The sequence below is a fragment of the Psilocybe cubensis genome, chromosome 4 (genome assembly GCF_017499595.1).
Source record: "Psilocybe cubensis strain MGC-MH-2018 chromosome 4, whole genome shotgun sequence".
Taxonomy (NCBI): Eukaryota; Fungi; Basidiomycota; class Agaricomycetes; order Agaricales; family Agrocybaceae; genus Psilocybe; species Psilocybe cubensis.
In genome coordinates, this window is record NC_063002.1 from 2862813 (window position 1) to 2934901 (window position 72089).

The window sequence follows — 72089 nt, forward strand, 5'->3', positions numbered from 1 at the left end:
CAGTATGTGGTCTATCAATTCCTATTGCAGTGATATTGCTGTTTGGCCAGTTGCTAAGATTGATATCTCAAAATCCCTATTTGGATTTTAAGAAGATTTTGGATAGTTGAGTAGATATCCGGAAGAGCAGATATTTGACCGGCTTGGGTCTTTTTAGATAGGTTGTTACTGTTAAAACTGCTCTCTATGTCTTCCTCACTTTGCTATCTTATCAGATTAGATTACTTTCTTCTTATCTTTATTTGCTCTCCAGACCATTCTAGACACATGATATTTATCAGTCCATAGACTGGTCTGGACCGGACCAGAGTAGACCTAGGTAGACCAGAGTACTTGAGTCTACACAGTATATAGTCACTCTAGTTTACATCCTGAAGTCCCCAGTTACTCACTTCGGACTTCAGGTTAGTTTGTTAGCACTTTGCTCAATTCACCCAGTTACACACTTCGGACTTCAGATGCTTTGTGCTCGCTTATCCCTGCGCCCTACGTTCTATAACTCGGTCGCCGAGTAGCTCACACTGCCCCGAGCTCGCCTGCTTCAACAGGTTATGGGCCCCGCACTCTAAGCGCTCCAATTCCGTGTTTTGCGAACCAAGTTGCTTTCTGCATAGTTTTCACAAAACGGTCATTTTAGTCTTTTTTGCTTTTTATCCTCTACCAGGCCCGGCCATACATTGCCGCTGCTAGTAGGGTTGAACGAGCATGCCTTACGCGACTTGTTATCCTCGGTTGAGCGGGCCCCCGTTGCCTAATCCCCGAGTTATTTCTAGTTAAAAGTAACCCTTTTAAATTAGGCTAGTTTAACTTTGTCTTTTCAACTTGCGTTCGCATCGCACCCCGAGCTCCGGATAACGCCTAGTTTGTTTCCACACATCATTACACATTTGTACACATTACTACTAACACTCGTATCCATCCGCTTACGTGTTCCTTCGCAATTCGCAATAATGACTTCTGATCCCCAAATCACTTCATTGAACTCAACCAACTACAACACCTGGGCAGGCCAGATGACCGCCTATCTCCAGTCTAAAGGGATATGGCGCATTGTCAGCGGTGCTAGAGCACAGCCAACGCTCTCAGACAAGCCTACTGCTCAGGAGGAAGCTTTGCTTGAAACCTACTTTGAGCAGAGAGACAAAGCATGTGGTTTGATCTATCTCAGTTTGGAGAATGATCAGAGGGTTCATGTGAAAGCCATCAAGGATGATCCTATCAAGATGTGGGATGACCTCGCTGCTGTACATCAGCAAAAGCGCCCTGGCAACCGCTTTAATGCATATGATGATCTGTTCTCCATCCGAAAGGAGGAAGGTGAAAACCTTCAAACCCTAATCAATAGAGTTGAGCAAGCCATGTTGCTAATTCAGCAGCTTCGCCCTAAGGGGTTTGATCTGGCTAAGCTTGATGAAGAGCTTGCTTCGCTTGCTCTGGTCAGGGCACTCCCAGAAGAGTACAGTTCATTTGCATCCTCACTTCTCCTTTTGGACAAGTTGGACAAGGCTACAATTCATCAAGCCTTTGTCACAGAGGACATACAGTGACGTTGCCGTGCTTCGGAGATGCCTGCACTCGCCACCGCGTTCCAGACCGCTCCAGCCCCTTCTGCATCCAAGCCCAAGTGCGCATTTTGTGATATGACCAATCATGCAATAGACAAGTATCACAAGTTCATTGCTGCGCAAAAGGATGCGAAGGAGCGTGTCAAAGCGGCTCGCAAAGGCAACAGAGCGCACAAGGCCTCAGAGGCATCCAGTGAGGAAAAAGAGTCCAAGGACATGGAATTTGCTGGAAATGCAAGTGCTCTTAATACCGATGTTCCCTCTTCCATTTCACCCCAAACTAATGACGATTGGATTGCAGACACAGGGGCGACTTCTCATATGACGCCCCATCGCAATTGGGTTAGAAATTACACCCCCCTTTGCATTCCAATCCGATTAGCAGATGAACGAGTTATTTATTCTGCAGGGGTGGGCACTGTATTCTTTGTGTTGAAGCAGGCGAGCTCGGGGCAGTGTGAGCTACTCGGCGACCTAGTTATAGAACGTAGGGCGCAGGGATAAGCGAGCACGAAGCGTCTGAAGTCCGAAGTGAGTAACTGAGTGAATTGAGCAAAGTGCTAACAAACTAACCTGAAGTCCGAAGTGAGTAACTGGGGACTTCAGGATGTAAACTAGAGTGACTATATACTGTGTAGACTCAAGTACTCTGGTCTACCTAGGTCTACTCTGGTCCGGTCCAGACCAGTCTATGGACTGATAAATATCATGTATCTAGAATGGTCTGGAGAGCAAATGAAGATAAGAAGAAAGTAATCTAATCTGATAAGATAGCAAAGTGAGGGAGACATAGAGAGCAGTTTTAACACTCCCCCCTATTCTGACAAGTCTCCAGAACAAAGAAAAATAAAGCAAAACAGAGAAAGAAAGATTAAAGTTTGAGACCCATTTTATCTCTACAAAAGTCCACTTTAGGAGGTGAGAGGGGTTTGGTAAGAATATCAGCAGCTTGCTGATCAGTAGGAATATAAGAAGGAGAAATCTTTCCAACACCAACAGCATCCCTAAGCCAATAATAGCGCAAATCAAGGTGCTTCATCCGTCCATGGTGCTCTGGATTCTTGGAAACACTGATAGATGACTGGTTGTCCATATGCAGCACAGAGGGCTCAGTGACTGTGTAGCCAAACTCCTCAAGGATATTGCGCATCCACACAATTTCCTTGGCTGCCTCCACCGCAGCAATGTACTCTGCCTCTGTAGTAGACAGTGTTACAACAGTTTGGAGTTTGCTTGCCCAGCCAATAGCACCTCCAGCTAGAACGGTCAAATAACCACTCGTAGAGCGTCCAGTATCTACACAATCACCATGTGCAGCATCAGTGTAGGTGACAAAGTTATCATGGCCCACAGCGCCAGAATAAGTCAACTTGTAATCCAGAGTGCCTCTGAGGTAGCGGAATAAATGTTTAACGGCAGCCCAATGCTTAGGCCCAGGATTGGAGTTGAAGCGTGCCAGATAGGACACAGTAAAAGCAATGTCAGGACGGGTCATGGTGGCTAGATACTGCAAGGAGCCAACTGCATTGAGGTAGGGAACATTTCGCATAAATTCCACCTCATCTCCATTCTGAGGTCCATCTGCCTTGGACAGAACAGTGCCCACAGCCATAGGTGTTTTGACCGGATTAGAATCAGTCATGCCATATGTATCAAGCATATCGAGGATATACTGACGCTGATGCAAGGAAATGGTTTTAGCAGCCATATCTCGCTCAATGGCAACACCAAGTAAATACTGTGTAGGACCCAGATTACGGAGTTCAAAACGCGCAGCTAGCTGCTTAACAGCTCTATCTATGGCGGCGTCCGATTTGGAGGCAAAAGTAATGCCATGAATATAAATAGGAACAATAATCTTCACATCTCCATCTGAATAGATGTAGACAGAGCGATCTGATTCTATACACTTGAACCCCATATCTGACAATGCCTCATGCAACTTGAGGTTCCATTGACGTGCAGACTGCTTAAGACCATAGAGCGACTTTTTGAGCTTCAAAACCATGTTAGAACCACCTTGGTGAAATCCTTCAGGTTGTAACATGTAAATCTCCTTGTCTAGGTCATCTTTAGTGAAAGCAGCTGTAATATCAACAAAGCACAACTTCAAGTCTCCAATGGCGGCCAGAGCCACAATCAAGCGGAAAGTAGGAGCAAAGACCTCATGGTAATCAATGCCAGGGCGCTGACTATAGCTCTTGGCAACGATACAAGCCTTGTAGCGCTCTATACTGCCATCTGCATTTCGCTTGATTTTAAAGACCCAACCACAGCCAATTGCCTTTTGACCCGGAGGGAGCTCAACTTGCTCCCAAGTTTGATTGTGCTGCAACAGATTGAATTCTGTGTTAGCAGCCTCTTCCCACATGTGCGCATCAGGCGCTTTCATTGCCTGTTTGAATGTGCGCGGATCTGCGCTTGAAACAAGCCCAGCAAACTCCACCTCTTCAAATCCAGGATCATTGGCTTCAGGTGGTTCAGGATCATGTGAGACCTTCCACCATTCACCAGGCTGCTTAGGAACGCGAGTAGTGCGTCTCAACGTTGCAGGATCAACTGGAGCACGCTGGCGGCGTGCAGGCTTAGGAGGAGGTGCAGGAACGGCCTCAGGCTGTGGCGGTTCAGCTGGCTGTTCAGGAGGCGCAATAGGCACTTCTGGCTCAATGACAGGACTTGGAGTAGAGTCATCCTCATCATCATTAAAATTGAAGCCATTAGAGTCCCCCCCTGAATTAGGAGGTGGTGCACTTGCAGAAGAAGTGGGAAGAAGGTCAAACTTTGGCATAGGGCCAGTGGACACCCCAGGGAAGCACCTTTCGTCGAAATCAGCTCTCTCAGAGATAATGAACCTTTTGGTGACTGGGTTGTAAAACTCCCAGCCCTTGTACCCAGTAGGATACCCAACAAAGATACACTTCTCCATATGAGGCTGCAACGATTTGCGCTTATCTCCCTGAACATAAACATATGCAAGGCAACCCCAAACCCTCAAATGACTAACATCAGGTTTGCGCTTGTTCCAGCTTTCATACGGAGTCTTGTCCGGTAGAGGAGCTGTAGGAACACGATTCCATACATGCATGTATGCTGCAACACAGCAACCCCAAAACGAAGGTGGTACACGAGCCTCATTGAGCATGGAAGTAACATGTTCTGCCATGGTGCGATTTGCACGCTCTGCAACTCCGTTCTGTTGTGGGCGATTTCGCGTTGTATGACGACGCTCAATGCCACACTGGTCAGTGAATTTGATGAAAGCATTTGACATGTATTCACCAGCTTTGTCATCCTGCAGCGCTTTGATCTTAAAGCCTAATTTGTTCTCAGCCCATGCTTTGTACGTTTGAAACGCACTGAATGCATCGCTTTTGCGCTTAAGAAGCACAGCAGCTCTACTCTTTGTATGGTCATCAATAAAGGTTATCCAGTAGCGATAGCCTTCAGGAGTAGGGGGCGAGATAGGACCTTTCAGATTTGAGAAGATAAGCGCAAGCGGAACATCTGACATGCTTGGTGAAGAAGGAAATGGGTTGGAATGCATCTTGCCTGCAAGGCAAAGTTCACAAATGGGGTCAGGCTGTTGCTATGAATTCAGCTTGAGTCCAGTAACCATACTCTCTCTAATTATCTTTTGGAGGTCAGTGTAGCTATGATGAGCAAACCGACGATGCCAGAGACTGATATCAAGGGGTAGAGTGGAATTGGAGGAAATGAAGGCAGACTCCGAAATAGGAACTGTATAACCGTTCAATAAAGCGCAGTTTGATGTACTAACATCTGCAGAGAAGAGACAAGCTCCTTTGCGATGAAACTCCATCAGATTAGCATCAATGGTGATTTTGAAGCCTTTGTGCTTTGTGAGGTATAGAACAGACAGTAGATTGTTTCGGAGATCTGGTACATGTAAAACTCTAGTTAACTCGACGCCTCTTGACTTTATTCCATTTACAACTGGTTCAAAGAACACAGTGCCCACCCCTGCAGAATAAATAACTCGTTCATCTGCTAATCGGATTGGAATGCGAAGGGGGGTGTAATTTCTAACCCAATTGCGATGGGGTGTCATATGAGAAGTCGCCCCTGTGTCTGCAATCCAATCGTCATTAGTTTGGGGTGAAATGGAAGAGGGAACATTGGTATTAAGAGCACTTGCATTTCCAGCAAATTCCATGTCCTTGGACTCTTTTTCCTCACTGGATGCCTCTGAGGCCTTGTGCGCTCTATTGCCTTTGCGAACCGCTTTGACACGCTCCTTCGCATCCTTTTGCGCAGCAATGAACTTGTGACACTTGTCCATTGCATGATTGGTCATATCACAAAATGCGCACTTGGGCTTGGATGCAGAAGGGGCTGGAGCGGTCTGGAATGCGGTGGCGAGTGCAGGCAACTCCGAAGCGCGGTGACGTCGCTGTATGTCCTCTGTGACAAAGGCTTGATGAATTGTAGCCTTGTCCAACTTGTCCAAAAGGAGAAGTGAGGATGCAAATGAACTGTACTTTCTGGGAGTGCCCTGACCAGAGCAAGCAAAGCAAGCTCTTCATCAAGCTTAGCCAGATCAAACCCCTTAGGGCGAAGCTGCTGAATTAGCAACATGGCTTGCTCAACTCTATTGATCAGGGTTTGAAGGTTTTCACCTTCCTCCTTTCGGATAGAGAACAGATCATCATATGCATTAAAGCGGTTGCCAGGGCGCTTTTGCTGATGTACAGCGGCCAGGGCATCCCACATCTTGATAGGATCATCCTTGATGGCTTCCACATGAACCCTCTGATCATTCTCCAAACTGAGATAGATCAAACCACATGCTTTGTCTCTCTGCTCCAAGTAGGTTTCAAGCAAAGCTTCCTCCTGAGCAGTAGGCTTGTCTGAGAGCGTTGGCTGTGCTCTAGCACCGCTGACAATGCGCCATATCCCTTTAGACTGGAGATAGGCGGTCATCTGGCCTGCCCAGGTGTTGTAGTTGGTTGAGTTCAATGGAGTGATTTGGGGATCAGAAGTCATTATTGCGAATTGCGAAGGAACGCGTAAGCGGATGGATACGAGTATTGGTAGTAATGTGTGGGGATGTGTAATGATGTGTGGAAACGAACTAGGCGTTACCCGGAGCTCGGGGTGTGATGCGAACGCAAGTGGAAAAGACGAAGTTAAACTAGCCTAATTTAAAAGGGTTACTTTTAACTAGAAATAACTCGGGGATTAGGCGACGGGGGCCCGCTCAACCGAGGTTAACAAGTCGCGTAAGGCGTGCTCGTTCAACCCTACTAGCAGCGGCAATGTATGGCCGGGCCTGGTAGAGGATAAAAACCAAAAAAGACTAAAATGACCGTTTTGTGAAAACTATGCAGAAAGCAACTTGGTTCGCAAAACACGGAATTGGAGCGCTTAGAGCGCGGGGCCCATAACCTGTTGAAGCAGGCGAGCTCGGGGCAGTGTGAGCTACTCGGCGACCTAGTTATAGAACGTAGGGCGCAGGGATAAGCGAGCACGAAGCGTCTGAAGTCCGAAGTGAGTAACTGGGTGAATTGAGCAAAGTGCTAACAAACTAACCTGAAGTCCGAAGTGAGTAACTGGGGACTTCAGGATGTAAACTAGAGTGACTATATACTGTGTAGACTCAAGTACTCTGGTCTACCTAGGTCTACTCTGGTCCGGTCCAGACCAGTCTATGGACTGATAAATATCATGTATCTAGAATGGTCTGGAGAGCAAATGAAGATAAGAAGAAAGTAATCTAATCTGATAAGATAGCAAAGTGAGGGAGACATAGAGAGCAGTTTTAACAGCATCAGTGTAGGTGACAAAGTTATCATGGCCCACAGCGCCAGAATAAGTCAACTTGTAATCCAGAGTGCCTCTGAGGTAGCGGAATAAATGTTTAACCGCAGCCCAATGCTTAGGTCCAGGATTGGAGTTGAAGCGTGCCAGATAGGACACAGTAAAAGCAATGTCAGGACGGGTCATGGTGGCTAGATACTGCAAGGAGCCAACTGCATTGAGGTAGGGAACATTTCGCATAAATTCCACCTCATCTCCATTCTGAGGTCCATCTGCCTTGGACAGAACAGTGCCCACAGCCATAGGTGTTTTGACCGGATTAGAATCAGTCATGCCATATGTATCAAGCATATCGAGGATATACTGACGCTGATGCAAGGAAATGGTTTTAGCAGCCATATCTCGCTCAATGGCAACACCAAGTAAATACTGTGTAGGACCCAGATTACGGAGTTCAAAACGCGCAGCTAGCTGCTTAACAGCTCTATCTATGGCGGCGTCCGATTTGGAGGCAAAGGTAATGCCATGAATATAAATAGGAACAATAATCTTCACATCTCCATCTGAATAGATGTAGACAGAGCGATCTGATTCTATACACTTGAACCCCATATCTAACAATGCCTCATGCAATTTGAGGTTCCATTGATGTGCAGACTGCTTAAGACCATAGAGCGACTTTTTGAGCTTCAAAACCATGTTAGGACCACCTTGGTGAAATCCTTCGGGTTGTAGCATGTAAATCTCCTCGTCTAGGTCACCTTTAGTGAAAGCAGCTGTAATATCAACAGAGCGCAACTTCAAGTCTCCAATAGCGGCCAGAGCCACAATCAAGCGGAAAGTAGCAGGGCGGAAAGTAGGAGCAAAGACCTCATGGTAATCAATGCCAGGGCGCTGACTGTAGCCCTTGGCAACAATACGAGCCTTGTAGCACTCTATACTGCCATCTGCATTTCGCTTGATTTTAAAGACCCAACCACAGCCAATTGCCTTTTGACCCGGAGGGAGCTCAACTCGCTCCCAAGTTTGATTGTGCTGCAACAGATTGAATTCTGTGTTAGCAGCCTCTTCCCACATGTGCGCATCAGGCGCTTTCATTGCCTGTTTGAATGTGCGCGGATCTGCGCTTGAAACAAGCCCAGCAAACTCCACCTCTTCAAATCCAGGATCATTGGCTTCAGGTGGTTCAGGATCATGTGAGACCTTCCACCATTCACCAGGCTGCTTAGGAACGCGAGTAGTGCGTCTCAACGTTGCAGGATCAACTGGAGCACGCTGGCGGCGTGCAGGCTTAGAAGGAGGTGCAGGAACGGCCTCAGGCTGTGGCGGTTCAGCTGGCTGTTCAGGAGGCGCAATAGGCACTTCTGGCTCAATGACAGGACTTGGAGTAGAGTCATCCTCATCATCATTAAAATTGAAGCCATTAGAGTCCCCCCCTGAATTAGGAGGTGGTGCACTTGCAGAAGAAGTGGGAAGAAGGTCAAACTTTGGCATAGGGCCAGTGGACACCCCAGGGAAGCACCTTTCGTCGAAATCAGCTCTCTCAGAGATAATGAACCTTTTGGTGACTGGGTTGTAAAACTCCCAGCCCTTGTACCCAGTAGGATACCCAACAAAGATACACTTCTCCATATGAGGCTGCAACGATTTGCGCTTATCTCCCTGAACATAAACATATGCAAGGCAACCCCAAACCCTCAAATGACTAACATCAGGTTTGCGCTTGTTCCAGCTTTCATACGGAGTCTTGTCCGGTAGAGGAGCTGTAGGAACACGATTCCATACATGCATGTATGCTGCAACACAGCAACCCCAAAACGAAGGTGGTACACGAGCCTCATTGAGCATGGAAGTAACATGTTCTGCCATGGTGCGATTTGCACGCTCTGCAACTCCGTTCTGTTGTGGGCGATTTCGCGTTGTATGACGACGCTCAATGCCACACTGGTCAGTGAATTTGATGAAAGCATTTGACATGTATTCACCAGCTTTGTCATCCTGCAGCGCTTTGATCTTAAAGCCTAATTTGTTCTCAGCCCATGCTTTGTACGTTTGAAACGCACTGAATGCATCGCTTTTGCGCTTAAGAAGCACAGCAGCTCTACTCTTTGTATGGTCATCAATAAAGGTTATCCAGTAGCGATAGCCTTCAGGAGTAGGGGGCGAGATAGGACCTTTCAGATTTGAGAAGATAAGCGCAAGCGGAACATCTGACATGCTTGGTGAAGAAGGAAATGGGTTGGAATGCATCTTGCCTGCAAGGCAAAGTTCACAAATGGGGTCAGGCTGTTGCTATGAATTCAGCTTGAGTCCAGTAACCATACTCTCTCTAATTATCTTTTGGAGGTCAGTGTAGCTATGATGAGCAAACCGACGATGCCAGAGACTGATATCAAGGGGTAGAGTGGAATTGGAGGAAATGAAGGCAGACTCCGAAATAGGAACTGTATAACCGTTCAATAAAGCGCAGTTTGATGTACTAACATCTGCAGAGAAGAGACAAGCTCCTTTGCGATGAAACTCCATCAGATTAGCATCAATGGTGATTTTGAAGCCTTTGTGCTTTGTGAGGTATAGAACAGACAGTAGATTGTTTCGGAGATCTGGTACATGTAAAACTCTAGTTAACTCGACGCCTCTTGACTTTATTCCATTTACAACTGGTTCAAAGAACACAGTGCCCACCCCTGCAGAATAAATAACTCGTTCATCTGCTAATCGGATTGGAATGCGAAGGGGGGTGTAATTTCTAACCCAATTGCGATGGGGTGTCATATGAGAAGTCGCCCCTGTGTCTGCAATCCAATCGTCATTAGTTTGGGGTGAAATGGAAGAGGGAACATTGGTATTAAGAGCACTTGCATTTCCAGCAAATTCCATGTCCTTGGACTCTTTTTCCTCACTGGATGCCTCTGAGGCCTTGTGCGCTCTATTGCCTTTGCGAACCGCTTTGACACGCTCCTTCGCATCCTTTTGCGCAGCAATGAACTTGTGACACTTGTCCATTGCATGATTGGTCATATCACAAAATGCGCACTTGGGCTTGGATGCAGAAGGGGCTGGAGCGGTCTGGAATGCGGTGGCGAGTGCAGGCAACTCCGAAGCGCGGTGACGTCGCTGTATGTCCTCTGTGACAAAGGCTTGATGAATTGTAGCCTTGTCCAACTTGTCCAAAAGGAGAAGTGAGGATGCAAATGAACTGTACTTTCTGGGAGTGCCCTGACCAGAGCAAGCAAAGCAAGCTCTTCATCAAGCTTAGCCAGATCAAACCCCTTAGGGCGAAGCTGCTGAATTAGCAACATGGCTTGCTCAACTCTATTGATCAGGGTTTGAAGGTTTTCACCTTCCTCCTTTCGGATAGAGAACAGATCATCATATGCATTAAAGCGGTTGCCAGGGCGCTTTTGCTGATGTACAGCGGCCAGGGCATCCCACATCTTGATAGGATCATCCTTGATGGCTTCCACATGAACCCTCTGATCATTCTCCAAACTGAGATAGATCAAACCACATGCTTTGTCTCTCTGCTCCAAGTAGGTTTCAAGCAAAGCTTCCTCCTGAGCAGTAGGCTTGTCTGAGAGCGTTGGCTGTGCTCTAGCACCGCTGACAATGCGCCATATCCCTTTAGACTGGAGATAGGCGGTCATCTGGCCTGCCCAGGTGTTGTAGTTGGTTGAGTTCAATGGAGTGATTTGGGGATCAGAAGTCATTATTGCGAATTGCGAAGGAACGCGTAAGCGGATGGATACGAGTATTGGTAGTAATGTGTGGGGATGTGTAATGATGTGTGGAAACGAACTAGGCGTTACCCGGAGCTCGGGGTGTTATGCGAACGCAAGTGGAAAAGACGAAGTTAAACTAGCCTAATTTAAAAGGGTTACTTTTAACTAGAAATAACTCGGGGATTAGGCGACGGGGGCCCGCTCAACCGAGGTTAACAAGTCGCGTAAGGCGTGCTCGTTCAACCCTACTAGCAGCGGCAATGTATGGCCGGGCCTGGTAGAGGATAAAAACCAAAAAAGACTAAAATGACCGTTTTGTGAAAACTATGCAGAAAGCAACTTGGTTCGCAAAACACGGAATTGGAGCGCTTAGAGCGCGGGGCCCATAACCTGTTGAAGCAGGCGAGCTCGGGGCAGTGTGAGCTACTCGGCGACCTAGTTATAGAACGTAGGGCGCAGGGATAAGCGAGCACGAAGCGTCTGAAGTCCGAAGTGAGTAACTGGGTGAATTGAGCAAAGTGCTAACAAACTAACCTGAAGTCCGAAGTGAGTAACTGGGGACTTCAGGATGTAAACTAGAGTGACTATATACTGTGTAGACTCAAGTACTCTGGTCTACCTAGGTCTACTCTGGTCCGGTCCAGACCAGTCTATGGACTGATAAATATCATGTATCTAGAATGGTCTGGAGAGCAAATGAAGATAAGAAGAAAGTAATCTAATCTGATAAGATAGCAAAGTGAGGGAGACATAGAGAGCAGTTTTAACAGCATCAGTGTAGGTGACAAAGTTATCATGGCCCACAGCGCCAGAATAAGTCAACTTGTAATCCAGAGTGCCTCTGAGGTAGCGGAATAAATGTTTAACCGCAGCCCAATGCTTAGGTCCAGGATTGGAGTTGAAGCGTGCCAGATAGGACACAGTAAAAGCAATGTCAGGACGGGTCATGGTGGCTAGATACTGCAAGGAGCCAACTGCATTGAGGTAGGGAACATTTCGCATAAATTCCACCTCATCTCCATTCTGAGGTCCATCTGCCTTGGACAGAACAGTGCCCACAGCCATAGGTGTTTTGACCGGATTAGAATCAGTCATGCCATATGTATCAAGCATATCGAGGATATACTGACGCTGATGCAAGGAAATGGTTTTAGCAGCCATATCTCGCTCAATGGCAACACCAAGTAAATACTGTGTAGGACCCAGATTACGGAGTTCAAAACGCGCAGCTAGCTGCTTAACAGCTCTATCTATGGCGGCGTCCGATTTGGAGGCAAAGGTAATGCCATGAATATAAATAGGAACAATAATCTTCACATCTCCATCTGAATAGATGTAGACAGAGCGATCTGATTCTATACACTTGAACCCCATATCTAACAATGCCTCATGCAATTTGAGGTTCCATTGATGTGCAGACTGCTTAAGACCATAGAGCGACTTTTTGAGCTTCAAAACCATGTTAGGACCACCTTGGTGAAATCCTTCGGGTTGTAGCATGTAAATCTCCTCGTCTAGGTCACCTTTAGTGAAAGCAGCTGTAATATCAACAGAGCGCAACTTCAAGTCTCCAATAGCGGCCAGAGCCACAATCAAGCGGAAAGTAGCAGGGCGGAAAGTAGGAGCAAAGACCTCATGGTAATCAATGCCAGGGCGCTGACTGTAGCCCTTGGCAACAATACGAGCCTTGTAGCACTCTATACTGCCATCTGCATTTCGCTTGATTTTAAAGACCCAACCACAGCCAATTGCCTTTTGACCCGGAGGGAGCTCAACTCGCTCCCAAGTTTGATTGTGCTGCAACAGATTGAATTCTGTGTTAGCAGCCTCTTCCCACATGTGCGCATCAGGCGCTTTCATTGCCTGTTTGAATGTGCGCGGATCTGCGCTTGAAACAAGCCCAGCAAACTCCACCTCTTCAAATCCAGGATCATTGGCTTCAGGTGGTTCAGGATCATGTGAGACCTTCCACCATTCACCAGGCTGCTTAGGAACGCGAGTAGTGCGTCTCAACGTTGCAGGATCAACTGGAGCACGCTGGCGGCGTGCAGGCTTAGAAGGAGGTGCAGGAACGGCCTCAGGCTGTGGCGGTTCAGCTGGCTGTTCAGGAGGCGCAATAGGCACTTCTGGCTCAATGACAGGACTTGGAGTAGAGTCATCCTCATCATCATTAAAATTGAAGCCATTAGAGTCCCCCCCTGAATTAGGAGGTGGTGCACTTGCAGAAGAAGTGGGAAGAAGGTCAAACTTTGGCATAGGGCCAGTGGACACCCCAGGGAAGCACCTTTCGTCGAAATCAGCTCTCTCAGAGATAATGAACCTTTTGGTGACTGGGTTGTAAAACTCCCAGCCCTTGTACCCAGTAGGATACCCAACAAAGATACACTTCTCCATATGAGGCTGCAACGATTTGCGCTTATCTCCCTGAACATAAACATATGCAAGGCAACCCCAAACCCTCAAATGACTAACATCAGGTTTGCGCTTGTTCCAGCTTTCATACGGAGTCTTGTCCGGTAGAGGAGCTGTAGGAACACGATTCCATACATGCATGTATGCTGCAACACAGCAACCCCAAAACGAAGGTGGTACACGAGCCTCATTGAGCATGGAAGTAACATGTTCTGCCATGGTGCGATTTGCACGCTCTGCAACTCCGTTCTGTTGTGGGCGATTTCGCGTTGTATGACGACGCTCAATGCCACACTGGTCAGTGAATTTGATGAAAGCATTTGACATGTATTCACCAGCTTTGTCATCCTGCAGCGCTTTGATCTTAAAGCCTAATTTGTTCTCAGCCCATGCTTTGTACGTTTGAAACGCACTGAATGCATCGCTTTTGCGCTTAAGAAGCACAGCAGCTCTACTCTTTGTATGGTCATCAATAAAGGTTATCCAGTAGCGATAGCCTTCAGGAGTAGGGGGCGAGATAGGACCTTTCAGATTTGAGAAGATAAGCGCAAGCGGAACATCTGACATGCTTGGTGAAGAAGGAAATGGGTTGGAATGCATCTTGCCTGCAAGGCAAAGTTCACAAATGGGGTCAGGCTGTTGCTATGAATTCAGCTTGAGTCCAGTAACCATACTCTCTCTAATTATCTTTTGGAGGTCAGTGTAGCTATGATGAGCAAACCGACGATGCCAGAGACTGATATCAAGGGGTAGAGTGGAATTGGAGGAAATGAAGGCAGACTCCGAAATAGGAACTGTATAACCGTTCAATAAAGCGCAGTTTGATGTACTAACATCTGCAGAGAAGAGACAAGCTCCTTTGCGATGAAACTCCATCAGATTAGCATCAATGGTGATTTTGAAGCCTTTGTGCTTTGTGAGGTATAGAACAGACAGTAGATTGTTTCGGAGATCTGGTACATGTAAAACTCTAGTTAACTCGACGCCTCTTGACTTTATTCCATTTACAACTGGTTCAAAGAACACAGTGCCCACCCCTGCAGAATAAATAACTCGTTCATCTGCTAATCGGATTGGAATGCGAAGGGGGGTGTAATTTCTAACCCAATTGCGATGGGGTGTCATATGAGAAGTCGCCCCTGTGTCTGCAATCCAATCGTCATTAGTTTGGGGTGAAATGGAAGAGGGAACATTGGTATTAAGAGCACTTGCATTTCCAGCAAATTCCATGTCCTTGGACTCTTTTTCCTCACTGGATGCCTCTGAGGCCTTGTGCGCTCTATTGCCTTTGCGAACCGCTTTGACACGCTCCTTCGCATCCTTTTGCGCAGCAATGAACTTGTGACACTTGTCCATTGCATGATTGGTCATATCACAAAATGCGCACTTGGGCTTGGATGCAGAAGGGGCTGGAGCGGTCTGGAATGCGGTGGCGAGTGCAGGCAACTCCGAAGCGCGGTGACGTCGCTGTATGTCCTCTGTGACAAAGGCTTGATGAATTGTAGCCTTGTCCAACTTGTCCAAAAGGAGAAGTGAGGATGCAAATGAACTGTACTTTCTGGGAGTGCCCTGACCAGAGCAAGCAAAGCAAGCTCTTCATCAAGCTTAGCCAGATCAAACCCCTTAGGGCGAAGCTGCTGAATTAGCAACATGGCTTGCTCAACTCTATTGATCAGGGTTTGAAGGTTTTCACCTTCCTCCTTTCGGATAGAGAACAGATCATCATATGCATTAAAGCGGTTGCCAGGGCGCTTTTGCTGATGTACAGCGGCCAGGGCATCCCACATCTTGATAGGATCATCCTTGATGGCTTCCACATGAACCCTCTGATCATTCTCCAAACTGAGATAGATCAAACCACATGCTTTGTCTCTCTGCTCCAAGTAGGTTTCAAGCAAAGCTTCCTCCTGAGCAGTAGGCTTGTCTGAGAGCGTTGGCTGTGCTCTAGCACCGCTGACAATGCGCCATATCCCTTTAGACTGGAGATAGGCGGTCATCTGGCCTGCCCAGGTGTTGTAGTTGGTTGAGTTCAATGGAGTGATTTGGGGATCAGAAGTCATTATTGCGAATTGCGAAGGAACGCGTAAGCGGATGGATACGAGTATTGGTAGTAATGTGTGGGGATGTGTAATGATGTGTGGAAACGAACTAGGCGTTACCCGGAGCTCGGGGTGTTATGCGAACGCAAGTGGAAAAGACGAAGTTAAACTAGCCTAATTTAAAAGGGTTACTTTTAACTAGAAATAACTCGGGGATTAGGCGACGGGGGCCCGCTCAACCGAGGTTAACAAGTCGCGTAAGGCGTGCTCGTTCAACCCTACTAGCAGCGGCAATGTATGGCCGGGCCTGGTAGAGGATAAAAACCAAAAAAGACTAAAATGACCGTTTTGTGAAAACTATGCAGAAAGCAACTTGGTTCGCAAAACACGGAATTGGAGCGCTTAGAGCGCGGGGCCCATAACCTGTTGAAGCAGGCGAGCTCGGGGCAGTGTGAGCTACTCGGCGACCTAGTTATAGAACGTAGGGCGCAGGGATAAGCGAGCACGAAGCGTCTGAAGTCCGAAGTGAGTAACTGGGTGAATTGAGCAAAGTGCTAACAAACTAACCTGAAGTCCGAAGTGAGTAACTGGGGACTTCAGGATGTAAACTAGAGTGACTATATACTGTGTAGACTCAAGTACTCTGGTCTACCTAGGTCTACTCTGGTCCGGTCCAGACCAGTCTATGGACTGATAAATATCATGTATCTAGAATGGTCTGGAGAGCAAATGAAGATAAGAAGAAAGTAATCTAATCTGATAAGATAGCAAAGTGAGGGAGACATAGAGAGCAGTTTTAACAGCATCAGTGTAGGTGACAAAGTTATCATGGCCCACAGCGCCAGAATAAGTCAACTTGTAATCCAGAGTGCCTCTGAGGTAGCGGAATAAATGTTTAACCGCAGCCCAATGCTTAGGTCCAGGATTGGAGTTGAAGCGTGCCAGATAGGACACAGTAAAAGCAATGTCAGGACGGGTCATGGTGGCTAGATACTGCAAGGAGCCAACTGCATTGAGGTAGGGAACATTTCGCATAAATTCCACCTCATCTCCATTCTGAGGTCCATCTGCCTTGGACAGAACAGTGCCCACAGCCATAGGTGTTTTGACCGGATTAGAATCAGTCATGCCATATGTATCAAGCATATCGAGGATATACTGACGCTGATGCAAGGAAATGGTTTTAGCAGCCATATCTCGCTCAATGGCAACACCAAGTAAATACTGTGTAGGACCCAGATTACGGAGTTCAAAACGCGCAGCTAGCTGCTTAACAGCTCTATCTATGGCGGCGTCCGATTTGGAGGCAAAGGTAATGCCATGAATATAAATAGGAACAATAATCTTCACATCTCCATCTGAATAGATGTAGACAGAGCGATCTGATTCTATACACTTGAACCCCATATCTAACAATGCCTCATGCAATTTGAGGTTCCATTGATGTGCAGACTGCTTAAGACCATAGAGCGACTTTTTGAGCTTCAAAACCATGTTAGGACCACCTTGGTGAAATCCTTCGGGTTGTAGCATGTAAATCTCCTCGTCTAGGTCACCTTTAGTGAAAGCAGCTGTAATATCAACAGAGCGCAACTTCAAGTCTCCAATAGCGGCCAGAGCCACAATCAAGCGGAAAGTAGCAGGGCGGAAAGTAGGAGCAAAGACCTCATGGTAATCAATGCCAGGGCGCTGACTGTAGCCCTTGGCAACAATACGAGCCTTGTAGCACTCTATACTGCCATCTGCATTTCGCTTGATTTTAAAGACCCAACCACAGCCAATTGCCTTTTGACCCGGAGGGAGCTCAACTCGCTCCCAAGTTTGATTGTGCTGCAACAGATTGAATTCTGTGTTAGCAGCCTCTTCCCACATGTGCGCATCAGGCGCTTTCATTGCCTGTTTGAATGTGCGCGGATCTGCGCTTGAAACAAGCCCAGCAAACTCCACCTCTTCAAATCCAGGATCATTGGCTTCAGGTGGTTCAGGATCATGTGAGACCTTCCACCATTCACCAGGCTGCTTAGGAACGCGAGTAGTGCGTCTCAACGTTGCAGGATCAACTGGAGCACGCTGGCGGCGTGCAGGCTTAGAAGGAGGTGCAGGAACGGCCTCAGGCTGTGGCGGTTCAGCTGGCTGTTCAGGAGGCGCAATAGGCACTTCTGGCTCAATGACAGGACTTGGAGTAGAGTCATCCTCATCATCATTAAAATTGAAGCCATTAGAGTCCCCCCCTGAATTAGGAGGTGGTGCACTTGCAGAAGAAGTGGGAAGAAGGTCAAACTTTGGCATAGGGCCAGTGGACACCCCAGGGAAGCACCTTTCGTCGAAATCAGCTCTCTCAGAGATAATGAACCTTTTGGTGACTGGGTTGTAAAACTCCCAGCCCTTGTACCCAGTAGGATACCCAACAAAGATACACTTCTCCATATGAGGCTGCAACGATTTGCGCTTATCTCCCTGAACATAAACATATGCAAGGCAACCCCAAACCCTCAAATGACTAACATCAGGTTTGCGCTTGTTCCAGCTTTCATACGGAGTCTTGTCCGGTAGAGGAGCTGTAGGAACACGATTCCATACATGCATGTATGCTGCAACACAGCAACCCCAAAACGAAGGTGGTACACGAGCCTCATTGAGCATGGAAGTAACATGTTCTGCCATGGTGCGATTTGCACGCTCTGCAACTCCGTTCTGTTGTGGGCGATTTCGCGTTGTATGACGACGCTCAATGCCACACTGGTCAGTGAATTTGATGAAAGCATTTGACATGTATTCACCAGCTTTGTCATCCTGCAGCGCTTTGATCTTAAAGCCTAATTTGTTCTCAGCCCATGCTTTGTACGTTTGAAACGCACTGAATGCATCGCTTTTGCGCTTAAGAAGCACAGCAGCTCTACTCTTTGTATGGTCATCAATAAAGGTTATCCAGTAGCGATAGCCTTCAGGAGTAGGGGGCGAGATAGGACCTTTCAGATTTGAGAAGATAAGCGCAAGCGGAACATCTGACATGCTTGGTGAAGAAGGAAATGGGTTGGAATGCATCTTGCCTGCAAGGCAAAGTTCACAAATGGGGTCAGGCTGTTGCTATGAATTCAGCTTGAGTCCAGTAACCATACTCTCTCTAATTATCTTTTGGAGGTCAGTGTAGCTATGATGAGCAAACCGACGATGCCAGAGACTGATATCAAGGGGTAGAGTGGAATTGGAGGAAATGAAGGCAGACTCCGAAATAGGAACTGTATAACCGTTCAATAAAGCGCAGTTTGATGTACTAACATCTGCAGAGAAGAGACAAGCTCCTTTGCGATGAAACTCCATCAGATTAGCATCAATGGTGATTTTGAAGCCTTTGTGCTTTGTGAGGTATAGAACAGACAGTAGATTGTTTCGGAGATCTGGTACATGTAAAACTCTAGTTAACTCGACGCCTCTTGACTTTATTCCATTTACAACTGGTTCAAAGAACACAGTGCCCACCCCTGCAGAATAAATAACTCGTTCATCTGCTAATCGGATTGGAATGCGAAGGGGGGTGTAATTTCTAACCCAATTGCGATGGGGTGTCATATGAGAAGTCGCCCCTGTGTCTGCAATCCAATCGTCATTAGTTTGGGGTGAAATGGAAGAGGGAACATTGGTATTAAGAGCACTTGCATTTCCAGCAAATTCCATGTCCTTGGACTCTTTTTCCTCACTGGATGCCTCTGAGGCCTTGTGCGCTCTATTGCCTTTGCGAACCGCTTTGACACGCTCCTTCGCATCCTTTTGCGCAGCAATGAACTTGTGACACTTGTCCATTGCATGATTGGTCATATCACAAAATGCGCACTTGGGCTTGGATGCAGAAGGGGCTGGAGCGGTCTGGAATGCGGTGGCGAGTGCAGGCAACTCCGAAGCGCGGTGACGTCGCTGTATGTCCTCTGTGACAAAGGCTTGATGAATTGTAGCCTTGTCCAACTTGTCCAAAAGGAGAAGTGAGGATGCAAATGAACTGTACTTTCTGGGAGTGCCCTGACCAGAGCAAGCAAAGCAAGCTCTTCATCAAGCTTAGCCAGATCAAACCCCTTAGGGCGAAGCTGCTGAATTAGCAACATGGCTTGCTCAACTCTATTGATCAGGGTTTGAAGGTTTTCACCTTCCTCCTTTCGGATAGAGAACAGATCATCATATGCATTAAAGCGGTTGCCAGGGCGCTTTTGCTGATGTACAGCGGCCAGGGCATCCCACATCTTGATAGGATCATCCTTGATGGCTTCCACATGAACCCTCTGATCATTCTCCAAACTGAGATAGATCAAACCACATGCTTTGTCTCTCTGCTCCAAGTAGGTTTCAAGCAAAGCTTCCTCCTGAGCAGTAGGCTTGTCTGAGAGCGTTGGCTGTGCTCTAGCACCGCTGACAATGCGCCATATCCCTTTAGACTGGAGATAGGCGGTCATCTGGCCTGCCCAGGTGTTGTAGTTGGTTGAGTTCAATGGAGTGATTTGGGGATCAGAAGTCATTATTGCGAATTGCGAAGGAACGCGTAAGCGGATGGATACGAGTATTGGTAGTAATGTGTGGGGATGTGTAATGATGTGTGGAAACGAACTAGGCGTTACCCGGAGCTCGGGGTGTTATGCGAACGCAAGTGGAAAAGACGAAGTTAAACTAGCCTAATTTAAAAGGGTTACTTTTAACTAGAAATAACTCGGGGATTAGGCGACGGGGGCCCGCTCAACCGAGGTTAACAAGTCGCGTAAGGCGTGCTCGTTCAACCCTACTAGCAGCGGCAATGTATGGCCGGGCCTGGTAGAGGATAAAAACCAAAAAAGACTAAAATGACCGTTTTGTGAAAACTATGCAGAAAGCAACTTGGTTCGCAAAACACGGAATTGGAGCGCTTAGAGCGCGGGGCCCATAACCTGTTGAAGCAGGCGAGCTCGGGGCAGTGTGAGCTACTCGGCGACCTAGTTATAGAACGTAGGGCGCAGGGATAAGCGAGCACGAAGCGTCTGAAGTCCGAAGTGAGTAACTGGGTGAATTGAGCAAAGTGCTAACAAACTAACCTGAAGTCCGAAGTGAGTAACTGGGGACTTCAGGATGTAAACTAGAGTGACTATATACTGTGTAGACTCAAGTACTCTGGTCTACCTAGGTCTACTCTGGTCCGGTCCAGACCAGTCTATGGACTGATAAATATCATGTATCTAGAATGGTCTGGAGAGCAAATGAAGATAAGAAGAAAGTAATCTAATCTGATAAGATAGCAAAGTGAGGGAGACATAGAGAGCAGTTTTAACACTTTGAACCAGTTGTAAATGGAATAAAGTCAAGAGGCGTCGAGTTAACTAGAGTTTTACATGTACCAGATCTCCAAAACAATCTACTGTCTGTTCTATACCTCACAAAGCACAAAGGCTTCAAAATCACCATTGATGCTAATCTGATGGAGTTTCATTACAAAGGAGCTTGTCTCTTCTCTGCAGATGTCAGTACTTGAACGGTTATACAGTTCCAATTTCAGAGTCTGCCTTAATTTCCTCCAATTCTACTCTACACCTTGATATCAGTCTCTGGCATCGTCGCTTTGCTCATCATAGCTACACTGACCTCCAAAAGATGATTAGAGAGAGTATGGTTACTGGACTCAAGCTGAATTCACAGCAACAGCCTGACCCCATTTGTGAACCTTGCCTTGCAGGCAAGATGCATTCCAACCCATTTCCTTCTTCACCCAGCATGTCAGATGTTCCGCTTGCGCTTATCTTCTCAGATCTGAAAGGTCCTATCTCGCCCCCTACTCCTGAAGGCTATCGCTACTGGATGACCTTTATTGATAACCATACAAAGAGTAGAGCTGCTGTGCTTCTTAAGCGCAAAAGCGATGCATTCAGTGCGTTTCAAACGTACAAAGCATGGGCTGAGAACAAATTAGGCTTTAAGATCAAAGCGCTGCAGGATGACAAAGCTGGTGAATACATGTCAAATGCTTTCATCAAATTCACTGACCAGTGTGGCATTGAGCGTCGTCATACAACGCGAAATCGCCCACAACAGAACGGAGTTGCAGAGCGTGCAAATCGCACCATGGCAGAACATGTTACTTCCATGCTCAATAAGGCTCATGTTCCACCTTCGTTTTGGGGTCGCTGTGTTGCAGCATACATGCATGTATGGAATCGTGTTCCTACAGCTCCTCTACCGGACAAGACTCCGTATGAAAGCTGGAACAAGCGCAAACCTGATGTTAGTCATTTGAGGGTTTGGGATTGCCTTGCATATGTTTATGTTCAGGGAGATAAGCGCAAATCGTTGCAGCCTCATATGGAAAAGTGTATCTTTGTTGGGTATCCTACTGGGTACAAGGGCTGGGAGTTTTACAACACAGTTACCAAAAGGTTCATTATCTCTGAGAGAGCTGATTTTGACGAAAGGTGCTTCCCTGGGGTGTCCACTGGCCCTATGCCAAAGTTTGACCTTCTTCCCACTTCTTCTGCAAGTGCACCACCTCTCAACTCAGGGGGGGACTCTAATGGCTTCAACTTTGATGATGATGAGGATGACTCTACTCCAAGTCCTGTCATTGAGCCAGAAGTGCCTATTGCGCCTCTTGAACAGCCAGCTGAACCGCCACAGCCTGAGGCCGTTCCTGCACCTCCTCCTAAGCCTGCACGCCGCCAGTGTGCTCCAGTTGATCCTGCAACGTTGAGACGCACTATTCGCGTTCCTAAGCAGCCTGGTGAATGGTGGAAGGTCTCACATGATCCTAAACCACCTGAAGCCAATGATCCTGGATTTGAAGAGGTGGAGTTTGCTGGGCTTGTTTCAAGCGCAGATCCGCGCACATTCAAACAGGCAATGAAAGCGCCTGATGCGCACATGTGGGAAGAGGCTGCTAACACAGAATTCAATCTGTTGCAGCACAATCAAACTTGGGAGCGAGTTGAGCTCCCTCCGGGTCAAAAGGCAATTGGCTATGGTTGCGTCTTTAAAATCAAGCGAAATGCAGATGGCAGTATAGAGCGCTACAAGGCTCGTATTGTTGCCAAGGGCTACAGTCAGCGTCCTCGCATTGATTACCATGAGGTCTTTGCTCCTACTTTCCACCCTGCTACTTTCTGCTTGATTGTGGCTCTGGCCGCCATTGGAGACTTGAAGTTGCGGTCTGTTGATATTACAGCTGCTTTTACTAAAGGTGATCTAGACAAGGTGATTTACATGCTGCAACCTGAAGGATTTCACCAAGATGGTCCTAACATGGTTTTAAATCTTAAAATGTTGCTCTATAATCTTAAGCAGTCTGCACGTCAATGGAACCTCAGGTTGCATGAGGCATTGTCAGATATGGAGCTTAAGTGTATAGAATCAGATGGCTCTGATCTGGGTTCTACACAGTATTTACTTGGTATTGCCATTGAGCAAGATATGGCTGCCAAATCCATTTCCTTGCATCAGCATTAGCATATTCTTGATATGCTTAAATAGAGTTCTAAAATATTTGTTTAATTGGAACTTGGTACTAGTTGAATGACTATTATATGTAGTAAGGCTTTGCCTTGCCTTCTTGCTCATCTGAGGGACTAGATTAACCAGGGCGCATATTTGATTCAATAGTCAAATTCCACCCATAATGGTGTTATCTATATATTGACTTTGTTTTAATTTATACATGCCTGTTATTGGCTCTGGGTAAGGTCCACAAATTGCAGAATCTAGAGACTGTGGCTGATTTAAAACCTCAAAATGTTGGATATATGCAAGAAATCCGACAATGCAAAAATGATATGAATGTCAACAACAGAATGGCTTAACAATATTGGCTGGTCAACAAGGTTTAGAAAAAAATCATAAAGAGGTACTATCTTCCAGCCTGCTGCAAGGCAACTCCTCAGATTCATCTATGTTTATAATTGCTAAATCAAAGTATCCAAAAGAATGTTTGTTAGAGGATATTAGTATGCAGTCAACTATATACAGACCTTATGCCATACCCTCAAGTTTTGAATATGGCAATAGGCAACCAGAAAAAGAAACACACCTGCCAGTTATCCCCTTGATGTGATAATCTCAAGAATTGGTTTGTCTCAGATTAGATTCTTTATTGATGAGTGACACATAGTTAGCAATTGCTGGTTATAGGTTGGAAAAATGCTTGCAACCTTATTGATATGCAATCTTTTAGAACTAGCATCCCTAGATAGATAGACAACAATGTTTTAGTTGCAAGAAAATATTCTGTAGGGAACTGGGCCTTCCAATACACCATGCTCATAGAGACTAGCTTTGTAAAAGTAATCCACAATGTGATTGGACTTTGCTGATTAAAAGGTTGTCATTGGCATGATTGTTGAAAAAAGCTCTGATGTTGTGTCTATTACAACCTTGCCATTCTCCTCCCCTCATCCCCCTCCTCCTGCTCCTCCTCATCTGTAATTGTTGCAGAGTGTATAGCCTGAAAATTGATCCTCATTTCTTGTATAGCTGTAAACAAATCAAAATTATGCAATTTGTCGCAATAATCAAGGTATTGACAAACTTAAGGCTTGTATTTTTAATTATTGCAGGAGCTTTGACTACCTCAATATTTGCATGCTCTGTTGTGTCTGCAGACTATTGGATTGTGCATCCATTTAGTCTAATTGCAAGTAATCTGCAGTTTGGGACAGGTGGCAAAAGAAATCTCCAAATGTCTTGTATTGTGCCAACGTCACAGAAAATATAGATCCTTCAATGCAAGCCGCTTGAGCAGATTCTGGAGTATCAATAATAAGGATAACAAATGGCATAAAGCAAAAACAATTATTTCCTAATGCATCTGCCATGGTGGTTCCCACCTTTGCAATTTGTTTGACCAATTCTAGAGCAATGTCTATGCACTGGTAATATAGCTATGCTGCCATCATTCCATTTATAGCTTTAGAACAATGAAGAAACTTTGGTATGACAAAAATCAAAAGAAGGAATAAATGATTTAACAATTTGTTTCTAACATTTATCATTATGTTGGCAATGCTGATAAGGCCAGAGTAGGCAATTTGGCCTCCAGTCATGTTGGAAATGTTGGTTTTATCTGTGGAAACAATAGGAGGTACAAGTATTGCTCCTTTTGGGAGCAGGTCCTTGGAAAGCTTGTCATACTATTGTCAAACTTAGACAAAGGCATTACTACTAATTTGCATAAAATGTGTAATGTCATCACTAAACCACTTAGTGTATACCTGCATCATCTTGTTACACTTGTTGAAGAGCTTGAATGGGCTAAAGTGCATACTTTTTTGGAGCAAAAGACTAATGAAAAGCACCTTGATGTATTCCAATCCATTGCAATTAAAAAGTGTTGGCTAATTTTTGCTTGGTAATTCTAGTATAATTGTTTGACTGTTCCACTGTAGACCAAAGAGAAGGATTTCTACCCGGTTATGTAGATCTTTTGCCAACTTGTAGGACAAGTTAAGTTTTTTTATCTATATGGGATTGACTTAGCTGAAATATAATGATGGAGAATGTACATTCAATTACCAGTTTAAGTTTCAAAAAATCATTCAGTATTTCTACACTCATGTCAGAGTGAAGTAGGAAGAGGAAAAGCTCCCATTCATCTTTCAAGGCAAAAGGATAATACAAATTTTCTACCCGCTGGGGTTCAAATTGATCTTGTTTGAGCTAATTGGATAATTGTTAATATAGTCCACTTCCATAAAATTACCAATTTTGGAAGATGGGTCTTAAGATACAGAGATTGCTAATCTAGATATAAAGCTTGAACAATTAGACTGAAAATACATAACATTCTCATATTAAAAATTGCATGCTAACTTTGGTTGATTGATGTGATTTTGGACATTTGCATCTTAGCAAATGGCTTGTGGCATAAAAAACAATGCATATAGACTTCCTGAGTTTTCTTGTCCTTGCCCTTTTCCATATTGAAACAATGACTTATACAAGAGTAAAGATACAAAAAAAAAACTGATAATGTAATGTTCAGTAATATGCAATGGGCCTATAAATGTTATCTGATTATGTCTCTATTAATATAAATAAATTTTACATGGGTTATTATTCAACCAATCAATCTGTAGTACAATTCAAGGAGGGTTTTGAAAGAGCTTTAATATATATATCCACCAGAACAAAGACACCAACACATTTTTTAAAGTGGATGGAAGAAGCATCAACAAACATAAATTAGTTAATTTCATTGATCTTGATAATAAATTCAAATGTGCCAGCAGTCACAGTAAAGCCAGAAGCTTTTATCCTAGCAAGAATTTGTGTATTAGTCTAGCAATATAAGCAGTATATAACTATAGATTATAAAACAGTTGACATTATTTTATAAGACATACACATTTTTAAGTACTAAAATAAAACATGGCATGTATGTAAATCAAAATGTGTGTCAATGTGTATGTATAATATTAAAATTGCTATTGTTTAAAAGGCGGAACAGACTTGGATTCTGATGAAGATAAGCATTTACAACGTAAAGGCATAATTGAACACATATACTCAGATTTATACTCTCTAACTTGACTTTCATGCTATCCAGATACAATCTATCCCTCATACTTGTACCAAGTTCTAGAATCTTCTTGGGAGTTCCTAGTTTGTGATGTAATTAGTGAATATCCAAAGGCAGATACTGGTCTACCTACTCAAATATGTTGAAAAATCTGCAAATGCATCACAGTCAACAAGTGTGATTATGAGTAGCTTGAATATTGTTGGAATTGAAGAACAAGAAAGGCTAAAACTGCTACATATAGCCTTGTTAAGTTCTTAACTGCAAACACCCTAGAGCTAGACAAAAAGCAAACTAGTGTTGGTATAGTAAGAAATACCACTAATGTTGTTTTTTTTGACTTCTGCATTGTAAGCTAGAATTATATGGGCATAACGGCAAAGTATTATTTCATGGAACTTTTCTAGCACCATGATATTTTGTGCATCTTTATTTTTGTCTGTTTCAATCATGTAATGGATGGACTTTGTGTGATGACATAGCCACTTTAGAATAGCCAAGGCTTTGCCATAGACAAACATGCACACTTTGTGCTTTTTATTGCTCAAGCCATTGGTATCCCACTATATCCATATGTCAAGCTATGCCAAAATCTTAAGGGAAAATATCTGGTCAGAATTTTGATAGGTCTTGTAGTCAAGCATATTTGCCAATATCATGCACATGCAGAGAGCTATCAAGCTCAAGTATCCAGACTGCATACTGTAGACTGGGACATAGTACATTTTATAAAAATCTGAGAAAAAATTTGTAGGAAACAGTAAAAAGCCTTATACCTTCTGAGTCACTATCACCTTCCACCAAAACCTTATAGAATCAATGTATGGTTTGCTGGAGGAATAATTGGGATGTTAAATGATTAGTATTTGTTGCTTTGTATCTAGCGGTAAAATAGTAAATAATTCCTGTAAGGGTTTCTTTGAAGGAAATGGAGAAGTAAAAATATCTGTCATGGCAAACCATTAAGAAGATAGAATATGCCGTATGTAGAATATTTGGTCTCATGAAGCTGTTTTTAAAGTAGCATCAATATAATCAAATGGGTAGGACATTCAAAATCACTTACAGTTCTGACTGGTTATCAAGAACAATCACTTTGTAAATCTAGTTTTTGTGATGGGCTCCGGTGACTCAACATCCTATACTATGTCATCAACCAACCTGAAGTTTGTTAACATTCCAAAACTTCTCAAAGACAGATCCAACTGGATCACTTACAAAGCCCAGATGGTTAATCATTTTGCCGCCAAGAGACTCACACGTCACCTTAATGGCAGCACAAGAAAACCCAAAATACCATGGCCTGAAAAAGACAGCCAATACTTCATTAGGAAGTCAACCATAGCCACAACTGAGGAGCAACTAGAAAAATACAAAGTTGAGCTTGACCTTTACAAGCAGAAGCAGGCACAAGCCCGAGAGGCAATCTACAAGACTGTTAGCTGCTTTGTTTTTCTTGAAATAAAAGGCAAAGCTATGACGGCACTTGTTTGGCAAAAACTCACTACAATGCATGAGAAAAAAGGTATCATGATGTACACCAATACTCTTGCAAAGCTTGTGGCTAGTCAATATGTTAAAGACTCAAATATGCATATACACATCACTGGTATGCTTGAATTGTGCAAAAAACTTGCAGATATAAAAAATCCAATCAATGACAACTTATTTTCAGCACACATTAAGCTTGCCTGCCGACTATTGACCTCTTTTCACATCACTTAATGCATCTGCCAGATCAACTAGAAAAACCTTATCAAGCAGCAATCTTATCTTATTTATCTACAAAGAAGCTTACAACAAGGAATCCAAGTAAAATCTAAACAAAGCAAGAAAGAATGCTACACTAGCCGCTTTGTTCCATGACTCTAAAGAGAAAGGCAATTAGCGTGGGAAGGCAAAGTCAAAGAAAAAGTGCTCCAACTATTCAAAAACCAGTCACAAAAAATCCAATTGCTATGCTGAAGGTGGCGGAAAATCAGACCAGGCATCTGAGTAATGGAAAAAACAAGTTGCGGATAAAGGCAAATCAAAGGCAGCATATACAGCTGCTAAGAAAGACAACTGCAAGGATGTTACATTTCTTGTAGACTTTGATGACGCAGCCTTTTTGGCCATACTCAAAGATGATTACTTTGCCATTAACCCTGATTTTGATACATCATTTCTAGATGACTTCAATCCATGTGACAATGAAGAATCTGCACTTGTTGTAACATCAGATTTTAACAACATGGATGAAGCACACAATGCTTCCACTGTGGAAAAGCACGGAATCATTATTGATTGCAGCATCATAAAAAGTGCAGGTAGATTACAAAGCATTATAAACCTAATAAAATATTTTTTTCTTCGAAATTCTTGCACTGTGTTACAATGCTCTTGAAATGTTGTAAGAAAACAGAAATATTGCAGCATGAATAAATTTTTTCAAGGTTTACAATCTTATCCAATGTTTTTATAATTGCAAGAATTATGGCATTGTAATGGAGTACACAAAAATCATAATAAAAATAGTTTATATATTCATAAAACATACTATAAGTATATAAGACTAATTAAACAGAACCTAAATCTAATACCAAACCTGCTGTACCCAATGATATAGACAAGTGTCTCTAAACATGTCCTTTCCCACTGTATCTCCTACTCCTCATTCTACGACACTACCCACCAGATACACCCGATGCATGCCAGAAGCCGCACATAGATGGGGATAGAGGTAATGTGTCATATGACAACTATGTCTGTAGTAGAGAAAGAAAGTGTGAACAGTGAAGACACGGAAGCAGAGACAGACACAGGTTAAAACATTTAGAACAACTAAAAGGAGTATAGGTAAGTGGAGGACCAGAATATATGCGTTAAAAAAGGGGAAAATACCAATAAAAAAGTGCATATACTTATAAGTACATGCCTTTAGAGTCTGCATTCAAGTGTTTGGGTGTCTGGGACCTTTTATGAGTGAAGTTAGTAATGCCAAGTATATTAAATATGTACTCAACTTATTCCATCTTCTTTCAATTAGTGTTTAAAACAGTTAATTCTAGGATGTGGGTCAGTAGTGACAAGCACCGAGTCATCTATTACTCACTTATCACCAGAGAAATAGCATCTACCAGTTTGGGTTAAAGGAAAGCATGTAAGGTGCTACATTGAAGATAAAGCATTAGTATATGCAGACGGGTACACGGAACCTGCCCCCAGATATATCTGTGGGCAGAGGGATGGTGACGATTTGAAGAAAGTAAATTGATTTGCTTGTGACAAGACTTCAAGTGGGTTCAGGCGCCGCTTGATTTTATTTTCAAGCTCCGATATCTGTCTAAATCTGTTTTTGAACGTCTCCAAGTCCAAACCGGTATAATGTAAGTTTGTATTTGCCACTATACTGAAGGGGGTCTCTAGTATCCAGGCGCAGAGAGTCAGTGCAACGCTTGCGAGAAACGCGACTTGGACTGCTGCGTGAGCAGCTTGTTAGTCCATGACTCTTATTGTTATTTTTTTGGTTTTTTGCGTTTGTTTTTGTTTCTCCTCTGTCTCTTGTTTGTGTCTGTTTTTTTCAATGCCTCTGTCCACTGCCCCTGTTTTCGCCGCCCTATTAAGAAGGACGCACTATAACACTTAGCTGTAAACAACAATATTGTATCCTTCATGCCGTTCCGCTGAACTATGACTATGCCAGTGCGGACGATTGAGGTAACGTAAATGCCGTCCAAACTCCTGACGCTCAACTCCGGTGAAAAATCCCAATTTATAGGTTTTGCTGAAGTTTCCAACATGATACGTCTGTCATTCCGTGAGGTACATCTTGACATTCCTTCTTTGCCTTGGTCCTGACAGATTCTCAAAAACCATATAGCACGATTCATCCAAACATGATGTCTGCAATGTGCACAATATGACTGGATGAGTGTGTTATTCTAAAGCATTCCTTGTCATTACAGAGAGAACAAAGAAGAAAAGGAGCATTTACCATTGGTAACCGAAATGATCTCCCTATCAATGCTACCGTCTCCAATATTGTGACCTAGTGGCTTTTCACAAACATATGACGACTACAGCAATGCACAATATGACTAAACAAGATGTATGCGGGATGTAAAACATGGTTTTAAAGCAGCCTGTGTCGCTATATCCAAATGCAGAGTTAAAGGATGAAGCTCTAAAATTATTTGGGTTTTGAATGCTAAAAAATTATTGAATTGATTTGCATCGCTTTGTAATTTACTATACATTTAGTTAATCAGTTCAAGCAGACATTTTACCCCCAATCGTGATCAGCTCATTGACTACACGGACATTGAACCATCCCCAATCCGAGTGGCTGACAGACGCACTGTTAATGCATTTAGAAGAGGAAACATGAAGATTGTTTTCCCAATAGGCGCTGGCAAAAAACCAACACTGGTTACCCTTCTTAACATCTATTATTTGCCTGTAATGGCATTTACCCTCATCTCTATCTCTACTATAACTTGCAATGGATATACTGTGTTTATGAATAGTCTAAAATGCATAATCTGCAAGCCTAGATCTACTGGAGGTCAAATTGTCAGAATTATACTGGTAATACAAGGCTTTTATTGCGTTTCCGAGCACACAACTTCTCTAAAACCAGCACTTTATGCGAATGTTGCCAATACAATCATTTCCATTAGTCAACTCCATTGTCTAATGGGTCACGTTAACCATAATGATCTTTGAGACATGGTGAAAAATGGACACATTACCGGCATTAATCTTGATCTCAACTCAAAGCCGGAATACTGCAATGTGTATATACAAGCCAAAGCAATCCAAAAATCCTTTCTAAAGGAGAGTTTGGATAACACAAAAGAATACGGAGACAAAGTCACAAGTGACCTATGAGGTCCAGCACGAGTCAAATCACTAGACGGCGCCTCATATTACACTATATTCAAGGATAAAGCAACCAAAAAGATGCAAATCTACTTCCAGAAGGAGAAAAGCGAGATGCTTAACTCTTATTTGAAATACAAAGCATGGGCAAAGATTCATAGAGGTGTTAAAACCATCAAAATCTTTGGTTCAGATTGAGGGGGAGAATATACATCTATAGAGTTCAATGAACATCTTGCCAAACAAGGCACCAAACAATACCTAACAGTTTATGACTCACCTCAGAGCAATGGAGCATCAGAATAGAGCAATAATAATTGCATCCAGACTCAAGGTAGACTTCTGGGCAGAGGCAGTCAAACACGCAGTTTGGGTGGACAACCGCACACCAACGCAATCAATTCCTGATGGTGTAACACCACATGAGAAGGCTACAGGCAAAATACTTGATCTTTCCAATCTAATTGAGTAGGGAAAAGCTGTTTAAGTTAAAGTCAAGAACCTAAAAGATAGAAAACTTGGACCTTGTGCAATCAAAGCGCATTTTGTCGGATACGACAACAAATTAAAAGGCTATCAAATCTACTAGAGCAAGGCTAGGAAGATAACGGTTGAATGCAACATTTATTTTAACAAAAACAATACATTTTTGCCAGAGACAGCTTGCTCTGAGGGGGAGAATGTCAGTCTGGAAATTAAACCTGATCATACCAAGGCTATTTCTACTATTTCTACACCAAATCCTACGTCAAAGATAGCATTGGAAAGATCTGAGAAGCAGCTTTTAAACGCACTCTTAAACATATTGAACAAGTCAGAAATAACCAAGAACAATTTGAAGCAAAACAAACCTTCTATAGCACCCTTCAAAATACAATCTCTACCAAATACCCAATATTCACACCAAAGATCTACCAAATCCAACAATACAAAATGCAACACACAGCCTTTTGAAAGGCCTAAACAATTGCAACATAATTCTGGGTTTTATTCCAATAAGAATATCACAAAATGTGGCGAAGGTGCAGGCATGATTGCCACCATGGAGAAGAATGAAGAAGACATTGCAATTAGTGATTTTTTCACCGCTCAAGCGCTCAAAACAGTTGTTGAGAAAGCTTTAGCTGCAGGAAGAGAAGACACACCATCTGTTAGCAAGGCTTTACGTGGAAACAAATGGACAGAGTGGAAAAAGAACTCAACCAAATCAACAAATTCCAAACATTTGATTTCATCAAAGACCCTAGCAATGTCAACATCATAGATGGCATATGGACACTTTGAAAAAAGCAAAAAGCAAGTGGCAAGATCCTTTGCTACAAAGCCTGGTGTAGATCAAAGTTTGTGATTAGTTATAAACTATAAGTAATCTAACAAACACAAACCCCAGGGAAAGAATGGTCCAGACTAGACAGGACAAAACTTTTACCTAAGTTTCTTAAGGAAGGGTGTTGCCTAGGATTTAAGTAGATTAGGATTGTATAGATAGTGAAGGGTAATGAAAGTGAAATAGTAAGAAGTGGATACCTGGGTCTTCTGGGTACAATGGTAAATAAATCTTCAGAAAATAGAATAGAGCTGTGAAATTGGATGACAGGTGTATATGGAAAGCGTGATGAAGGTGAGTAGGTTGCGTAGAGAAAATTAATAAAGGTGAACCTTAAAGAAGTAGTCTGAAGAGAATTGGGGACGTTTGGGAGAAAATAAAAAGGTGATCGGGAGTAGGAACATCATTGAATAGCTGAATCTTGGTAAACAGATAGTGAAGATGAAAGATTCCTTAAATTGACAATCTTTCTGAAGCTTGGAATGAATCGGTATATTGCAGGAGTATTGACTGGATTGAGGGTGAAAGACTAAGTCTGTCTTGAATAAAATCACTCCAGATGAGTTGATGGAGGGAAGAATGTCTTGAAATAACTCCTAATGGCAATGGTTGGAAGGCATAGAAAGGGAAGATTTGGTAACAGATTGGATGGAGAAGAGGAAGTAAGAAGGTTCTGGATGTTTGGATAGAAGTGGGATCTTCAACGCTGGGAAGAAGAAGCATTGGAAGAGAAGGAAGACTAGTCTCAGATAAAATCCTCTGTCAATGAAAAGCAAAATGATTTTGGATGAATGGATGTGAACTTGGTTACGTCAGAGTATGGAACTGATAACTGATTTTGACTTGGGCTTGGGCTTGGGCTTAAACTTGAGCTTAGAATTGGAATGAATCAATGTGGATTGACTTAAATTGACTTGCTTTGAAGAAAGTGGGGACTGGATGTAACTTTCCTGTCATTTCATGTAATTTTATTATAGCTTTTATACTAAAAGCTACGTGAATAAAATACCAATCTAAGCTACTGAAAACCAAATCATATACCATACAAAGTATTAAGAATAAGGCTATACAAGCATAATAATAAGCAAGAACAATAAAACATGTCAATATTAACACAACAATAGATAAGAAATGAATAGGATGAGTAAGAAAGAAGTGTACAACAAAGGTGAATGGTAATACAGATTAGATAAAAGAAGCAAGGATGAGTCAGAAAACATAGAAGATTGGTAAGACAAAGACAATAAAAGTGCCACAGACAATAGAAAAGATATAAATAAACACAAAAGATGAGTAAAACAAACCAAAAATAAATTAATATGAGTAATCTGCAGTCTAATGCTGAGTAAGACCATTGAGTTGATAAAAATAGAGTTGACAGTCTGGCAGTGCAAGGCAGTGCAGAGTGCTATGAAGTTTGATTGATGACTAATCTGTTGCATAGCCTTGATGATCCAATAGAATGACATGATCCGGAATAATGTGGCTCCCATATGACAAGTGTTGATAAAATAAGATGTGTGGATGACTTTGGAAACAGATAACTGCATGGGTTGAGGATGTTATGTATACATAAATCCAATTTGAATATCTCATCACCAATCAAAATTGTGGTATGATACCGGTTCTGTTTACAAGATTATAAGTAGGAATATGGAAAGGATTATGAAGAAACCTTTGCTCTTACCATCAAACCTTTAACTTTACATTCCATACTCTCTGTAGCAGCTCACAAAGATGCCATAATTGTCTAGGCAGATGTCAAAAATGCCTATCTACATGGTACAAACAATCCAAATGAGATTATTTACATAAAGCTACCACAATACTACCTCAACTTCTACAAAGTTCTAGCAAACCTAGCTTATCTAGACCTATCTCAAATTGTTTGTAGACTATGGCAGCCACTCTATGGCAGCAAACAAGGTGCATTTTGCTTTTATTAGTTTATCAGCAAGACATTTGCAACCCTAGAACTCACGGTTAGCCATTCCAACAAAGCACTGTTCTACAAATTCAACAAGGATGGCAGCTATATCATTGTTGGAGCCGCTACAGACAACTTCACTATCATTGGAGATTGTGATAAGACCACCAACCAATTCCTCAATACTTTGGAGAAATACATGGAACTAATGCAATTGGGTCCAATTAACTGGCTTCTAGGTACCTCCGTTGAATGGAATCTTGAAGCACACACAATCAAACTTAGACAAAAAGCATTCATTAACCAAATTGTCACCAAGTTTGGTCAATAAAATGCATACCCCGTCACCACTCTACTTCTTCCAAACATTGACTTATCTCATGGTCTTTTACACATATCTCCACAACTTGCAACACCAGCAGAGAAATCGAAGTATTGACACTAGTACCTACCACTGATTATAAAAAACAATAACAAGTGTAAGCACATTCTTCTGAATACTGTTGAAGGGTTTATAAGAAAGAAAATATATATAACATAGATAATGAGAATGTTAGTGTATTTTTTATAAGTTTTGTTACACTTTGCTAAAGTTTTTTTATTAGTTATAGAGCACTTTTTTGAGGTTTTTTCATTGATCTTAGTATGCTTTTTGTCAGACACCTGTCCTTGTACATACTTGTCACATGTCTATGCATAGAGTAGTACGCACCCGGCACCTCTTGTTCTTCAGTCTCTACCTGGTCAATCACTCACATCCGTTGTTTTGCCCGCTGTTCCCTTGTCACTGAGTCCTCTTCTGACATTAGGTAGAGACTTAAACAAAAAAATACATCTCCTTACTCTTTAATCATCTTTATCACCTCCCTCCTAAAACCATTCTCAATCTCTAGAGCGTTTTAAAATACTCTTCCTACATCCAAACTGTCTGACTCTACTCTTCCGTAGCCTTTTGTGTTATCCACCCTCAACCGTCTCAACAAATTATTCCTAGAAGCTGACTAGCTTTTTCTAGCAATAGAAAGTGAAACTACCTGCTTTGCTGCTATTCACGAGAATTACAGATTTGTACTGTCAACACTAAATCACCTACTCAGATTCTCGCTTGCTGTTGATTTTCACAATGCTTGTTCTTGCCTTGATTCTTTGTTTGCCCAGTTTTTGGCTTTACAATCATCTATTGCAGAACTGAGACAGTCTGCAGCTAATCCTGAAAGTATTCACTCCTCTTGTTTCTCAACTCCTGACAGTCTCCCAGGATGGATACCTACCATTTTTATGATAAAATATAAGCATATGCCAGCACCCTCATATCTTTCTAGCCAAGGGTTAATTAATATGAAATCCCAATGACAAGTTATGATATGAATTAAATTTTTCTTTTTATTCTTGTCAGACAGATTTATCATATTTTGCCATAAATCTATTATAACTTGCCATAAATTTATCATATGTAGATAGATATTAGATATGGAAATTAATGATATATATCATTAAACACATGGCAACATTATGATATAGAATAATATGAAAATTATGATATAGGGTCTATTAGACAGATTTATCATTATTTGCCATAGATCTATCATTTTTTGCCATAAAATATATCATTAGCAAATGATATAGCCAATATTAGCTAGATTATACTTATCTTATTGTAGATTATCTGTCAGATAATTAGTATCTAACAGACTATCTTATTAGATAGTACCTAGTTATTTTTATAAAGATCTGATCTAGGCATCTATATCAATGACATCACTGCTTAGCCTTCCCCTTTGCCTCGGCTCCTGGCTCTATAAATAGAGCTCATCCTATGCTACTTTTGGGCATTGCTAGCAATGGATTGGGCGCTTTTGGGGGCATTTCTGGACCGTTTCCCTTGGTTTTTTTTGGTAGACCTATAGTTTTAAAGTGTTCCAATTTGAATCTGAAGTCAGAATTGCAATATCTTTACCCATTCTTCTACAATTAAGCATACAATGTTTTGGCCAAAAAGCGCACCTTGAATAGCACCCTCTAGGGGTTGGTATGCACCTTTTTGACTATGCCTTTATTTTTTATTTATGTTAAACGGAGTACATGCCAAGTTTCAGCTCAATTGGAGCAGTAGAACCTATTGAACTAGAATATGCACCCTACCCCTCCCCCTGCCCCTTGTATGAATGCCTTCCTGATTAGATAAATTCAGGCCCAACTAGGGCTGGGTAGGCGCCTATTATACCAATTTTTAAAGCCCAAAATTTTGGTGCAATTCTAAGATTTAAGGGTACTACCCCCCACTCCCTCCAGAACTTGTATATTTTATTATGGGATAGAATGACTATTACTAGCACATATAGATATGTAATGCTGCTCTAAACAGTAGCATATTTGCATTAAATATCTCTGAAATAATCTACATGAAAAAGAACACCTTGGTTATGAAGCTAATAAGAAGGTATTGGATGTGCAACATAATATAACCATATCACTGCTTATACTTCACTAAAATGTACATACCTTACATTCCCAAATAGCTACTAAGGTCCTCTACATATTATATTAATGGTGCCAAATGGCCAGAATGCTTAACAAGATGGTACAAGAAGAATAAGCATTATTGTTTAAAAATGGAGGAAAAGCAAAATATGATGTGGAAGATAACACTTATAAAATACATAAACTATACGGCTGTATAGCTATAAATGACACCTATCTGTGGTATATTGACTCATGGAAATCCAATGAGTATGAGCTGAGATATGTCAAAATGTATCTTGGAGGAAAGCCAAAGAGGTGACCACAAACAAAGCATAAATAAAGGCCAATATCCATCCGGGTCTTTGATAGGTTCTTCAACACCTTTCTTTCCATATCTCAACCACCACTGGTCCGATGCACAACATCCTTGATGTTCTAGAAAGCTAAAGTTTGGGTCTATACTATCCTGCTTTTATATTCTCTGATTATAATCTTTTATATATGGTAAACGCAAAAATACTATGCATTCTGATGAAGAATGGTATTTTCTCTGCAGCATCTCATCTAATGGATGGATCTCTTTAGGTGCTAAAATGATATTTAGAAGGCATCAATAGGTATCTGTGGACATCAAGAGTATGAATTATAACGAAGTATTTGTAAAGATATGACCTGATTAATAATCTACCATACCTCTTCTCATGCCCCTAGTTAAATCAGTATGTTTCCTTGTTGCAGTGGGCTTTTAAGAGTATTTTTTGGACTCTATGTACTGTTAGTAGTACATCTACATGTTTTTTAATGGTCTGAAAGCCCATCCTATGGTATAATAAAATACACAAGTTCTGGAGGGAGTGGGGGGTAGTACCCTTAAATCTTAGAATTGCACCAAAATTTTGGGCTTTAAAAATTGGTATAATAGGCGCCTACCCAGCCCTAGTTGGGCCTGAATTTATCTAATCAGGAAGGCATTCATACAAGGGGCAGGGGGAGGGGTAGGGTGCATATTCTAGTTCAATAGGTTCTACTGCTCCAATTGAGCTGAAACTTGGCATGTACTCCGTTTAACATAAATAAAAAATAAAGGCATAGTCAAAAAGGTGCATACCAACCCCTAGAGGGTGCTATTCAAGGTGCGCTTTTTGGCCAAAACATTGTATGCTTAATTGTAGAAGAATGGGTAAAGATATTGCAATTCTGACTTCAGATTCAAATTGGAACACTTTAAAACTATAGGTCTACCAAAAAAAACCAAGGGAAACGGTCCAGAAATGCCCCCAAAAGCGCCCAATCCATTGCTAGCAATGCCCAAAAGTAGCATAGGATGAGCTCTATTTATAGAGCCAGGAGCCGAGGCAAAGGGGAAGGCTAAGCAGTGATGTCATTGATATAGATGCCTAGATCAGATCTTTATAAAAATAACTAGGTACTATCTAATAAGATAGTCTGTTAGATAATAATTATCTGACAGATAATCTACAATAAGATAAGTATAATCTAGCTAATATTGGCTATATCATTTGCTAATGATATATTTTATGGCAAAAAATGATAGATCTATGGCAAATAATGATAAATCTGTCTAATAGACCCTATATCATAATTTTCATATCATTCTATATCATAATGTTGCCATGTGTTTAATAATATATATCATTAATTTCCATATCTAATATCTATCTACATATGATAAATTTATGGCAAGTTATAATAGATTTATGGCAAAATATGATAAATCTGTCTGACAAGAATAAAAAGAAAAATTTAATTCATATCATAACTTGTCATTGGGATTTCATATTAATTAAACCTTGGCTAGAAAGATATGAGGATGCTATCATCTGCTTATATTTTATCATAAAAATGGTAGGTACCCATCTGACTTTGCACACGTTTTCTCCAAGGATAGCTTTGATAAGCTTCCCCCATAACTCCCCTGGACTATGCAATTAATCTCAAACCCAATGCAAAAATAATCAAAGCTAAGATTTTCCCTTTTTTACCATATAAGCAAAAGAAACTCAAGGAATGGATAGCGGAATAGAAATCGACTGGTCAGATCCGTGATTCAATCTTACCCTTTGCTTCCACCTATCCAGGACTACCGGAAGCTCAACAATATGACAATTAAAAATTGCTATCTCTTGCCTCTCATTAGCAACCTCATGGACAAGCTCAAGGGTGCAAAGATTTTTATGAAGCTTGACGTTTGCTGGGGCTTCAATAATGTCTGGATTTGTGAAAGTGACGAGCACAAGGCTGCGTTCATAACGGAATTTGGCCTGTTTGAACCTTTGGTGATGTTTTTTTTGGCTTGATTAACTCTTCTGTGACATTGCAAAATATGATGAATAATCTTTTCAGGGAGCTCATTGCTAAAGGACATGTCATTATTTACATAAATGACATCCTCATCTTCACAGACAATCTCGGCTCACACCGCGTGCTAGTTCAGCGTGTCCTCAATATCCTGGAGACCAACAAGCTCTATCTCAAGCCAGAGAAATGTGTCTTCAAACCCACCGAGGTCAACTACCTAGGCGTTATCATTGGCAACAGGTGCCTCAAGATGGACCCAAAGAAGATCAAAGCTATTATGAACTGGCCTGTCCTATACTGCAAGAAGGATGTACAGCAATTCCTTGGTTTCATCAACTTCTACCAGCGATTCATCAAGGACTTTTTGAAGATGTCTTCTTGCTTGAACTGTCTTGGCGGTAATGTACCATGGAAGTAGGATCAAGATGAGTCCCTCGCTTTTACATCTTTGAAAGAAGCTTGCTGTAATGGTATTGTCCTGTCGCTGCCCATTGATAATGCACCCTTCCGCATTAAGGCTGATAGCTTGGGTTATGCCACTGGATGTCAGGGTTTCTCCAGTTTCTCCTCTTTATCTTCATAGAATTATCTTATTCTTTCATTATCTTATCAATTATCTGATTAGATAGTTTATTTCTTTCATCACAGCCTTCTTGCTCCACTTTTTTCTAGTAAATTCTATATAATTCCTAGTCTTACTCATCCTTTTTCTATATGATGTCACTTTTATTCTAAAATAGCTGTAGAGTATAATACTGGACTTGTAGGTAGCTGTAGCTTCAGCTTCAATCTCTTAGGATATCCACTATTATTGGTGTGATCTCTTAGAATCATTGAGTCTCTCTCACACTCTTATTTTCTCTCTGCTCTCTTACTCTTTCTCTGCTCTCTCTCTCTCTTGCTTGATCTTTGTTGGTGGCCTTGTCACACTAATTATAGTGTTGCCCTGACAGAAGATTGAAGCTCTCTCAAGACAATTCCACCATCTCTCTTTCAACACCAAACTCTTCACCTCTTCAACCTCTTCAACATCATCACCTCAACCTTTTTCCTCCACTTCCAATCTACCAACCCCTTTACCAACCTCTTCACCAATCTCTTTACCAATCTCTACTTCTCCACCAACCTTCAACATCTTCCTTAAGACCTTTCCTCAAGACCTTTGGCTCATCATCTTTCCTACTCTCTGTTGTGTGCTGTGTGTGAACTTAGTAGATAGGGATACCAACTGTTGGGGTAGACACAGTCCTACTAGTGTTCTGTTTTTGGTGGTCTAGGAAATATCCAGTAACCCTGTGATCCTAGGTTTAGAGCCCTGAGTGGTGTGACAACTGGGTATCCAGTAGATAGATATTTTTTTAGAGTATTTAGTATAGTTTCAAGGGCACTTTCAGTAGATAGCTTCTCCCACACACACATCAGAGAGCCTACCCCTACCCATGGACATGGACCCCTCCCAATTGCCTCCCACCACTCCTTCTATGGAAGAGCTCATGCATCAGGTCCAGCTCCTTACCCAAGAGTTGAATTTTCTTAGACAGCAGCAGCAGTCATCATCCACTCCACCACACCCTCAGCAACCAGTCAGTCAGTCACCATCATCACCACCACCACCACCACCTGCTGCTCTAGATATTCACTCTTTCCCTACCCCTCATGTTGCCCCTTCCTGTTCACACTCTGTCATTAAAGTCTCACCTCCAGATCCATTTGATGGTTCTATGGAGAAGGCAAAAAACTTCCTCAGTCAGCTCAAATTATATTTCTATGGGAAAGGGATTACAGATAACTTTCAGAAAGTTATTTGTGCTCTATCTCATATAAAAGCAGGTACTGCTGGGAAGTGGGCATATGAGAAGACTAAAGTAATAGACAATGCTCAGTCCCAAGAAAGTCTTAGGGCTGACTTTGTTTATGAATTTAGGGAAGTGTTTGCAGATTCAGACCCCTCCAACACAGCTAAGCATAAAATGCACATGCTCAAGCAAGGCAGGCAGACTGCTGATGAGTATGTTGCTAGCTTTAGGGCTCTGATCTCAGATACTGGGTATAATGATGCTGCTTTGGTAAACCAATTCAAGGCTGGGCTTAATAAAAATCTCAGGAATGCAGTCTACTATGTTCCTGACATGCCCAAAACCTTGGATGGATAGATTAAATGGAGTATTAGGCTAAATAGGCAGTGGAGACAGAGTAAGGCCTTTACCAAGTCTCTTTCCTTCTCTTCCTCTTCTCCCTTCTTTAAAGCCCCAACTCCCAAGGCTGTTCCTAAGCCTACTCCAAATCCTCTAGTCTTTTCTAACAGCAGCTTAAGGACCTTTAGTGCTTAGGCAAAGCAACCAGATGTAGTTCCCATGGAGGTTGACTCTGGATGGAAGTCAGTTAGGCCAATTGTTTGCTTCAAGTACAGAAAGCCTGGTCATAAGGCTGTAAACTGCAGGTCATCAGTTAACATCAATGCCATGACCCATGAAGAACTGGCTGACTACTTTGGGAAATTAATCTTGGAAGGCAAGGAGCAGAAAGATAAGGAAAAGAAAAATTTTTAGAAGCACTATTGGTAAAAGATATGTCCCAATGGAATAGATTTAATGTACTAGAAAATGAAAATGACAGACTTGATCCTTAGTCTTCAGATTCTGGTGTAGAAATCATGTCTTCTTCTTCCTCTCTTTCTACCTTCCCTGAAAAGATCTACATCCTCAACCATAATCCTAAAACCTCTACCCATTTGTCTGTCATCTTAAAGACAATGGACACAGAAAAAAGGTTATCTGTTGATGCTTTGCTTGATTCTGGAGCTACTGGCCTCTTTCTGCATTCTGGTTTTGTGAAGTATCATAATCTCAACACAAGAAAACTTCCTAGAGCCATTCCAGTCTATAATGTTGATGGTATTCTCAATAAGAGTGGCTCTATCCATGAGGAAGTAGACTTAATTATGGTACACAAGAACCATACAGAAAGGGCCACCTTTGCTATTTGTGACTTGGGAGACAAATCTGCTATCATTGGACATACTTGGCTTTGGCACCATAATCCAGATGTTGATTGGAAGACAGGTGATGTTCAGTTCATTAGATGTGCCTCTGACTGCCAAATGGAAGCCAAAAGAGCCAGAAGAAAGAGGCAGAGAATAGCTGCAGTCAAAAGGAGGAAACTCCCTCAATTTGATGAAGAAGGAGATGATTCTATTGAAGATTCTTCTGATTTTGAGATTGAGCTTGAGGACAGAATTTTTATCTCATATCTTCATCCTCAGAAGCAGTCTATTAATGCTACTTCTACTATGTCTCAAAGATTAGCAGAAGAGTCTCATTAGCAAGCTGATTCTCCTAAGAAAACCTTTGAAGAAACTGTTCCTAAGCACTATCATCAGTTTAAAGGTGTTTTTTCAAAGGAATCTTTTGATAGGCTACCAGACAGAAAGCCTTGGGATCATGCTATTGAGCTGAAACCTGGTTCTAAACCTTACAGATCCAAGATTTATTCTCTTTCTCCCAATGAACAAAAGGAACTTAATGCCTTTTTAAAGAAAAATCTGAAATCTGGCAGGATTAGACTCTCCAAGTCACCTATGGCCTTTCCTGTATTCTTTGTCAAGAAGAAAGATGGATCTCTTAGGCTTGTCCAGGACTATAGGAAACTGAATGAAATGACCATCAAGAACTCCTACCCCCTTCCATTGATTTCTGACATTATCACCAAACTCAGCAAAGCCAAATACTTCACCAAACTTGATGTTAGGTGGGGATTTAACAATGTCAGAATCAAAAAGGGAGATGAATGGAAAGCAGCCTTTAGAACCAATAGAGGGCTGTTTGAACCATTGGTCATGTTCTTTGGTTTAACCAATAGTCCTGCTACCTTCCAAACTATGATGAATGATATCTTTATTGAGCTCATTGATGGAAATGTTGTCATTGTCTACATGGATGATATTTTAATTTTTACTGAGACTCTTGATTATCATAGAGAGGTAGTCAAGCAAGTTCTGCAAATCCTAGAACAGAACAAACTCTACCTTAAAGCAGAGAAATGTGAATTTGAAAAGGAAAAGATTGAATATCTTGGACTAATCATTTCACAAGGCAGGATTGAGATGGATCCTGTCAAGGTAGAGGGAGTTTCTAAATGGCCTGAACCTGAAAATGTCAAGGATGTCCAATCATTCTTGGGATTTGTTAATTTTTATAGAAGGTTCATAGAGGATTTTGCAGACATTGCTAAGCCCCTTCATGAATTGACAAAGAAAGGAACAGTCTGGAGATGGAGTCTTAGACAGCAGGAAGCCTTTGACCAATTAAAGAAGAAAGTCACTTCTTCACCTGTCTTGATTTTCCCTGATGATAACAAGCCATATAAAATTGAAGCAGACAGTTCAGATTATGCTACTGGGGCTGTTTTATCTCAGGAAGGATCAGATGGGAAATGACATCCTGTAGCCTTTATGTCTAAGAGTCTATCTGAAGTAGAAAGGAATTATGAGATCCATGACAAAGAGATGCTGGCTATTATCAGAGCACTAGATGAATGGAGACATTATCTTGAAGGAACCCAACATTTCTTTGAGATTTGGACAGACCACAAAAACTTAGAATACTTTATGGTTGCCCAAAAGCTTAGCAGAAGGCAAGCCAGATGGTCACTCTTCCTGTCCAGATTTGATTTTACTCTTCATCATAGGCCTGGTAAAAGATCTCTTAAGCCAGATGCTTTGTCTAGGAGACCAGATCATAAAAAGGGGGAGAATGATAACCAAAATGTAGTTCTCCTCAAACCTTCCTACTTTAAAATCCAGGCTCTCAAGCAGGGTCATGCTACCATTACTGGTGCAGAAAATGATCTTCTTAAAAAGATTAGAGAAGCTAAGGAGATGGATGAAAAGGTGGTCAAAGCAGTTCAGGAGCTTAAGAAATCTTCTACCAAGAAGATTGAAGGACAGGAATGGTCAGAAAAACAAGGCCTTATTCTCTACAGGGGGAAGGTGTATGTTCCCAAGGACAAAGATCTTAGAAGAAAGATTGTAGAACTGCACCATGATGCCTTCATTGCTGGACATTCAGGGAAATGGAAGACAATTGAGGTAGTCTCTAGGAATTATTGGTGGCCAGGAATGTCACATTTTATTGCAGCCTATACCAGAGGTTGTAATAGATGCAACAGAACCAAAACCTTTCCAGCCAAACCTCTTGGCCTTTTAATTCCTACTGAGATTCTCTCTGATGTCTGGCAATGCATCTCTGTGGACTTTATTATGGAGTTACCAGAATGTCAAGGGTATAATGCCATTATGGTGGTTGTGGATAGACTTAGTAAAATGATCCACATTATCCCTACTACAGATGAAATCACTTCTGAAGGGACAGCCAGACTATACAGAGATTATGTCTGGAAACACCATGGCTTACCTATTAAAATTCTGTGTGATAGAGGTACACAGTTTGTCTCAAGGTTTATGAAAGAACTCAACTCAATACTTGGTATCTAGACAGCCTCATTTACAGCCTACCATCCCCAAACTGATGGTCAGACTGAAAGAGTTAACCAAGAAATTGAGCAGTATCTTAGACTCTTTATAAACCATAGACAAGATGATTGGGTTGAATGGTTAGCTCTAGCTGAATTCTCTTATAACAATAGAGTTCAGGCTTCAACCAGACAGACACCATTTATGCTCAATAATGGCAGACATCCCAGAATGGGCACTGAACTCCTTAAAGATAGTAAAATGGACACTGAGGATACCTTTGTGAAAAATATGGAAAAAGCTAGAAAAGAAGCAAAGTCTGCACTTAGAAAAGCTACTAATGATATGGCTAAATTCTATAATAGACACAGAGGTACTCCAACTCAGTACAAAGTTGGGGATTTGGTATGGTTGGATGGCAAGGACCTCAAAACTAATAAGCCCTCCAAGAAATTGGATGATAAAAGATATGGGCCTTACAAAATTACCAAAGTTATTAGCCCTAATGCCTATGAGCTTAAGCTGCCATCTACCATGAAAATCCATCCAGTGTTTAATGTGGTTAAACTTTTACCTTATCACCCAGATATTGTAGGAAGAAAGCCTCCTTCTAGACCACCTCCTGTCATTCAAGGAGAAAATCCTGAGTGGGAAGTTGAATTTATCAAGGACAGCAGACTTTTTAGAAACAAACTTCAATATTTGGTCAAGTGGAAGAACTATCCTAATGAAGAATGCACTTGGGAGCCTGCAGAGCATTTGAAAAATGCTTCTAAGGCTATCAAAAACTTCCATGCCAAACACCCTTCAGCACCTAGAAGGATTTCTGCTGTGACCTTTGATAGACTTTCTTTCACTCCTATTATTAACTTTACTGAACCTCCTCCTCTTCTTAAACCCTCTAAACTAACCCATCCATGTGCACATTGTGGAAAATGTGCCTTAGAGAGGGTGTGATGTCAGGGTTTTTCCAGTTTCCCCTCTTTATTTTCACAGAATTATCTTATCCTTTCATTATCTTATCAATTATCTAATTAGATAGTTTATTTCTTTCATCACAGCCTTCTTGCTCTACTTTTTTCTAGTAAATTCTATATAATTCCTAGTCTTACTCATCCTTTTTCTATATGATGTTATTTTTATTCTTTAACCTTCCTTTATGATGTAATGTAGAGAATATTCTAGAATAGCTGTAGAGTATAAATACTGGACTTGTAGGTAGCTGTAGCTTCAGCTTCAATCTCTTAGGATATCCACTATCATTGGTGTGATCTCTTAGAATCATTGAGTCGACACTGAGTGGAACTATGAAATCCATGACTGCGAGCTACTTTCAATTATGCGCTCACTCTCAGATTGGCAGCAATACCTCCATGGCTGCGACACACCCGTGGAGATTCATAGTGACCATAAAAATCTTCAGTACTTCATGACCGCGCAAAAGCTAAACTGTCGACAAGCCCGTTGGTCCCTTGAATTAGCTGAGTTCAACTTTGTTTTAATCCACAAACCAGGCTCATTAATGGTTTGTGCAGATGCCCTGTCCCAAAAGCCAGATTACAATAAAGATAGAAAGAACAATGTCAACATTACACTCATCAAGCCAGAACACATCTGGCGCACATCAGGCCTTGATCTTGCTAACAACAAACTGCTGACTGAGATCACTGTCAGGGCAACACTATAATTAGTGTGACAAGGCCATCAACAAAGATCAAACAAGAGAGAGAGAGAGCAGAGGAAGAGTAAGAGAGCAGAGAGAAAATAAGAGAGTGAGAGAGACTCAATGATTCCAAGAGATCACATCAATGATAGTGGATATCCTAAGAGATTGAAGCTGAAGCTACAGCTACCTACAAGTCCAGTATTTATACTCTACAGCTATTTTAGAATAAAAGTGACATCATAGGATAAGTAAGACTAGGAATCATATAGAATTTACTAGAAAAAAGTGGAGCAAGAAGACTGTGATGAAAGAAATAAACTATCTAATCAGATAATTGATAAGATAATGAAAGGATAAGATAATTCTGTGAAGATAAAGAGGAGAAACTAGAAAAACCCTGACAATTGCAAGCTGCAAAAAGCCCTTAGAGCTTGCCTGGACAAAATACCGTAACCTGCACAGCTGGACTTTTGATAATGGTATTCTGTGCTATTTCAATAGGGTCTTTGTGCTCAATTGTGGCAATTTCCGTGAGCATATTCTCCATTCCAACCATGGTTCCCCTACTGCTGGTCACCCAGGTTGCTCAAAAACTATTGAGCTTGTACAGCAAGACTTTTGGTGGCCTTTCTTTTCCAAAGATGCCAAGGCCTATGTTGATAGCTGCCTAACTTGTCAGCAATGCAAGCCTATCCGTCAACAACCCTATGGTCTGCTGACTCCAAATAAAATCCCAACTGTACTCTGGAAAATCATTTCTGTTGACATGATTGTAGACCTGCCGCAGTCAAAAGGCTTTGATTCAATCCTCGTTGTTGTTGACCGGCTCTCCAAGATGGTGAAAATCATGCCCTGCCGGAAGACTCTTACCTCTAACAGTCTGGCACAACTGTTCCGGGACAACATCTGGAAGAATTTTGGCTTGCCTGCCACATCATCTCCAATAGAGGCTCAGTATTTATTTCTAATTTCATGCATGCACTAAACTCCCTCCTTGGTGTATTAGAAAACTTTTTAACCACCTTCCAACCACAGATTAACAGCCAAACAGAGTGCATGAACTATAAAATCAAGGAATACCTCAGGATCCCCGGCACAAGATGCAACCATGTTGTGAGTCTGATTCTAGGGTGCTCCATGCTAATGAATTTGCTTCCAGGTTGGCGGATCTGTGCAAGGATGCTGTGACTGCCCTTGCACTCGCCGCCAACGCCATGAAGCATGGCTATGACTACAACCACAAAGAGGCTCCATGGTTTAACCCCGGCAACAACGTACTGCTTGATGCCGCGGATATTAAGACAACACGTCCCATCAAGAAATTCAATTCTTGCCATTACGGGCCTTTCAAGATTGTTGAGAGTGTTGGTTTACAGTCTTACAAGCTCAAACTTCCACCTTCCTGGCGCATCCACAACGTCTTCCATGTTTCAAAGCTTTCTTTCTTTTGCCCACCTGCCTTCCCCTCTCAGATAAACAACAACCCTGCTACTTCCACTCCACTGGCGCCTACCAAACCTGCCTTCGCTCAAGTGCTTGACCATTGCTCTTTGCGCAATAATACTCAATTCTTGGTACTCTTCGAGGATTCCCACCCGGACAATTCTATTTGGGACACTCCGCCTAATATTCACAACCCCAACAATATCATTTCTACCTACTTGACTGCCAACAATGTTTCCCTGTAACGACACACATATCTTTGTAACTAGTCCTTGTTTTGTATTTTCTCCTTTGCCTGCGGTAGTTTTTTTCCCCACTGGGGTTTTGATGCACCCGTGTACAGATTTTCTAGCTGTATTTTCCCCTTTGCACCTCCTGAGGGAGGTGTTTTTTAAGGAGGGGGTGATGTCAGACACCTGACCTTGTACACACTTGTCACGTATCTATGTGTAGAGTAGTACGTGCCCGGCGCCTTTTATTTCTCAGTCTCTACCTGGTCAATCACTCACATCCGTTGTTTTGCCTGCTGTTCCTTCATCACTGAGTCCTCTCCTGACACTTTTTCATTATCTTTTGATTAGATATAAGCCTGATTGTTAGATAAGATATTTGCATATCTATATATATTATCTATGTAGTCATTCCTAATATTATGCCATCACATCATGCTATCACATCATGCTATCAGATCAGTAACACCATGGCTAATTTATATGCTTTGCTAGCACTGGTTAAGGCACTTTTTGGGGCATTATTGGGCTGTTTTTCTTGGTTTTTTTTTGTAGTCCTATAGTTTTAAAGTGTTTGAATTTGAATCTGCAATCAGAATTTGAATAACTTTACTTGTTATTGCACAATTAACTGTATAATGTTTTAGCAAAAAAGTGCACCTTGAATAGCATACTCCAGGGGTTAGTCTGGCCACTTTTAATCATGCCATTATTTTTTATTTATAATAGACGGAGTGCATGCCAAGTTTTAGCTCAATTGGAGCAGTGGAACCTATTGAACTAGCATATGCATCCTACTTCTCCTCCTACCCCTTGTATGAATATATTACTGATCATATAAATTTAGGCCCAACTAGAAAGATCTTGGAGAAATTCCAAGATTAAAGGGTTCTACTCTTCCTCCTCTTCAAATGTTATGGTTGGAGTGGCCGCAGGTGTAAGGTTGACGCACACTGTCCCTGGTTCTTCAAAGCTGAGCGCAATAGCAAGCGTGTTGTTATTGTGGACATTAAAAGTGACTTTGGTGTCTCTGTGGTTTCTATCAGCCGCGATATTGAGTGTGAGGCCCTTGCAATTGATTGCAAGGGTGAGTTGAAGAGTTTTGGTGTCTACAAAAAATTAAGAAAAATATATACTGTAATCTTTGAAACTGACCTGGCTGTTCCATCTTATCCTCAGATATTCATTTTATATATGTTGCTACAGGACAAGCTGACAAGCTTGCGCATTGTCATGGGTTTGGTGGTAGTAGTAATGGTTGAAAAAAAGCACGCACCACCATTGTTGACAACTGCAGCGCGCTTTTCCACGTCTTTTTTGGTCATTATTATCAACGATGAGCTTGATATTAACAAATTTTGAACAGATTAATGTATTTATTACATGTATATATAAAGAAATATAATGCTTACCGTGATTGGAACTTTATTTGGGCGATCATATGTTATATTTAACACACACGCCGGGCCAAGACATACGGCCTCCATGTCAACCAGTTATATAATGGCCAGTCAACCGGACTTGTTGTAAACATACAAAAATTTTTACTTGAATTTGCAGGGTAGAACAAATAATTGTTTGGATATTTTAAAGCTAATAAAAATATTGCTTGACATTGTAAAGCAGGCCCTGAAAATTGGGTGGATTTGTAAGACTAAAAATTTATTGTATTGGATTACATTGCATTGTAATCTACTATCTGTTTAGTTGATGTGAAAATTCAAACATTGTTGGTTTGAAATGGTTTTCCACATGAAAAAAGACATCACAGGCAACATTGTACAATACAAAGCATGTTTTGTCACACAAGGCTTTTTGCAGGTGCTGGGTATTGACTACTATGACATGTTTGCATCCATGTCGTGTCTTGCTTCAATCCAGGCAGTACTTGCTATTACTGCCGTCAGCAACTACAAAATCCAACAGATCAACATAAAAGATGCTTATCTAAATGGTGTCCTCAAACCCAACAAGGTCATTTACATATGACAAGCACCTGGTTACACTGCATAACCTCATCATCCTCTATCCCAGTCTACCATCTTTAAAAAGTGTTATGCAGCCTCAAACAGGTGGGTTGGCATTGGTACAAATGACTTGTCAAGATAATAGTCAAGCACCTTGGCTTCTCAAGGTGCGCAGTTGATCAGGCAGTGTTTGTAAGGAAGGAAGGGTGGGGTGCCTAGTCATTGTGTTGGTGCATATTAATGATTGCACAATTGTGGCAATGCAGGCTGAGCTCATAGCTAAGTTCAAAGTTTTAATTAGTAAGTACATTGATATTATGGATATAGGTAAGTAATATTCACTGGCTCTTGGGCATTGAAATCATCTGCAATCATGCTGCATATCACATCTTTCTCTCCCAGTGCTCCTACATTGACTTAATTATCCATTGTTATGATCTTTAAGACTTCAAACACATTTTGCTGCCTATAAATCCAAATGCACAGCTTATATTAGCTTAATCTCTCACCATCACTACTCAGTTTGCAAAAATGTGCAATATCCCATATCACAAAGCTGTTGGATTGTTAATGTATGCATTGCTTGGTACACGTCTCAACATCATGTATGCTGTCCAGACCATTTTGCATTTCTTAACAAATGCTGGCCAGGCTTATTGGAAAGCCATTAAGCAAATTTTTTTCTACTTAAACGGTATAAAGGATTTCTGGCTATCATACAACAAACAGCAGAGGAAATTTAGCAGGGTATGTGGATGCGGATAGGAGCATGGCTAAGGATTGGCATGCTATTGGTGAGTACACTTTTATTTTTTCATGGTGGCACAATCTCCTGGTTGGTAAAGCAAAAGGAGATTATATCTCTTTTGACAACTGAATTTGAGTACATTGCAATTACTCATATAGCAAAGAAAGGCTTTTGGCTGTAATTACTTTTCAAGGACCTCTTCCCATCAGATCTCAACACTACAGTTCTATTTTCTGACAACCAATCTGCTATTACACTTATAAAAGATTACCAGTACCACACTTGCACAAAACACATTAATATTTGGTTTCATTTTATTTGCTAGATTGTTGAAAATGGCTTAATTTGACTTATTTATTGTCCGATCAATGACATGATTGCCAACACACTCACAAAAGCACTTCTTTTCCCAAAAAACAAGCATTTTGTGGCTGAGCTTGGGCTTGTATCCATTTGAGGGGGAGTGTAAGATATTCAATAAGCAAATGCATCAAGTGCACTTGGCGCACAATAACCCTGCCTAGGGCATTTACAAAGTGTCACAAGTATGCACATTTGTTATCTGTAATATAGTTTTTTATTCTGCTCATTTTTTGGCACTTTTATCACTATCCCTTTTTTATTCCTTTGCAATTCTACTGCATTTACTCCGTATTATATACTTGCTATTATCTATGTATAGTAGTTAATGCATGCATATAAAATGTATGCCTTTATCTCCTTCAAAACCTCAGTTGTTCTACATGAATAATGACTGAGGTAAGATTTTTTTTACTTATTGTTCACTTTTTTACTTACATATTTGTATCAGCTTGTTACTAGTTTTTTTACATCATTGGCTATGGTTACTGTTTAACCTTGCATTCCTATATCAACAATTTGCCTTTCAAATATTTGAGGATTTTTGAAGAATCCTTGGAGGGCATATGTAGCAATTTGAACAGATTGTGACTATTTTATTTTATTGTTTCTTTAGTTTTTAACTCATTCTAGACATGACACTTTGATTACTTTATCTTTGTCATTATCATTTTCCTCTTACACTTTTCCACCTTAATATGTATCTACATCACTATGACCTTAAATTCCAAGTATTACTCCAGTACTCCAAAGTGTTTAGTATATATAAGTAGCTGTAAAAGTGTACCTAGGAGAGACAACTTGAAATACAAACCCAAACATTTACGCTGTCTGGTTATCCACTTCCCTCTTACCTCTTATAATCATATCTTATCCCATGTGGCTGTACTTAGATTAATAAGCGTATCTGTATAAATTAGTCTGATTACTGTCATACTTCAACAACACATCAGTAGAGACATCTGAGAGCAGTGTAACAAAAAAATGACAAGTCTGCATCTTTACTAATGCAAATGCATCAGTTCTTCAAGAATAGATCCTTGTAGTGGTTTTTTGAGACCAAATGGATTACTGTGTCTGCATGTTTGCTGGACATCTGCTGGACAAACTCACATGACTACCTTGTCACATTGCATTTCAATATACATTGTGCGTGCTCTTGCGTGCTTTGTATATATACTCAATAATCCTAAAAACAACCCAATTCTAAACTACCTAATCCCAACCCTAGACTACCTAATCTAACTAACTAATTAATCCAACCCTAAAAAATAAAACAAACTGCTAAAATATGGAAAGCACTGGAGTGGTAAGATTGAAACTAATAATAATTCCATTACTGCAGTGGTATAAGTTATGTAGACAATTTTACCACTTCAGTAGTACAAATCATATATACTGTTCTAGCACTTGAGTAATATAAGATACATTCAAAATGTTACTACTCCAGTGGTGTAGAAATTATAAAAGTAGTAACAATTACTATTCTTAGCATTGTATTTCTTCTATCTGACATACTACTATAATCACTGCAGTAGTAGAATACAATAAGTCAATTTTAGCACTAAAGTGGTAAACTCCAATATATTAATTTTACCACTTTAGTACTGAGATTAACTTGCTATATTCTACCACTGAAGTGATCATATTTACATGCTATACTTGATTACTGGAGTGATCAAATTTACATATCGGATTTGACCACTTCAGTGGTGAACCGGTAAAATCTAACATGTCAATTTTACTACCACGGTGGTCACATGGGTCACGTGCTGTCCGCCAGACACTCCATCCGGCAGATATTATGATTATCTAGTAAACTCGCTAGCCAGTCACGTCTAAGCCACTCACGTCTAAGCCACTCTTCCTGATTTCAAATTGTTTGCCTCTTGTTGTGGCATTGTTTTGACTGCAAACATCAGGTGGACGTTGAATTTGAGAGTGGCTCAGACTGACTGGGCTAAACAAAGACCATTTGACAGAACCCCCCCAGCGTGATGCTGACTTAGAAATATTTTGCATTGCGTCCTCAATGGACACTTCACCACCACAAAAAAAAAGTTCCCTCAGAGCACTATTCTAATAGCTTAGTTTGTCTCAAAAATGCAATTAGGATAGGTCATGAAAAAAAAAATTTTTTAGAAAAAATAGAAAATCATGTACTATAGGCTATCTACTTGACTCAGAAGACAAGTTTGAAGGATTTTGTTGGATAGGTAGCTGTGAAAATGACAGTGATTGTGTAAAATTGTTGGGTAGGTGTGGTGTAAGACTGGAAGTTGATTGAAAAGCATTGGGTCCCGGGCCTGATAGTGGAGAAATAAAAGATTGGAGATTGTAGATGCCAGCTCCATAATTTATTGGAAACAAATGATGGCTTAGGGTGCTGTACAACTGAGGGTAGTATTCATGCCAGTAAGGATAATTCATTGGATGAGGACTTGAAATGACATGGGGATAAGGTGAACTCGATGGCATGGGTACTAATGCAGGCAGCCTGACAGGTGTGGGAATCAACGTGATATTGTGACTCTGTTGATTGCCAGGGCATTTTGGTGTTCTCTCTTGAATACTCACTGCCTCTGCTATACTCACCGCAGCTTGCTTTTGAGGTCCCTTTTTGTCTTTTGGTTTGAGACCCATGGATTTGAATGGAAGACCTTTGATAAAGACAAGAAGTTTGTCACCATAAGGCCCAAACCAACCCCATCCTCCTCCAATTGCACACTCCAAACTGACTAGATTGTTAATAGGCTGCGCAACTAAAGATAACCACTCAATAGCATTGTCACTAAGAAATCTTGAAGGCCCAAAAATTGCATCATCAAAGTTGCATGTCCAAATACAAGTGCACCATTTATTGAGACTGCTGACAGTATCAGGGTTGACAGCCTCATAGACTACAGGTTTTTTATGTGGCGTAGATTTGGAAGTGGCGGAACAGGTGTGATTCAGCAGTTTGGGACAGCAGATGTCACAACATAGAACCGTGGGCACTGTTTAGTTCATAGTAAGTTTTTCTGCTAATCCAAAAGAACACGTTTACTCGGTATCTCATTTTTATAGATCTGTGTAAGTACATATTGGCAACATGTTGTTGTCTGTACCAGACTGTGTGCCCCTTTGTCAATACATCCAATGTCAACTGGTACAACAATGTTTGGTGCAATGTTGTCTGTCTGTCCGCCATACGCTCCACGTAAAACACCTCTTTTGACGGCATATTCTTTATTGTCAGACTTGGTGTAATTAGGTGACTGTTGTATGCTTTTTTTCTGTGATTTTGATGTAGAAACCTCACGTTCATCCTTGTCTAGGTCCATTTTGTATACTGACTTTTCAACCAGCAAAACTGTAAGGCCAGTACGGCCAGCGAGGGGTCCCTACCACTTATTTGATTCAACTTGGGCACTTGCCCTGCACACCTGTTTATATGGTGCCCATCTTTTTTAGATGCAAAATATATATCATTATAGGCCAAGCTATATCATAAATCTGTATCATAGCTGCCCAAATCTGTATCATAGCTACCCAAAGTTTGTATCATAGCCACCCAAATCTGTATCATAGCTGCCCAAAGCTTGTATCATTGATTTTAAAGCTATATCATTAATTTCCGGAGCTGCATCATTAATTGTCCAAGAGTTACATCATTCTTTTTTAAATTACTTAATGGCTGCATCATTCTTTCTAGATTACTTAATGAAATGATCTTGATGTCATTGATCTGATTAGAATTAGGCTTTGGACCATCATTGATGGACATGACATCATGCTCAATTAGGGTCCTGGGCTTTTCCCTTTGCCTCGGCTCCTGGCTCTATAAATAGTGCTCATTCTATGCTACTTTTGGGCATTGCTGGCAATGGATTGGGCGCTTTTGGGGGCATTTCTGGACCGTTTCCCTTGGTTTTTTTTGGTAGACCTATAGTTTTAAAGTGTTCCAATTTGAATCTGAAATTAAAATTGCAATATCTTTACCCATTCTTCTACAATTAAGCGTACAATGTTTTGGCCAAAAAGTGCACCTTGAATAGCACCCTCTAGGGGTTGGTATTCACCCTTTTGACCATTTCATTATTTTTTATTTATGTTAGGCGGAGTGCATGCCAGGTTTCAGCTTAATTGGAGCAGTGAAACCTATTAAACTGGAATGTGCACCCTACCCCTCCTCCTACCCCTTGTATAAATGCCTTCCTGACCAGATAAATTTAGGCCCAGCTAGGTTTGGTTAGGCAAATACTATATCAATTTTTAGAGTCCTTAATCTCAATTAAATTCCAAGATTGAAGGGTACCATTCTCTATTCCCTCCAGAAATTATATATTTTATTACAGGATAGAATGGACATCTCCAGTACACATAAGTATGTAAACCTGTCCTACACAGTACCAAAAACGCAATACATACCTTTGAAACATTCTAGATAAAGAAGAACACCTTGGTTATGAGGTCAACAAAAAGACATTAGGTTTCCACCCTAATATGAGCATATCACCGCTTATACTTCACCAAAATCCTCATATTATACATCTACTGATAGCTATTACGGTCCTCTACATATTATATTCAGTGTGCTAAACAGCCAGAGCACCTCACAAAATGGTACAAGAAGAATAAGCAAAATTGTCTAAAAATAGCGAAAAGACAAAATATGATGGGCAGGATAACACCCAAAAAATACAAGAATAATACGGTTGTGTAGCCCCAAATGACACCTATCTGTGGTATATAGAATCATGGAAATCCGATGAGTATGAGCTGAGATATGTCAAAATGTATCTCGGAGAAAGACCAAAGAGGTGACCACAAACAAAGCATAAATAAAGGCCAATATCCATCCGGGTCTCTGATGGATTCTTCAACACCTTTCTTTCCATATCTCAACAACCACTGGTCCGATGCACAACATCCTTAATGTTATGGAAAGCTACATTTTGGGGCTATACTATCCTGCTTTTATATTTTCTGATCATGATCATTTATATATGGTAAATGCAAAAATACTGTGCATTTTGATGAAGAATGGTATTCCCTCTGCAGCATCTCATCTCATGGACGGATCTTTTTGCACCTGGAGAATGATAGTTAGGGGACAACTATAGGTATCTGTAGACATCAAGAATATGATTTACAAAGAAGTATTTGTAGAGATATGGCCTAATCAATAACCTACCATATCTGTCCTCATACCCCCCCTTGAATCAGTATGTTCCCTTGCTGCAGAGGGTTTTTAAGGGTAAATTTTGGACTCTATGTACTATTATTAGTAGATCTACATGTTTTGTAATGGTCTGAGAGCCCATCCTATGGTATAATAAAATACACAAGTTCTGGAGGGAGTGGGGGGTAGTACCCTTAAATCTTAGAATTGTACCAAGATTTTGGGCTCTAAAAATTGGTATGATAGACACCTACCCAGCCCTGGTTGGGCCTGAATTTATCTGATCAGGAAGGCATTTGTACAAGGGGTAGGAGGAGGGGTAGGGTGCACATCCTAGTTCAATAGGTTCCACTGCTCCAATTAAGCTAAAACTTGGCATGTACTCTGTCTAACATAAATAAAAAATAATGAAATGGTCAAAAGGGTGAATACCTACCCCTGGAGGGTGCTATTCAAGGTGCGCTTTTTGGCCAAAACATTGCACGCTTAATTGCACAATAATGAGTAAAGATATTGCAATTCTGATTTTAGATTTGGATTGGGACACTTTAAAACTATAGGTCTACCAAAAAAACCAAGGGAAACGGTCCAGAAATGCCCCCAAAAGCACCCAATCCATTGCCAGCAATGCACAAAAGTAGCATAGGATGAGCTCTATTTATAGAGCTAGGGGCCGAGGCAAAGGGAAAAGCCCAGGACCCTAATTGAGCATGATGTCATGTCCATCAATGATGGTCCAAAGCCTAATTCTAATCAGATCAATGACATCAAGATCATTTCATTAAGTAATCTAGAAAGAATGATGCAGCCATTAAGTAATTTAAAAAAGAATGATGTAGCTCTTGGACAATTAATGATGCAGCTCCGGAAATTAATGATATAGCTTTAAAATCAATGATATAAGCTTTGGGCAGCTATGATACAGATTTGGGTGGCTATGATACAAACTTTGGGTAGCTATGATACAGATTTGGGCAGCTATGATACAGATTTATGATATAGCTTGGCCTATAATGATATATATTTTGCATCTAAAAAAGATGGGCACCATATAAACAGGTGTGCAGGGCAAGTGCCCAAGTTATATTAAATAAAGTGGTAGATACTAGTGGGCCAGCTTCTTGTGCTGCTTGGCCAGCGCATTGAACAAATGAGGATACAGTTGCCATCAGCTTTCATTGAACAACAATATCAATATCAGGTATGTTGCATCCCTATTTTTATAATCATATTAGAAAAATCATTGGAATATAGAATATGCAAGCACGTACTATTCTAGCAGCATCTGTACAAATAAGAATACAAATGCTCCCAGCTTTGAACAACTCCATGAGCAAATCACAACATTCTTGTGAAAGTGCTGCGTTATACAGACGGACAAGACCCTGTTGTTGCAATGCCATTGGTAAGAGACCATCCAAATAGTCAATCATGTCAAACCCTATTGATAAACTATCTGCATACACAAAGGCTTTTGGAATTTGGTTGGCCTGTTGACAGCCTTTTTTGGGAATAAGAAAATTGAGATTGCTATAGGTATACATTGAGTTTTTTAGTGCTTGAACAACAAGCAACACATTTGGGTAATTATTTCTGAGATTAAGATAGTTAATATGGTGTGGATTAAACTAAAGTTTGGATATTACATCTTTTCATACATACTCGGAAAGAGTGGCTGACATTGCAACAAATAGAGTGCGTTTAGGGAGAAGTGCACGAAGAGTTCCCAGAGTTCCATACTGTTTGCGAAATCCAAAACCCCAATGCAAGACAATGTATGCTTCATCAATGACCACCGACAAGATTCGCCTCCCAAATTCTGACTTCCATATAATATTTTTGATAAACCTTTTTGAAAGCAGCATTTTGGGTGAGATGATAATAATCTCCCATCATCCAACCATAATATCCTTATTGATATGCTTTAGAATAGTCAAAATAGTGTTAAATTTAATTGGAAACTCACATTCATGACACTTTTAGTGCAGCCACCATTCTTTGCACTGTTTATTGCAATCAATTCCAGACCAAACTCATTTTAAAATGTTTTGGCCTAGAGTCAGAAGTAAGTAAAAATGCACAGAATATATTAAACATAGCACAACATACCTGCTCTTCCTAGAGAGCAATTAACAGTGATACCATTATTGTTACTCTTCCTTTCATTTTCTTGTGTGCATGGGGTCCCGCCGCAATAGCAGTCTTTTCCAAGCCAGTTCCAGCATGAATAAAAACATTTTTACATTTGAGCTGAGTAGTAATGGCCTGAATCTGAAAATCACGAGATTCGTGTGCCCAGCAAAATTTGTCTTTGATTTTTTGAGCAAAATCACATAGTTCTTCTGCTTTTAATAGTTGCCAGATCTTAATGGAGGATTTTTGATGTTTTCTATGAGTGTTCTTGCTCAGAGAGCTTCAAGGGAGCATGGTAAACAACAGAAAGCAACTGGTTAATGAAGATAAAGAAAATAAAACCAGCCTTCATAAGCACACTCGCCATTGATCGACACCCCTAATTTCAAGTTTAGACACCTTTTTACTTCACAAACTTTGCTCATGTCCAGCTCGCCTAATCTCAATTTACTGTCAGATAGTGCTACTTCTGAAATACAACCCCTAGCATTGTTTATTCCTGATACAAATGTGGAATTACAACAATTGCCTCCCCAATTACCAACCGCCGACTTTTCAAACTCTAGCAATTTGGCCTCAACAGAAACGGAACTGTCTGAGCCGGAGAACAACATACAGAACCATCTTCTTAGCTCAGTCAGCATTATTAAATCAAGCCTATGTGTAGGGCCAAATGCGGTTGCCATTGTATATGGAAAGAACATCAAAAATGTGCTTGGACAATTGCTCTCCAAAGAAATATGAGCAATGAACAGGCTCTAAAAGAAAAACATGACATACTCAAAGGCATTTTGGACTCTCTTCATGGACACGGCCTTACCATCTGGGATTTCATGGAATATATTTTCCATCCCAAGAGCAAAAAACGTGCAATTTAATGGCAAGACTTCTTTTCTACTGCTTCAAATGTTTGCACGCTATTGGATTGGTAGGCTGGTTCCACCAATAGTCATGCAGGCCGCAAAATTGTGCGTAAATGGATTCAAAACTATGTGGAGGAAATCATCAAACGGGAGGCGCGACGGATAACAAGGCGTAAGCACCTTCAAACAATGAATAAAAAAATTGATAGTGTGTTTGCCTCCACTTTTACATTTGCACATTTACATGATGTGCTCATTACCGAAGCACCATTCATGATGCTTGCTTTAAAGGCTATGTTGACTTTGCCTCATGCAAACATGAAGCATACAAAAAAGCGGAAAAAGAGGACCCAAATGGTAAGCTTCAACACAACTGAATAGAAAGTTTGACCTCACCGAGTTCTAGGTAATCACATCAACTGCATTGGCATGTCTGGGAGAGTATAGTCATGCCAATAATCTGTCGAAGAGATTGATAGCACTTTATATGTATGCTACAGGCGCACAACATCAAGCCATGACTGTGCTGTCAACTCTTGGAATATGCAAAAGCTATGACAATTTAATATCAAAAAATTGTAAATGGATACGAGCCCGTAAACACAAACAGTTATCACAGAATAATAATACTGAATTAATGCCTGCTACTACCAATGCACAACCACAAAGCAAGGCACCACCAACCGGCACACTCTACCAACTTTTAAAATGTATGCGCAAAGAAATATGTCAAATTGCAGCTACTGGACTCTTTTAGTCTGTTTACAATAATGTGAATGTTGATATGCAGAATGCTGAAGATATTATCGGCCGGCATAGTAAGCATACATGTTAAATTGTCCAGGACCAACAGTACTCATAATAAAGGTTAGACACATAAAAAAATGAAATCTGCGCAACCGTGATTCCTCTGTTTGATGCTAAAGAAGAAGATTTAAAAGTCTCCGTTCTTTGAGAAGCATTTTTAAACGCACCTACACTATCCATCACGGATGTGGTGCACTCAAAATGCAAGTGCCAGATGTTCAAGTTATGTCTTGAATTTACAATTCTCTGAATTATTGTGAAACAGGGCAGAGCAGGGTTTGAGTGCTTCAAGGTTGACCTTGAGAAAGCTCAGCCTGTAACCCCACTAAAAATCAAAACCCACCAGTCTACACTCTATCTGTTACCTGCTTGGCCTATTGATGAGTCTTCAATCACTGGAAATGCAGAGGTTGTTGAGGCAATCTATAACAAGCTTCAACTGGAAAATGTACCTAAAGCAGAGGAACGAGTCCAATTTTTGGCAGGAGATCAATTATTGATTGCATGCCTGCAAGCGCTGGAAGGTCTTAGAGCTGGATACAAAGTGGCAGACAGTCACTATTTTTGGGGGCATGGGTTCCAGGATTATTTCACGCAAAAATTGCAGATGCAGTTGGAATTCTGCTCACCCATTTTAAAAAATCCAACACAGCTATACAAGACCCAAATTTTCTGTGGTTCCACAATACTTGCCTCAACCGCCTACCCATTACAGTGGGCAAAAAAACCGTTTGAGTGTTGGTCACGTATGAAAAGATTAATTTATAACTTTGAAATTAAAAATGTTAAAAATATGAGATTATTCACAGATATACTATATGGTGTTAGCTAAAGGATGACATACTGATCATGTGATTTGTCCAAGAATTGACCAAACAGCAGCATACACAATTTGCTAAGTCATTCGAACAGTTTTTTTGCTAGTAATTTAAATGCTATAAACTATGTATTATCACATAACTTTGTTGATATACCAAACAACTATCAATAAAATCATGTGACTACATGTTGAATAGGTATATAATAGCTACAACCAACCTCTTTATCCCCCCAATCAAGCATGAAACCCCTCTCTAAAGCAACCATTGCTACTATTGTTTCTCTTCTTACTTCTGGTCACTCATATGCCTCTATCAAGGCCCAGACTGGAGCTAGTGCTGGTTCTATCACCAAGATTTGCCAAGACTACTGTCCTGAGGCAGTGGTTTCCCATGGAGGATGCCCAAAGAAGCTGACTGGTGCCAATATCACCTATACCAAGCGTGGAATTCGAACTAGACAAATCAAGAATGCTGTGCAAGCTGCCAAGTCTCTGGCTACTATTAATGGCCAGAATATCAGTCCTCAAACAGTTATAAATGCACTCAAATCAACTGGCATAGTTTGCAGAAAAGCACTTGGAGTGGACTGTGGATGACTGGGCAAGGGTCTAGTGGTCAGATGAGACCAAAATCAACAGATTGGGTTCAGATGGCAGAGATCAGGTGTGGATAGACAAGGAAAACAGACAGGACCCCAGGAGGATCAAGCAAACTGTGAAGTTTGGAGGAAGAAACTTGATGATGTGGGGTTGTATGGGATGGGAAGGAATTGGATTTGCCACTAGAATTGATGGAAAGATGGATGCTCAGTTATACATTGAGATCCTAGGTAATGAGCTCCTAAAATCCTTAGAGTGGTATGGTCAACAGGTAGAAGATATCCACTTTCAGCAAGACAATGACCCAAAGCACACCTCAAAATTGGCCAAGAAATGGTTTGAAGAGCAGAATTTTAGGGTCCGCATATGGCCTGCACAATCTCCAGATCTCAACCCCATTAAACATCTATGGGAATACCTCAAAAGAAGACTTAATGAACATGAAGTCCTACCAAAGGGTATCCATGAACTTTGGGAGAGGGTTGAGAAGGAATAGAATGGAATACCCAAAGAAGTGGTGCAGAATTTGATTGCTAGCATGCCTAGAAGGTGTGCAGCAGTGATTAAGGCCAAGGGTGGACATACAAAGTACTAGTAGATATGATTTATTGATACTCAAGTGTTTAGCAAAAAAATTGTTCGAATGACTTAGCAAACTGTATATGCTCCTGTTTGGTCAATTCTTGGAAAAATCACATAATCAGTGTGCCATCCTTTAGCTAATACCCTCTAGTATACCTGTGAATAATCTCATATTTTTAACATTTTTAATTTCAAAGTTATAAATTAATCTTTTCATACGTAACCAATACTCGAACGGTTTTTTTGCCCACTGTATGCTCACGTCACTGCCTACATTCCGAAAATGCCGTAATTTGATTTTTGTGTTGCTTTATGCACATGTACTTCATTGCTTGCTGCTTGTTTCAAAATGCCAAAGCCTAGAGGAATATCTTGCCAAGTATGGACAGTGGAAACAGTTAAAAACTCACACAAAAATGATATTTGAGCAGTTTTTAAGCTCATTGCGTATAGACAAGATGAGAAGCTCAGAGAGTTCAGACATGGTACTAGAGAACACTATTTTATTCATGCGCAACACATTGATTTCACGTGAGTTCACAGATGCAATTAAAGCTGGAAATTCAGGCCAAGTAATTCTGGTTCTAAAAATATGGACATTGAGTTATTGAGGGAGCAGTCATACCAAATACGCATACAAAATGCTGCATCTTATCCACTCACTCAAAAAGGTGTGGCCAAAGCCAATTTGCAACATTGTCTTGAAAAATTGGTTGCTAAATATAACCAGGAGCAACAATGGTTTTATTGAGGTTAATCTTGCCCAAGAACATCTAAACTACTAGATCAAGGTAAGCAGCGGCATTACAATAATGTTATCTGTGTTACTCACAGCATTTTTGCAGACCGCATATAAGACCCATGGCTCCAATGCTTTATAGGAATGGATAGACACGCTTGCACCAACAATTGAGGTCTTGAGAGGAATTACACAGAATTTTAATGATGTGATTGGAGCAAATCAGGGTTCAAGACATGCACCTCCAGACCTAACAAATAATATCTCATGTTTAATGGAAAGCCTTGAAGAACACCGGGTCTACCATTACACAAAGGGTCGTACTCTAGGTCAAAATACAGGTGGTACTATCAAGGATATTATTGCTGAGGGGATGCATATCCTTACAAAAGGAAAGAAAATACCACTCACAGACTATAACAAAGCCTTTCAAAAGCTCCAAAAGCAACAACAACTGTGGTCTATGGCTGATCAAGCACTTCAACTATTCCCATCTACCCCACCTGATACAAAGCCTAATGTCAGAGTGCTTTCAACAACTCCATTCCACCCTCTCACACCCATTCAACCTATTTCCAGTGCCCAGGAGTGCATATGCAAAGAGGAGACTATGGTGGATACACGTGGAGAACCTGAAGAGGAAGAAAAAACCAAATTTGAGAGGCTGTTAGATGAAGTAGAGCAAGGAGAGAAAAACTTAACTTTACCTCACATTTTTGAGGAAGATGTTTCTTTTGATATGAATGAGGTCTTTGTTGATGAAGGAAAAGATGAGGAGGAATTGAGCAAGAGTGAATACAACGACTAGTAGGTACATAATTGTGTTGAAGGAGGGGCAAGATAACATTGGTTTTACTATAACAACCATAGCGGTAGATCACGTTAATTCCACTAAGTCCGCTGTCACAAAAGTGTGACCCTGCCAAATAGTGTTCGTTTAGCCCAGCCGTTTCTGACAAAACTTTTCAGACTTTGAAAATGAGATTAGTCAGAAACGGTAATCTTGGCTCCAGATGTTCAGGAGAGCTCTGGCGGAGAATAAAAGCAAAGTCAAAAATTCTGACAAAAACTGTTGCAAATTGCTCTCCATAACATCTGGTGCAATTGCGTCAGTAGAGATGCGGACAGCCCCTTTTGTCACATCAGTCACATTCTCACCTCCCTTTTTATTGCTCAATCAATGCTCCTCATACTTCCCGTTCTCCTTGTTAATATACAATTTACTCACCAATAATCACTCTTAGACTTACTGGATGACAATAAATACAATATTATTTGATTTCACTGCAATCTAATTAAGCTAGCCTTATTTTGACGTCTTGTTGCATCCGCTCCTAACTGACAATTATTCAAGGAGTGTGCAATGTGAACTCGCAGAGTAAGTACCCCGCTTGGTAATGCTGCAATATCAAATCTTTGCTTTCTGCCCTAATTCTACTGTCCCATTCAGCCTAAGTATATTAGATCTTCACACATAACACTTGAGGTTGCCTGTACATGGGCTAGAGCCATAGAAGTCTTCCAGCAGAAATTTTATGACATTTTCAGTGGCAACTGGGCACTTTGCATACTTGAGATTATAGATATTGTAAGATATAATATTTAAGCAAAGAGAACTGTTGTCCTTCAACAAAAAATCCTGGCTTAGACGGTGTCAAGTCGATGCATGAGCACAGCGTGATATGTCTGCATCTTTACTGATGCAATTAGACCAGACGTTATAGGGCACATCTCCCCAATCAAATTTTGCAGAATTTTTGACTCCAACTTTGATCTCCGCCTATTAGTCCCGGGCCTCTTGCAGGAGGGGAGATTGTGCCCTATAGCGGATGGGAACGAGACTACAAAAACGGCTGGGTACGAGCCTAATTATCTAGTCTCTCGTAGACAGACCACGATACGTACATATGTGATCTGTTGCTTATCACGCCCCCCAAACCGGGGAAGAAATTTATTATGTAAAGTGCGGACATTGAATATCCGGTCCGGCCATGACGCGTCATTAGGACGCGTCGTCAACGCATTGTTTGTTGATTCCAGTTGCAGTGTGTATCCTAGCGTGTTATACAAGGCAATAACTGCGCAGCTCTTCCTTTAAAATCAAATATATAGGCCCATTACAGATTTTTAGGTAAACATTTACATCAGTAGAACTTCAATAGAACTTTTACAACTCCATTGAATATACCTGCATAAATATGATTTAGTTTATATTGTTTCAAAACTTTGGCATGATAAGATATATAAGCCATGAAAGTCAAAAATTTCAGAAGAAATGCACCACTTCTTCTCTGTCCTGATGACAATAAATGTGAGCGGTACTTGCAGGTGGGTCTGCACTTATCACATGATTAACTTCTTGCAAGTGGGCAGTGGGTTAATTCTTGTTTTCCATGCTAGCACTATATAGGATGTTGGAGTTTGTCTGGTTCCTCTACTGCGTCACATGTTGTCCTCTTTCTTCACATGTCAACCCCTATTCGTGTTTACCTTTATTTACTTTCTCGCCAGTGTAGACACAGCGTTTCCTCGTCCTCACATATCTCAGTTGTTCATCCATCAGGACACTGAGGTATGTTGTTTTATGTTCTGGTTTACTTTACACAGCACTCATTCTCTTTACTCGTATTCTATAGTGAGATTCATCATCTATAGGTAGTGTCCACAATATAGTTGTTCATCTATCAGGACACTGAGTGAGATTCATCATCTATAGACTCGAACATAGGATATATTCCAAAAGACTCCATGCCATAAGTTACAATTTACATGGCTCATAAAGCATTAAATTATGGGATTAAAGCAGATACCAACTGTTTAAACGCGTTGAGAAGAGTTCGGGCGCGAGGGCCTATATTAGCGCGACGCGTTTCAAAGTCCGCACTTTACATAATCATTTTCTTCCCCGGTTTGGGGGGCGCGATAAGCACAGGACTACTTAGTCTCGTTCCCATCCGTTATAGGGCACGATCTCCCCTCCTGCAAGAGGCCCGGGACTAATAGGCGGAGATCAAAGTCGGAGTCAAAAATTCTGCAAAATCTGATCGGGGAGATGTGCCCTATAACGTCTGGTGCAATTGCATCAGTAAAGATGCGGACATGTCACGCCGTGCTCACGCATCGACTTGACGCCGTCTAAGTCAGGATTTTTGGTCCAAGGACAACAGTTCTCTTCGTTTGAATATTATATCTTACCATATCTGTAATCTCAAGTATGTAAAGTGCCCAGTTGCGGCCGAAAATGTTATAAAATTTCCGTTGGAAGACTTCTACGGCTGTAGCCCGTGTAGTATGTACAGGTACTAACCTCAAGTGTTAAGTGTGAGGATCTAATATACTTAGGCTGAATGGGACAGTAGAATTAGGGTAGAAAGCAAAGGTTTGATGTTACAGCATTACCAGGCCGGGTACTCACTCTGCGAGTTCACACTCCTTGAATAATTGTCAGTTAGAAGTGGATGCACCAAGACATCAAAATAAGGCTAGCTTAATTGGATTGCACTGAAATCAAATAATATTGTATTTATTGTCATCCAGTAAGTCAAGAGTGATTATTAGTGAGTAAATTGTTTATTAACAAGGAGAACGGGGAGTATGAGGAGCATTGATTGAGCGATGAAAAGGGAGTGAGAGTGTGACTGATGTGACAACAGGGGCTGTCCGCATCTTTACTGATGCAATTGCACCAGATGTTATGGAGAGCGATTTGCAACGGTTTTCGTCAGAATTTTTGACTCCGCTTTCATTCTCCGCCGGAGCTCTCCCGAACATCTGGAGCCGAGATTAAGGACTACTAATTATCTGGGTTTTTCTCAGAAATTTTGACTCCGATTTCATTCTCCGCTGACCGCTCCCGAAGATCTGGAGCCGAGATTACTATTACTCGACCTTCGGCATTCCTATCGTGGGAAAGGAACTGTATAGTACCATCGTCCACAGTGGCTGTGCCAAATCATCCAAATCCGTGTAACAAGTGGAATCGAGCTCACCACCGAAGACGACGACGACACTATGGCCAAATCAAAAAAGTATCCATTTCTCCAACATCTTATCCGGAACATGCTTTTAATGTACATCTTTCTAGTCACACAAATCACAACCAGAACAAGAAAGCCCACAAAAACGGCATTCGCAAGCCCGCTTCGACTCGGTCGAGGTCCATGAAGGGTGTACGTTTTCGTCGATGATCCATCCTGCTTACCACTTGAACTGAACCAACTTTTTGTATTTCTCAGGTTGACGCCAAGGTCCGTTGAGTTCAAAGGCTAGCTGCAGTTCATGCTCATCGAAATCTCGATATTAGTTCCGTCGCAATGCCAAATACGCTGCCATCGGCTCAGTACGTTTTCAGCAGAATATTCAATCTGACCGATGATTTCTAACTAGTTTCTTGCAGTACAAGGCCCGCCTGGAAGCCAAGCAAGCTGCTGCTTCATGATTTCGCGCTCTCCGTTCTATGATTACTGCGCATCGACCACCTTCCCGCGTAGCACCTTCATGCCAACCCCACAGTCTTAGCTCGTCGTCGTCGGTTGTGGTGGAGTCAATGCTATTCGAGCATATCGGGGATAAACATGACATGTATATTCGAAGTATAAATTAAGGCATGAATATGATGAAATCAGCGTTGACCCTGTAAAGACTTCATGCTGCGATCCAGTGTTGCCCGAAGACGCATGGCCTGACCGTTTTGTTTAGTGAAAGGAAATTAAAAGGCAGAAACAGATGGGACACGTACAGCAGCATCTTCCGGTCGAAGCGCTCCTTTAGCCATATTGTGCTTTCCGGCCCTCAATTTGGAGCTCCTGTTCGCCATTGACGCCTTCAAAGACCCGTCACTTGTCGCAAGATGTTTACGGCATTCCGCGTCCGAGACAACATGCCCTTCGAGGAGTGAAAAGAATTTGTGTCGGAGAACAGTTTTAATCTGCTCGAAGGCATGTGTTGTATACCAACCGTCTCGCTCCTAATACGTCTGTTAGCCCGATAATAAGACAGGGTGGTAATAGACGAACATCGCAGGTGTCACGCAAAGCTTCGGGGTCTTCTATCATCTCCTTCAGCATTGGATCGACGATGTCGCAGAGTTGGAACGCGGCGGTTTCTTTTGTCAGTGTCTGACCATCGAAGATATGAGAGGTTCTGCAGGTCTCAATTCATAAAATATCACTGGTGCGAAAGGTTTCTAAGGCGCACCTTCGTTCGGCATCTGTTTCTTGGGCTCTTGTTTGTTCACTGAGGGTCATCCGCTCGTGCCTTCGAGTAGTAACAGATGGTCGAGATATTGGATGGTTTGCATTGCGGAAATACAGGCGTTGAAAGCTACATATAGTGAATAGCGAAACTTTTCCCAAGGTGAAGTGAATGCTTACAATCTTGAGCTAGGATCTTTCCTTGGGTCATATGAGAACCTAACAAGCGTGTCGCGCCATGGTCCATCTTGAAACACATAGCAACACAGAGGCAGTAGTATTTTTGAACTTCATTATCATAAATTAGAACCATTCTTTGGCAAAGTGGTGAATGAAAACTAGACGCACTTAAGGATATCCCTCGCTTCCGCTGCAGAAAATTGATTGAACAAGGACATTCGCGTCCAAACCGGCCGTTCCTCAAAGAGCTTGTTGGGGCAATCAATTGATATAAGCAACAGTAAATCACGTCATTTGACATACCGCTTCCAATCTTTTCAAGATATTTTCATTGACTTGGTCTCTACCTTCCTCTACAGCTTTGGGAGGACATTTGGGGACCTGGTGCGCATATAATTAAAAATCAAAACCTTTCATAAATTGTCATTTCCATACCTGCGCCTCCGAAAACATGATTGAGGCAGGGCCATATCCTTTCCAGCGCATTCGATTTATCATTCGCTTCTTTTCTTCTCCCGTCTCTTCGTCGACCGTCGTCGAGACCATTGACGCAGTGTTGGCTTTGAAGCTGTAGTACATTCTCCATTCAGTCCTATGCTATTAAAGGACACAGAACTACAAACTTGTATCCCTGAGGAATCGTTTGACGACTGAACAGGGGAGGAGGGAATAACCGTAGGTTGCTTTGGTTTGTTATTGGCGGGTTGCTCTGTTGCGGCTGTGGTTCAGCCATGCCGGAAATTTCGAGCAACTGGGGATCGAGATTCATGTTGATATCGACATCCATTTGGGGCCTGCTTGAGGACGAAGTCAAAGCAACAGGAGCTGCAGACGCGTCGTGGTTTTCTGGAGGAATGGTGTACGAGCTCAGATAGTCCACTGGGATGGGGTATAAGCAGTGTAGTTTGGGGCGTGCATAAAAAGAGCATACCATCCATTTTATTCATCGCCATTCGTAGAGTCGATATCGGGTCGTCTGGGTCAGGGAAATACTGGTAGTCCACCATGCCTAGATTTGATCTATAAGCGCATAGTCTTCCGCATATGCATGAGACAGAAATCACTTCGAAAACGAACAGTCTTTGCAACAATGCCAACAACTTCGGCGGTGTATTCACCCACAAGGCCGTTGCTGGTAGCATCCGAGCCAGACGCGGAGGGTTGTTTCCGCTTTCGTCTCCTGACTTTAAGCAGAAGGTTGTTGGTGGCGACAACATCACCAGGTATAGAGTGTGCGAATGGCGTTTCTGGTCTCAGAGATAGTTCCAAGAGCGCCTGTGATTTTTGAGCGGTCCGCTTGAAGGCATGATCAATCCTTGTTTGTCCTCCGAGATTGCGAATGGCTATGGGTGTAGACTGGGGGCCAATGTAGCCAGGATACTCAATGGAGTAGAAAGGAACCTGCGGCAAAGGTTGTCCTGGAGGCGTAGAAGCAGAAGGCGGTGAATGAGAATCGGTCATTATGGAAAGCGATCAAGAGATTTGCAAATCCTCGAATAGATCACATTTCAATTTCGTGATTATCTAAGGCAAATACATACTCTCTCTATCCACACCAAAAATTACTACCTAGCTAGGAGTACGGAACCTCAGAATTTCCCCATTTTCATCAGGTTTGTAAGCTCGTCAATCATGGCCTAGAAATTCAGACACCGTTCACAATAATTCGAAGCAGAGATGGAATTTAACACACTTTGTCGGTTGGATCGAGGCCTGCCTTTTGGAACTCTTCAATCATGTTTTTGGAAGCGTCACGGAATTCAGAGTTCAACATTAGCTTAGACATCTGGAGCATGGAAGGCCTTTTCCCCGACGTGGTATCAACGCCTAGTAGAAATATAAGTCATCACTTGGAGCACAGACTTGAGCGCAACGAGTGACTTACCTGACTTCTGAAGAACATTCATAAACTTTTTGATAGCTTCAATGGCACTTTGACTTTTCGACAGTTTTTTATATGCCTCGGTTTCTTGCAGGGCCTTAATCAGGGCTTCGTCAACCTGTGGTTTCGGTGCTTCCGATGCTCGCGTCGGTCGGGTTGTTGAGATAGTTCGGAAGCAATGTGGGCGAGCAAGCGTTCTGCTGGACAGCTGAGTGGACCTGCTCAGCACTGATGGCAGTCTTGCGGCCAGGGAGGGGATACGAGCTTGGAACATGGCGAGCGAGGTTAAGCCAGAGCCGTGAGTCCACTGCCGTGGTGACATATTCGCTGACGTAAGAAACTCGCGACACTACACTCACGCGTCAGGTCACAGTCACCTCCATCCCAATTTCTGACACTCACCCCGATGGACTTTGATTATTTCTCGATAGAGGCCATCCTTGCCGAGAACCAGGTATATTCGTCGTTTCTGTCGAGATAGGCTTGCCACTGACCACTGATCACTTAATTACGTCTAGAAAATACAATGTACGTTTAAACAGGAAATCCCAAATATGGGCCACCTTGGAGGCGGGACAGAACGCGATGTATGAACACATCTCCGCGTGCAAGATGCTGAATACTCATATGCAGTAGATCGCAGTGTCAAGCAAGATGCAGATCCCAATATGGCTGGCATACACCATTATCTACTCGTACGTACATTGCACCATTCGTTCAAAAACATATACTCATCCTTTTCACAGAGACTGGGCTGACTTCAATATCCCAGCCCCTTTTAATTCCAGAGTACGAAACGCATTGAAAGCGGAAGCTTGCAGTGTGCGCCTATCCAACCTCGTCGGCGCAGGTGGTCTGTGGTACGGCTTCGGGAAAACGATCATGGATATGTGAGTTATTCTCTGACATCAGAAACTACCGGTAACATCCCTCCCCATCTAGCCTTAGCGAAGAGCAAGCCAACGAGATGTCCGACATGCTATCCAAAGTAAACCACTCAATCCGCACATCCTTCCATCTTCTGACATGTTGCGCAGGCTTTCCGAGATCGTCTTGTCGAAGTCATCGACCAAGCCCAACATTTCGCGGCACTTGGACAGGCAGGGTCTGGGTCGTCAGGAAATTCGGCACAGGCCTTCAGAGAAGGGCTTGATACAACGGAGAGAGAGCGTAAGTCGACTCAGGCCACAAACTTCAAGCAATTTGCTGAACACGTCCCAAGTCTTCTATCTGGCGCAAGAAAGTGCGAAGCGAATGAAACGTTGGTACGAGGAGAGCGACCGCTCGAGGCGGTAATGCTGTACATTCACTTCGTCTTGACCATGTCCTTCATATTGTTTTCTTCGACTCTGTTTCTTTCGCAGTATCTTCCTTTTCATCTTCCTTCGCATCTTTCTCCACCACCGGAACTTTCTTCAGCTCATTTACAAACCTGTAGACATCTATTTAGTGTCCTAGTAGCATTGTATATCAAAACGCCAAATACTCACCATTTAACACTGGCCCAGAGACAGAGCTCGATAGCAATGAGAGCGAAGATGTGGGGGTTACCGGACGTTAGAAAAATGAGGATCAGGAATACGACCAGCAACACAGAGAAAGCGCCGTCAACGAAAAGAAGAAAGGTAGGATGCAGGGAGGACCCAGGCTGTAGTATGTTCGAGAAGAAAGGAGTGTCCTTGGCCGGTGTGGACGATTCGTTTTGGGCCATTGTCGGCGACGTGGTTGAAGGACCAAAAGCAGCCGTATTTTGATTGCCCCGGCGGTGCGACCAAACAGGTGCCAACGAGTCGCGCCGCCCGCGGCCTATGGCTGCCTCTCTTTCCCCAATCCAACACTTTCAAGTTCAATCCTACGGACATTTTATTACTCTACACACGTTAATGGGGCTCTCCAACTTCATTCATTTTCGCGTTGGAGCTTTAAATTTGACGATGTATGCTGTCGACCCATGACCGTCATTTACATGAACAGGCTGCCTCTGACACAGACAACTGTCTAAAGACGACAACGGCGCGTCAACCATATTATCAGGGTCTACTGCGTTCAAGAGCATTTGGTTCGAGGTTTTGTGCTTAATAGGCGCGCTGTACAAATGCTGCTCGATTTTCTTGGTGTGCCAGTGCTTCTGACATCTGCAATCCACAGGACGTGTCGCAGATGATCTCGTCAAGGAATAACCTAGTCTTTAACCTCTATTGCTACGTTCGCCACAACGCACTGGCGACTTTGGATGATCTATGGGTCTTGGAGGCTCCTATTCATCACCTATGTTGTTCATGTTGCCACGACAAATGTACCGTTCCAGTCTTGTCTTA

General features: G+C 41.7%; 7 protein-coding genes across 7 annotated transcripts; 4 read left to right on the forward strand and 3 right to left on the reverse strand.

Annotated features, from left to right (window-relative positions):
• Positions 1–27172: 27172 nt before the first annotated feature.
• JR316_0005137 (uncharacterized protein) lies at positions 27173–27842 on the forward strand (the record flags this gene model as incomplete). Its single annotated transcript, XM_047890901.1, has 2 exons — positions 27173–27635; positions 27820–27842. The coding sequence occupies 2 exons, from the start codon at positions 27173–27175 to the stop codon at positions 27840–27842; spliced, it is 486 nt and encodes a 161-aa protein (XP_047750662.1).
• Positions 27843–48625: 20783 nt separating this feature from the next.
• On the reverse strand, positions 48626–49059 carry JR316_0005138 (uncharacterized protein; the record flags this gene model as incomplete). The annotated part of the gene is made up of 2 exons (XM_047890902.1): positions 48626–48843; positions 49011–49059. The coding sequence occupies 2 exons, from the start codon at positions 49057–49059 to the stop codon at positions 48626–48628; spliced, it is 267 nt and encodes an 88-aa protein (XP_047750663.1).
• A 13732-nt stretch (positions 49060–62791) lies between these two features.
• On the forward strand, positions 62792–63325 carry JR316_0005139 (uncharacterized protein; the record flags this gene model as incomplete). The annotated part of the gene is made up of 1 exon (XM_047890903.1): positions 62792–63325. The coding sequence occupies one exon, from the start codon at positions 62792–62794 to the stop codon at positions 63323–63325; it is 534 nt and encodes a 177-aa protein (XP_047750664.1).
• Positions 63326–66528: 3203 nt separating this feature from the next.
• Positions 66529–66955, forward strand: JR316_0005140 (60S ribosomal protein L29; the record flags this gene model as incomplete). The annotated part of the gene is made up of 5 exons (XM_047890904.1): positions 66529–66545; positions 66602–66686; positions 66753–66764; positions 66821–66856; positions 66914–66955. 5 exons carry the CDS (start codon positions 66529–66531, stop codon positions 66953–66955), a joined length of 192 nt encoding a protein of 63 aa, XP_047750665.1.
• Positions 66956–69478: 2523 nt separating this feature from the next.
• Positions 69479–70045, reverse strand: JR316_0005141 (uncharacterized protein; the record flags this gene model as incomplete). The annotated part of the gene is made up of 3 exons (XM_047890905.1): positions 69479–69526; positions 69583–69716; positions 69775–70045. The coding sequence occupies 3 exons, from the start codon at positions 70043–70045 to the stop codon at positions 69479–69481; spliced, it is 453 nt and encodes a 150-aa protein (XP_047750666.1).
• A 132-nt stretch (positions 70046–70177) lies between these two features.
• JR316_0005142 (DNA replication complex GINS protein PSF3) lies at positions 70178–71067 on the forward strand (the record flags this gene model as incomplete). The annotated part of the gene is made up of 7 exons (XM_047890906.1): positions 70178–70225; positions 70290–70358; positions 70408–70466; positions 70518–70661; positions 70714–70759; positions 70809–70941; positions 70994–71067. The coding sequence occupies 7 exons, from the start codon at positions 70178–70180 to the stop codon at positions 71065–71067; spliced, it is 573 nt and encodes a 190-aa protein (XP_047750667.1).
• Positions 71068–71100: 33 nt separating this feature from the next.
• Positions 71101–71482, reverse strand: JR316_0005143 (V-type ATPase assembly factor PKR1; the record flags this gene model as incomplete). The annotated part of the gene is made up of 2 exons (XM_047890907.1): positions 71101–71203; positions 71262–71482. 2 exons carry the CDS (start codon positions 71480–71482, stop codon positions 71101–71103), a joined length of 324 nt encoding a protein of 107 aa, XP_047750668.1.
• Positions 71483–72089: the final 607 nt, after the last annotated feature.